The sequence below is a fragment of the Hylobates moloch genome, unplaced genomic scaffold (genome assembly GCF_009828535.3).
Source record: "Hylobates moloch isolate HMO894 unplaced genomic scaffold, HMol_V3 SCAFFOLD_5, whole genome shotgun sequence".
In the NCBI taxonomy this organism is placed as follows: Eukaryota; Metazoa; Chordata; class Mammalia; order Primates; family Hylobatidae; genus Hylobates; species Hylobates moloch.
The window spans coordinates 44,150,889-44,222,977 of record NW_026652280.1 but is presented as its reverse complement, the minus strand read 5'-3'; the positions used below and the strand labels follow the sequence as shown (position 1 = coordinate 44,222,977).

Sequence of the window (72,089 nt, the reverse complement as noted above, 5' to 3'; positions counted from 1 at the left end):
AATAGATTGAATTTCATTTTTCCCACAACTTCTCACCCTCACAGAGGAAAGTATAACTCATGCTCACTGTGAAATCAGGGCTGTTGTTGGGCCCCTAGCAAAGTGCTATCCAGACCTGGCTCTGTGACTCTGTCTGAGGAAAATGGCAGGAGTGTGAGGCCAGTGCCCTGGATGCAAAGTGCTATCCTTGGGAGAGGCCAAGCAGGGATGGCTGACCGGTGATGATGGTGGCAAGTGACTCCGACTCTGGACCCTGTCTTGTTTCCTCCCCGCGCCATTCAGGGCTCTTGGACAGGCTGTTGCCTCTGCTGGGAACTCTCTAACCTGGCTCCTTCTCCTACTTTGTGCCTCGCCTAAGTGTCACCTTCTTCCTTAAGGGAGCGACCTTGTCTCCTCTCCCCATATGCGCCCTCCCCAGCCTGTTCTTTGCTTGTCTCATAACATTCATTATTATTCCTATTTTACTCCCTTGCCCACTTGTGGTGAAATGTCTAACAGTGATGCCAGCTTTATCCCCCATGGGCCCCTTCAGTCTAGTTACTCAGCAGCCAGAGGAATCTGTTGAAACCAAAGTCAGCCCACGTCACTCTGCTGTTCAGAATCCTCTGAGGCTCCCCAGACCACTAACAGTAAAAGCCCAGGACCTTACCATGCCTTCTGGGGCCCTTGGGTCCAGCCCCAGCTATGTCCCTGATGCATCACCTTGTTCATCACACCAATCCCTTAGTGCCACTGAGCAGGCCAGGTGCTCACCTGAAGTGGGGCCTCTGCCAGGGACACTGTCTCCCCAGATACCTGCATGGCCGTCTCTTTCACCTCTTCCAAGTATTAGCTGAAATGTCACCCTCTCAGTGAGCCCACCTTGGGCACCCTATTTTTTTTTAATTAAACTTTTCATTGTGAGATAACTGTAGATTCACATGCAGTTGTAAGAATGCAGAAAGATGCCTCATACCCTTTACCCAGTTTCCCCCAGTGGTAAATCTTGTAAACCTATGTACAATGGCACAACCCAGATATTGACATTGATACAGTTAAGACACCAGGTATTTCCACCACTGCAAGATTCCCACGTCTCCAGTTTGTAGCCAAACACTTTGCTCCTGCACAACTCCCTCTGTAAACCCTGGTAACCCATCACCTCTTCTCCATTTCTATGATTTTGTCATTTCAAAAATGTTACATAAATGGAATCATGTAGTATGCAAACTTTGGGGATTGATTTTTTTCACTCAGAATAAATCCTGGAGACTTATCAGTTGTTGTGTGTATCCATAGTCAGTTTCTTTTTATTGCTGAGTAGTATTTCGTGGTATGGATGTACCACAGTTTGTTTAACCATTCTCCAACTGGAAGACAGCTAGATTGTTTCTAGTTTGGGGCCACTATAGATAAAGCTGCTATGAAAATTCATGTGTATGCTTTAATCTGAATACAAGTTTCCATTTATCTGGGATAAATGCCTAAGACAACAATTGCTGGATCACCTATTAGTTGCATAGTTACTTAAAAAAAATTTTTTTTTTTTTTTTAGAGACAGGGTCTCACTGTCACCCAGGCTGGAGTGCAGTGGTGCCATCATAGCTCACTGGAGACCCAAACTCCTAGCTCAAGTGATCCTTCCAACTGAGCCTCCTAAGTAGCTGGGACTACAGCCACATACCACTGTACCTGGCTAATTTAAAAATTTTTTATAGAGACTGAGTCTTGCTTTATTGCCCAGGTTGTTCAAACTCTTGGCTTCAAACAATCCTCCTGCCTCAGACTCCCAAAGCACTGGGATTACAGGTGTGAGCCACTGTACCCAGCCCTACGTATTTACTTTTTAAGGAAGCTGTGGCTCTGTACCCAGCCCTACGTATTTACTTTTTAAGGAAGCTGTGGCTATTTTATTTTGAACTGTACTCTCCTTGGCCCCTAGCCCCTTCCCCAAACATCTGATACCTTTCACCTGCTTGCTTTTTAGAAGCACTGATGCAGACACCAGATATGAAGTCAGACGTCTGACCAGTGTTCATATATTAGGGGAAAGCTTGCTGGAATCACCAGCGCACACAAAAGCCAACATGCCCACAAACTGCGTAATGCGGTGATGATGACAAGACAGAACCTGTGCAAGAATTCCCCAGATGAAGCACTTTGCTAGATTTACAAGAAAATCACATTGAGTTCAAAAGTCAAGTTAGTGCTATCTTTCGTGAAAACTTAACACCTCAGGAAAGTTCTAACTCCAGAAACACTCCTGAGTTGTGAGATGACCAAGCAGGGCTGTAGTCCAAGAAGACCCTCACCTCACCAGCAGTTCCAGGCACCCACCAGTCCCAGGGGAGCAAGACTTTTTGCAAATGAGCAGAAACATTCTAGTTAGAAACATTCAGAGACCCCTAGAGGTGGGAGAATCAAAACAGAACTGTATTTCATGCCGAAAAGTGAAAACCAAATAAACAAAGCTCCCTGTCACAGCAACTGGTCAGCTCAGCTGTATAAGTGAATGGCAAAAACATTCCTGGGCTCTGTGGAAGCCCCTGGAAGAAATCCAGAACCTTATGTACTTAGCCTGACGGGGGGTGGTTGCTATTACCATAAATTTATTTATTTCTTAACATATCAGTTCCTTTCATTTCAAACATTTGTTTGACATTTGTAGTGATTAGGTGAATGCTGGAAGAAATGATTAAATGATATTGTAAAATAATGTTTTGGCCTTACTCAAAATAGAAATATTTATAGTGTTCCCACTAATGCCAGATGATGTCAGCCCGATTATTGTGCTGCTTTTTAAAAAACACGCTAGGCTGAAAAAAACGTTCACAAACAATCTAAAGTGAGCCAAGGCTCTAAGAGGCTTTGTCTCTATAAGCCCTCTTCCTGTCTGCTATTTGGCCCCAGCAGTAAAGCCCATGTGCTTCGATCAGTGTGGTGGATGTCTGGAGCACGGTGGCTCTGGGCGTTGGGAACTCACATGTCTCATTATCTGAAGAGGAAACCAAAGACTGGAGAGACGGCTTGAGTATCACTGAGTGCAGAGGTCTGTGTCCCCTCCTAGCCTTGTGCTGTGGGATTTGAAGGCCACTGTGCTTTTACTCCTGCAACTCCTGTTCCCCACTTTTCTCCCCTGCCTTTTTCTCTCCCCCGTGTTATCCCTCCTTTTCTTTTCCCTTCTCCTCCCACGCTAAGCTGAATCCATTAAACTAACTGAACCAATGAGGTCTCGGCCCAGAAGCATCAGCCTCCTTTACAGTGGAGACAGAGGTACAGACTCAGTTCAATATACCGCCATGCTCTGCAAAGAGCCGCAACTCATTCCTGGGCAACTGGAGGAAGGAGAGGGTGTCTGGGCCCAGGGTGTGGCCTATACCAGGGTGCACACCTCAGTGTTACTCTCCAACCCGAGCCCAAGCCTGCCCCTGCCCCGACCCACACCATACCAAGTGCCACCCAGACCTGTCCTGGCAGCTCTGGGCTTCCTTCCAGAGCATCATGGGAACTACAGGGAGCAATCACTGTGGTCTCTTTACAGTGTCTTAGGGCAGAAGGTGAGGGTCTGAGGAAGTTTCATTGCAGGCTTCAGTACAATCTCTGGGGAAGATTATCAATTTGTGGAAGAAAAGCAGAAGTCATTTCCAGGAAGTCTTCAAAGACTAAACTATAAATGCTTAGTGAGCAGTGCAGGACATAGATGGGAGGAAACGCAGGCCTGCAGCCCTGGGTCAAGAACCACAGGGAAGACCATTGTCTCCAGAGTCCATCAGAGGCCCCAGAGCCTGGATTTATGGGCCAGGCCATACTGGGCCAGGCTCATGGTGGCGCCTATGTTAGTCTACTTGGGCTGCCTTACCAAAATACCATAGACTGTGTAGCTTAATCAACAGAAATTTATTTTTTCACATTTCTGAAGGCTGGAAAGTCCAAGATGAAGGTTCTGGCTGATTTGGTTTCTAGTGAAGGCTCTTTCTGGCTTACAGACAGCTGCCCTTCTCCCTGTGCCCTTGCATGGCCTTTCCTCGGTGCCTGCACACATAGCAAAGAGAGAGAGTGACAGAGAGAGGGAGAGAGAGGGGAGAGAGAGAGAGAGAGAACAAGCTCTTTTATAATGACGCATATCCTATCAGCACCTCGACTCCACTTAACCTTAATCACCTCCTTATAGGCCCTATCTCCAAATACAGTCACATTTGGGGTTAGGGCTTCAACATATGAATTTTGGGGTAACACAAGTCAGTCCACAGCAGCTCCCCAGGAAACGGTGTTTGACTTTCCTAAGTAAAGGCCAAGGATTCCTTGGGCATCAATTTGGTTAAGGTCTGCTCATGCCCCACGTCAGTCACTGCTCTGGGTGGGGACTGGGCCATAAAGAAGTCAGGGCACCTTGAGTACCCCTGCCCTGGCAAAGACTCAGCTAAGAATGTGGGATGTTATGCTATGCAGTTTCCTTCCAAATCAAGCTACAACTCCCACCAAGGTTGATGTGCAGACACAGGAGCTGTGTGCTGGCCCTTAGGTTTGAGACCTGGACAGAAGGAGAGGTGGGCCATCGGTGTATCATGGATGGCATATGAAAAGACTGGGCATCCTCTGTTTCCTTCCCTCCCTGGTGCAATGGGGATGAAACAGCAAATGCTATGCGGGGCTGCTGTGGCACTTGCGTGAGATGCCGTATGTGGAGTCTGAGAAGAAGTGGAGGGAGAAGGGAAGGGAGGCAGAGGCATAAGGAGATTTGTCTCCTCGCTTTTTCATGGCACCATGGGAAGCCCGCCCCTGGGTTGGCAATCCCAGCTGCCATCTCTGTCTCTGGCACTATGCCTCCCTGGTGTCTGTCTCTAAACCCAGACTCTGAAAGATCCACAACGTGTCTAGCAACCAAAATTAGAGGCCTGCTGCTCTTGCTGCTGCTGAATGGAGAGCAAGCCAGCATGTGGGTTGGAAGTGCAGGGCAGCTCGGCAAACTTAGAAGCTGTTGCAGACCAGAGGGAGAGCCACCTGCTTCAGGAAAGAGGCCATGGGGCGTGTGTGTGTGTGTGTGTGTGTGTGTGTGTGCGCGCGCGCGCGCGTGTGTGTGTGAGAGAGAGAGAGAGACAGAGTTGTAGCCATGAGTTCTTCCAGCAATTGGGCATGACCTTGGGAGGCTGCAAACAGATCCTAAATTGACAGCAAGATTCAGCATCTTGGGTCTCACTGTGTCCAGAGTCCTCTGGTCCTGGCCTAGGGCAATGCCCCTAAGTGTGGATGGGACAGGAGTTGCAGTGCCTGTCCTTTTACACTGGGGGAGCCCAGTGAGGGGGTGACACATATTGTGGCAGATGTCTGAGCAGTATGTCCCTGGAGGCTCTCTGTAGGGGTGTGTGTGTGGCGGGGATGGGAGGGAGGTGGGGGGCGGTTGGGGGAATGGATGCTGTAACACTGAGCTCCTTGCTCTCCTGTCTCTCTGGGAGGGATAACCCAAGAAGAAGCTTAAACAGAAATGTGTGACCCCTGCCCTGACTCCTGTGGGGTAGGGATGACAACCTAGATCCTCTGCAGCCCACTCTCCCAGCCATGGAGGGGATGTCTACTTCCACACCTAGCGGGAGGGAGCAAAGAAGACTCAAGCCTTTGGTCAAGTCACGATATTCTTAAAAAAATAAAAAATGATTTAGGCCAGGTGCGGTGGCTCACGCCTGTAATCCCAGCACTCTGGGAGGACGAGGCAGGTGGATCACTTGAGGTCGGGAGTTTGAAACCACCCTGGTCAACATGGCGAAATCCTGTTAGACACAAAAATTAGCTGGGTGTGGTGGTGCATGCCTGTAGTCAGTCCCAGCTTCTTGGGAGGCTGATGCATGAGAATTGCTTGAACCCGGGGGGCAGAGGTTGCAGTGAGCTGAGATCATGCCACTGTACTCCAGCCTGGGCAACAGAGCAAGACTGTCTCAAAGAAAAAAAAAAAAAAGGAAAAGAATGATTTAGTTGGAGGCCACAAATAGGTATCAGGATTCTCCCACATAGCATTGGCAGCCCTAATTTAAGTCACGATAGTATATGAAGTATACTAGCTCCTTAGTTACCTGAACTGGATATGGAATAAGCTGTTTTCAACAGGTTAATATTTGAAAATGTCCCTTTTGTCCATTCAGCAGGTTCCTAGGGAGCCCCAGGCTGTGCCAGGCAGGTACAGCACTAGAGACCATCAGTGAGCAAACCAGAGGGTCCCCACCCTGTAAGCTCGCACTTTACCGGGAAGAAATAGACAATGAGCCACCAGCAGAGTAAAGAAGAAAATTGCACTGCATGCTGGAAGAAGGAAGAGATGACCTGGAAAAAGAAAAGGCAGAAAAGGAAAAAGAAGAGGAGAATGGGCAGTGGTGCCAGGCGCAGTGGCTCATGCCTATAATCCCAGCACTTTAGGAGACTGAGGTGGGGGGATCACTTGAGGTCAGGAGTTTGAGACCAGCCTGGCCAACATGGTGAAATCCTGTCTCTACTAATAACACAAAAATTAGCCGGGTGTGGTGGTGCTTGCCTGTAATTCCAGCTACTGGGTCGGCTGAGGCAAGAGAATCACTTGAACCTGGGAGGCAGAGGTTTCAGTGAGCCGAGATTGCACCACTGCACTCCAGCATGGATGAAAGAGTGAAACTGTGTCCCCCAGTCCCCTCCTCAAAAAAAAAGAATGGGCAGTGGCAAGATAGATGGGTCACGTACAGCTGTGGTCAGGGAATCCTCGTGTGGGAGGTGACAGTCGAGAAAAGAAGGAGGAGCTATTGTGAGCCAAGGGCGTGTGGGGTAAGAGGTTTACAACCAGAAAGAAGAGCTAGTGCAAAGGCCCCCAAGGCTCGTAAATGGGGGCCCATGGGTAGTCTTCACTGGGCCAAGAAGGAAGAGGATGGATGCCCACCTGGGCCTGGATCAGACTCCTCCTCCACGTGATCTTCAAGCAGTCAGTCCCCTCACCTCCTGGTTCTCCAAGTCCAGGCACCTGGAGACAGAACAGGCTTTGTGACAATGGACCCAACCCACAGTCATGCTAAGGACCCCTCTTCTTCTCCCTAGGGCATTCCTCCCTTGTCTCTGCTTAATCTATCTCTTCCTGGTTCACACTCTTTCTCACTCGGCTGGCCGTCTTCATCCCCAACCCAGTGCCATGCAGCCCCTGGAATTATTCATCTCAGAACCTAGAAGACAACTCCCACCCCCGGGGTTTTTCTGGACCCTCTGGTCCTCATAGGGCATTAGATTCGATGATTCATTAGACCTTTTTTGAGGATTTGTATCCTATGATTATGAGAGAAAGCTCTAAAAAATGTAATGCATTCCTTGCTGCCTTAGGATCCAGTGCAATGAATGTTTTATCCTTCTGCAAACTGCCAAGTCCTTATTACAATACTTTAGAATCATAAGGTGGTCTTTGAGAACATTTACCGCTCTGTTCTACAGATAAGCAAAGGAAATACAGGGTTATATGTACACTGGCCCCAGGACAAACCCTGAAGCATACCTGCTTGTAGAAGCCTATGATTTCAGCCTGGTGTTTTGTTTTTGTCATTTGACTTGTTCTGAAATAAAGTAAAATGAAGACTGTAGCTCTCTGACCCATTGAACAGCAACATTTGATAAAACTTATTACTGATTAAGAGAGGCTATCTTCTCTCAACAAGTTCTTTTTTTCCCATAGTAACTCTTCTTCACTGTTATCAGGGCCCTCGGAAGTGACTTCAATCCATACCACCTATTGCTCCCTGGGCTTCATGCATCCATAGATTCTCCCTCCAGTTAAACTGCCCACTCCCTGAGATAAGAAGCAGAACATCATAAATCTCTGTATTTATCCCCTATGGAACTGAGGAGCCACAACACACAAAGTCCCCAACCAACTTGCTGAGTTAATTTATGAAAAGAAAATAAACTTCAGGATCCCAAACTCACTAGGCCAAAGGGAAAAGTCAAGCTGGAAACTGTGTCATGCAAACCTATCTCCCTCATAATTTGCCCACTAGGAAATTTCTCGTGGGCCCCGAGATCTTTACCCTAGAACAGTTCTGTTGAATTTCACCCTGACAATGTGAATTGATAGCTTATCTTCATGGGTATGGGATGAAGGACAGAACTCAAAGTCATCTCTCTGCTCACCTGAGACAAATGCCTACCTGATTGCTTCCTCTGCCCTATGCTTATTTCATCTTATGTAAAAATGCAGATTCACTGAGCTAGATGAATGCATAAGTGACTATTTCTCTACCCTTCTCACATGTGAACAGCTGATCAAAGACTCAAAAGAACAGTCGTTTGACTCTTATCTACCTACAGCTTTTTAAAATTTCTTCCTCTTTCCTCAATATCTGCCCTTTCTCCTTTAAATATTGAAACTCTCAAAATCATCTTTGAAGAAAGGCACAGACCTGTCTCCCGGGCGTGCATCCTTAATCTTGCAAAATAAACTTCTAAACTGATTGAGACTTGTCTCGAGTACTTTTTGGTTTATAAATTCTCAACCATTTGTAAGATTCCTGCCAGAATAATCCAATACTTCATCACTTCTAGGGCCTGAAAAAGGGTTCACAGCCCATTGAAAATAAATTTTCAAGTCCCACAGCAAAGTTAGATAGATTTAAATCCTTTACATGGCATTTGATGGTGTTTGTATTGACATGTAGCTATGCTATAAAAGCAAATATCTGCAAAATCTCGGTTGCTTAAAAAAAACAAAGCCTTATTTCCTTTTTTCTTTTCTTTCTTTCTTTTTTTTTTTTTTTTTTGAGATAGAGTCTCACACTGTTGCCTAGGCTGGCGTGCGGTGGTGCGATCTCGGCTCATTGCAGCCTCCCCCTCCCAGGTTCAAGAGATTCTCCTGCTTCAGCCTCTTGAGTAGCTGGGATCACAAGCAAGCACAACCTCGCCCAGCTAATTTTTGTATTTTTAGTAGAGACGGTGTTTCACTATGTTGGCCAGGCTAGTCTTGAACTTCTGGCCTCAAGTGATCTGCCCTCCTTAGCCTTCCAAAGTGCTGGGATTACAGGCTTGAGTCACTGCGCCCAGACCTCCAAAGCCTCATTTTTTGCTCATACTCCATCCACCATGGTCAGGTGGGGGCTCTGCTTTGCTGAGTGTCACCTGCCTTCAGGAGTGCAGGTGACAGAGCCTTTCCCACCAGGAGCATTGCTGTTCTCATGACATCATGTATTTGTTTCCTATTGCTGCTATAACAAATTTATATCAAATTTAAGTGGCTTAAAACAACACAAATGTATTATATATAGTTGTAGAGGTCAAAGTCTGAATTGGGCCTCACTGAGCTAAAATCGAGATGGTGGGGCTGTGCATGGTGGCTCATGTGTGTAATACCAGCACTCTGGGAAGCGGAGGCAGGTGGATCACTTGAGGTCAGGAGTTTGAGACCAGCCTAGCCAACATGGCAAAACCCCATCTCTACAAAAAATACCAAAATTAGCCAGGCATGGTGGCACATGCCTGTAATCCAGCTACTAGGGAGGCTGAGGCAGGAGAATTGCTTAAACCTGGGAGGCAGAGGTTGCAGTGAACAGAGATCACGCCACTGCACTCCAGCCTGGGAGACAGAGCAAGACTCCGTCTAAAAAAAAATAATAATAATGATAAAATAAAATAAAGAGATGTTGGCAGGGCTGTCTTCCTTCTGGAGGCCCTAGGAGAGAATCCTTTTTATTGTCTTTTCTATCTTCTAGAGACCACCTGCATTCCTTGTTTCAGTACTCCTCCCTCCATATTCAGAACTAGCAATGTAGCATCTTCCCTTTCTCCAACTTCTCCTTCTCCAACTTCTGCTTCCAAGGTCATATCTTCTCTTATTCTGTTACTCTTATTCTCTTACTCTTCTACTTTCTCTTATAAGGACTCTTGTAATGATGTTGAACCCACTTGGATAATCAAGGATAATCTGCCTATCTCAAGATTCTTAATCACATCTGCAGCATACTTATTACCATGTGAAGTAACATATTCACAGGTTCTAGGGACTAACATGTGGATTTCTCTGGGGGGCTGTTATCAGCTGATCACACAGAGAGAAATGATGGTGCCCAATAACACACAAGGTTTAAATATTCTGCCCAGAAGGAGGATATTTCATGCCCTTCACATTTCATTGGTTAATCAAGTCACATGGCCACACCTCACTTTTATAAGGTAGAAAGTACAATCCCTCCATGTATGCAGAATGAGGAGGATAAGAAAATGCCAGGAATTCTGCTTCAGAGTTAGGAGGAAGAATGCAAAAGGTTTTCGCCATCATGGTCACAAGATGAAACTAGAGGAAAGAAAAATCCTACTTTTCCATTTGGTGATAAGTGGCAGATACAAAGAAGCCCTGATTAACTGAATTTCAGGTGGTGATGAGCCCGTCATGGTTGAGTCAAAAGGCCCAGTGGAGGCCAGCACCTAGTCTGCTGAAGAGCAGACTGGCCACAGAGGAAGACTATGTGAATGAGAGGCAGCCAAGCTTTTCATCATAGTTCACAAAGACTAACATAAACCCACAGACCCAAGAAGCTGAGCAAGTCACGGCAGAATAAATACAAGGAAAATCACATCCAGGCACTTCATAATCAAAATGCTGAAAAGCATAAGTTAAATACAAAAATCTTTCAAGTAGCCAAAGAAAAAAAAGACACTTTATATACATAAAAAAAATTAGGGCTGACATCTCATCAGAAACAACAAATGCCAGAGGACAATGGAACAAAATATTTAAAGTGCTGAAAGAAAAACACTTGCAACCCAGAATCTATAAACTACCAAAATATCTTTTAAAGATCAAGGCAAAAGTAAAAGCATTTTGGTCAAACAAAAGGAGTCATCCGCAGCAGATTTGCACTCCAAGAAATGGTAAAGAAAATCCTTAATTAAGGCTGATAGAAAATGACATCAGACTGAGCAAGTTAACAAGATAGAAAATAAATTCCAAACATCAGGAACAAAAGGAGGTTATTACTGGCAATGCTGCAGACATGGAAACATTAAATAAAGGATTTTGAACAACTTTATCCTCAAGAATACTGACGACTTAGACAAGATAGGCAAATTCCTTGTGCTGTATTTTTTTTTCTTTTTTTTTTTTGGTAGAGACAGGGTCTTGCTCTGTTGCCCAGAATGGTCTTGAACTTCTGACCACAAATGGTCTGCCTGCCTTGGCCTCTCAAAGTGCTGGGATTACAGGTGTAAGCCACTACACCTGATCTAATTTGGTTTTGAGGGCTCGCTCTGGAAAGTTGGCTGTAAGCCAAGATATCCACTCTCTAGGAGAGCCTTGACTAGGGTAAAGTTAGGTTCAAGTGTGTGGGTCAGGTGAGGCACGACGAAGAAGTGTAACCAAAAATGCATGGGATAGAAGGAATTTATTACTTACAGTTCCCAGGGAGGTTAGGGGTGCTGATGGGAGGCTGATGGGAAGTGTAGAGGTAGTAGGGAGCTCAACCAGCAAGTGATGGGGAAGAGGGAGAGGGAAATGGGGAAGGAGAAGGAGAGGGAAAAGGGTAGGAGGGAGGACCTATGAGGCTATGCCTATATTAATGTCCATAGGTGTTACCCTTTAGGCTTTCTCACAGGGATTGTGGATTACCTAATTTAAAGAAAATATGTGCAAAGAGGGGAACTTATTTTCATGACTCTGGTGTTGATCATTAGGTTTTATCATGGTTAGCAGCTATGAGGTGTGTTGGATTTGGGGTCAGTGGAATGAAGAACAAGTGGGCTATATCAGAAATAACCATCACAGGAAGGGGAAGTTTTAACTAGGCTAAAGGAGGTGGGGTATGGCTGGGTTTCAAACAACTTATGTAAGGTCTAAAGATGGATGCCAAGCAAGTATATTAAATATATTTATAATACCTTAAAAAAACGACATACCAAAACTGACACAGGAAGAAATAGAAAATCTGAAAATCTCCAAGTTGATTTTAAAAATTGAATGTGCAATTACTTGCAAGGAAACTTCAGTCACAGATGGCTCCACTAAATTCTATCAAACTTGCAATGCAGAAATTATACCAATTGCACATAAACTGTTTCAGAAAATAGGGGAGGAGGAAATCATTTCCCAATTTTTAAATGTTTTGGCCAGCACAATCCTAATACCATAACCAGACAAAAAAACATTACAAGAAAAGAAAACCACAGACCAATATTCCTCATGAATATAGACACAAAAATCCTTTAACAAAATATTAGCAAATTGAACCCAGCATTTTTTAAAAAGAATAATACAACATGACCAAGCGAAGTTTTTCCAAAGAATGCAGTGTCATTTTATTATTTCAATATTAATAAATCCATATAATTCATCACATTATCAGAAAAAAGAGAAAACCCATACAGCCATCTCAATAGATACAGGAACAGCATTTGACAAAATTCAATACCTCTTCATGATACAAACTCTCAGTACACTAGGAATAGAAGGGACCTTCCTCAACCTGATAAAAGACATTTCAAAAAAAAGCCTACAGTTAGGCCAGGTGCAGTGGCTCATGCCTGTAATCGCAGCACTTTGGGAGGCTGAGGCAGGAGGATGACTTGAGCCCAGGAGTTTGAGACCAGCCTGGTCAAGATAGTAAGACCCCATGTCTACAAAAAATAAAAAATTAGCAGTGTATAGTGGCATGTGCCTGTGGTCTCAGCTATTTGGGAGGCTGAGGTGGGAGGACTTCTTGAGACTGGGAGAGGTCAGGCTACAGTGGATCATGCCGCTGTACTCCAGCCTGGGTGACAGAGCAAGACCCTGTCTCTAAATAAAAAATAAAAACCTACAGCTTACATCATACGTAATAATGAAATCTTCAAAATTTCACCTTAACGTGGAGAACAAGGCAAGGATGTACAATTTTACCACTTTGATTCAACGCTGTACTGGACATCACTATCCACTGGGACAAAAGGGCAAAAAAAGGAATAATAGGCCGGGCACAGTGGCTCACGCCTGTAATCCCAGCACGTTGGGAGGCTGAGGCAGGTGGATCATGAGGTGGAGAGATCAAGACCATCCTGGCCAACATGGTGAAACCCCGTCTCTACTAAAAATATAAAAATTAGCTTGGCGTGGTGGCATGCATCTGTAGTCCCAGCTACTTGGGAGGCTGAGGCAGGAGAATCGCTTGAACCCATGTGGCGGAGGTTGCAGTGAGCCGAGATCATGCCACTGCACTCCAGCCTGCCAACAGAGCAAGACTGTCTCAAAAAAAAGAAGTAATAGTCAGGCATGGTGACTCATGCCTGTAATCCTAGCACTTTGGGAGGCCAAGGTGTATGAAGTACTTGAGCTCAGGCGTTTGAGACCAGCCTGGGCAACAGAGCAAGACTGTGCTCCCTGCACCCTCCAAAAAGAAAAGAAAAGAAAAGAAAATTAGCGGGGTGTGGTGGCTCATGCCTGTAGTCCCAGCTACTTGGGAGGCTGAGGTGGGAGGATGACTTGAGCCCAGGAGGTGGAGGGTGCAGTGAGTTGGGATCAAGACACTGTACTCCAGCTTGGGTGACAGAGCCAAACCCTGTTTAAAAAACAAAACAAAACAGAAATAATAGGCATGAAGATTGGAAAGAAAGAATTAAAACTGTCTAGAACTAATAAGTGAATTTACAGGGTCTCAGGATACAAGGCCAATATAAAAGTATCAGTTGTATTTCTATACACTAGCAACAAGCAATTGGAAAATTAAATTTTAAAAAACACCGCTTTACAAAAGGTCAGATTGAGGGAATACTCTGGGGTGTTGGAATCATGTTTATGGTGGTGGTTATGCATGATCTGAAAATGAAATTAGGAAAACAATTCTATTATACTAGCATCAGAAAGAATAGCATCCTTAGGAATAAATTTAACCAAGGAGGCAAAAGACTTGTACACTGAATACTGCAAAACATTGCTGAAAGAAATTAAAGAAAATCTAAATAAATGGAAAGACAGTCCATGTTTATGGATTGGAAGACTTAATATTGTTAATATGATAGTACTACCCAAAGCGATCTACATATTCAATGCAATTCCTATCAAAATCCCAAAGATATTTTTTACAAAAATAGAAAAACCCATCCGAAAATTCAAATGGAATCTTAAGGTAACCCATATAACCAAAATGATCTTGAAAAGAACACAGTTGGAGGAGTCACACTTCCTGATTTCAAAACTTACTAAAAATCGACGTTAATCAAACAGTGTGGTACTGGCATGGGAACAGACGTATAGACCAATGGAATAGAATTGGGAGCCCAGAAATAAACCCTCACATATATGGACAATTGATTTCTGACAAGGATGCCAAATCATTTAATGGGGAAATGACAGTTCTTACAACAAATGGTGCCAGAAAAATGGAATATTTACATGCAAAGGAATGAAGTTAGACCCTTATCTTACACTATATACAAAAATTAACTCAAAATGGATCAAAGACCTAAACATATGAGCTAAAACTGTATAACTCTTACAAGAAAGCAGCAAAAATATATTTGTGACATTGGATTTGGCAATGACTTATTGGATATGACACCAAAAGCACAGGCAACAAAATAAAAAATTGATAAACTGGACTTCAAAAAAATTTTTGAAGTTTGGTACACCAAAAGATACTATCCAAAAAATGAAAAGACAACATTCAAAATGGGAAAAATATTTTCAAATCATATATTTAATAAGGATCTAGTATTCAGAATATCTAAAGAACTTTACATTTCAACAACAAAAAGACAACCCAATTTTAAAATGGCCAAAGAACTTGAACAGATATTTCTCCAACAAAGATATACAAATAGCCAATAAGCACATGAAAAATGCTCAACATCATTACTCATTAGAGAAATGCAGTCAAGCCACATTGAGATGCTACTTCACACCCACTAGGATGGCTATAACGAAAACAAAACCAAAATAAACAAGTGTTGGTGAGCGTCTGGAAAAATTGGAACTCTCATCCATTGCTAGTGGGAATGTCAACTGATGCAGCCTCTGTGGAAAACAGTTTGGTGGTTCCCGTAAAAGTTAAACACAGAATTATAATATGACTCAGCAATTTCACTCCTAGATATATACTCAAAAGAACTGAAAACAAATATTCAAACAAAAACTTGTACGTGAGTGTTTATAGCAGCACTATTTATAATAGCCAAAAGGAGGGAGAAACTCAAGTGTCATTGATGGACAATGGATGAACAAAATATGGTTTACCCACACAATGGAATATTATTCAACCATAAAAAGGAATGAAATTCTGATATATGCCATAATGAAGATAAACTTTGAAAACATTATCCCTTCTAAGTGAAAGAAGCTAGACACAAAAGGTGACATATTATATCATTCTATTTATATGATTCTCCTTATATAAAATAAACAGAATAGTTAAGTCCATAGAGACAGAAAACAGATTAGTGGTTGGCAGGGGCTAGAGGGAGGGGGAAATGACTACTAATGGATTGGGGGCTGCTTTGAGGGGATTATAGAAATGTTCTAAAAATCAGATAGTCATGACAGTTGCACAACCTTGTGAATATATTAAAAACCACTGGGTTGGACACTTTAAAAGGCTTTTTTTTTTTTTTTTTTTTTTTTTTTGAGACGGAGTCTCGCTCTGTCGCCCAGGCTGGAGTGCAGTGGCGCAATCTCGGCTCACTGCAAGCTCCGCCTCCCGGGTTCACGCCATTCTCCTGCCTCAGCCTCCAAGTAGCTGGGACTACAGGCGCCCGTAAAAGGCTTTTTAATATATGTAATTTATACCCCAATTTTTCAAAAAAAAAAAGAATCTAACATAGAAATACATATCACAAAAGTGAATACTACTGCTTGTAAATAAATCTTTTAAAGACCATTTATAATAGCAACCAAAACCCACAAAATATTTAGAAATAAATTTAATAAAATATGCACAAGCCCTCTATACTGGAAACTATAAAACGTTACTGAGAGAAATTAAAGAAGATCTAAATAAATGGAAGGATGAGTCAAGTTTATGTTTCAGAAAACTCAATATTAAGATATTCATTCTTTTCCAATTGATCTATAGACTCAATGCAATTCCAATCAAAATTCTAGTAAGTCTTTTTAATATATATATATAAACTTTTTTTGTAGAAACTAATAGTCTGATTTTACCATATGTTGTGCTGTTTAAGTAGCCAACAGGAAGCCACTGTAGGCTCTGGGAAATCTTTGTTTTATGGAAATGAGCAGCATTAGAACCTTCAACTAGGAGTAGATGAGTTGGATTTTGCTTAACTTGGGGATCCTTTGATTCACTAGTTACTACTCAAGGGAAAATGAGGAAACAGCCCAGAGAGATGAATCCTATCAGATCATTCTCTAAGTGTGGGCCATACTCAGAAATGAGTTTGGAGATGTTGAAGTCACTCAGTAGCTCTATGGCTTCTTTGATTGGCTGATTGTTCTGTGAGCCTTCTAATCCTTGTTTCCTGTTGAAATGCCAAATCCATTGCTAACTAAATGAGACAACCCGTAAGGAGGACTTGACAAAGTACTGGGCATACAGGACACTCAGTAAAAGCTGAGCTGCACCCTTCCTGGACCTGGCCTTTTTGGGTCAGGTTTTCTGTGTTGACTCATACACAGATGAAGGTCGTGCTCTGGACAAGGAAGAACATAAAACCAGACAAAAAGCTGGCAAAGAGTAGAACACAGGTGATGGGGACCAGGACCGAGATAGGAAGAAGCCCAAGAGACAGATGAGCTGCAGACATGACAGGGAAAACAAAACGATGAGATGCTAAGATTGCAGAGTTGGGCAGGTCTGCATGGCAGGGTTCATGGAGTATATTTCAGTTTTTCAAAGACCGTTGCCAGGACTTTTTTTCCATTTATTTCTTTATGGCTGGGTGCAGCGGTGGCTCATGCCTGTAGTCGCAGCACTTTGGGAGGCTGAGGCAGGCCGATCACTTGAGCCCAGGAGTTCGAGGCATGCCTGGGCAACATGGCGAAACCCTGTCTCTACGAAAAAATACAAACATTATCCAGGTGTGGTGGTGCGTGCCTGTAGTCCAGCTACAGGGAGGCTGAGGTGAGAGGATACTTGAGCCTGGAAGAGGGAGGTTGCAGTGAGCCAAGATGGCACCACTGCACTCCAGCCTGGGTGATGGAGTGAGACCCTGTCTCAAAAAAAAAAAAAAAAAAAAAAAGAAAGTATTTTATAACTTGAATGGTATTATAATGTGTTATGTACCACAAATATGCAAATCAAGACACTAATATTATATTTTGAGATATTTGTACTGAGAACAAGAGAAGCTTCTTCCCAAATTCCCCTTTGAGAGCATCTCTCCCCTTCTCAAATCGTCCCTCTCCCCATAGAACAATGGCAGCCCAAGAAACATTTGATGGATGAAAATCAGACACATATTGATAACCTCACCAACTACTGCAGGAAAGAATGGGCTAGACTTTGCATATGCACGATGAGGTATGGAATCTACTTGTTTGGGTTTATTGCACCTGGCTATCACTGCTTCTTTATCACAATTCCTACAGGGTAGAATGTGGTGGAGTAAGTGGGCATTCTGAGTCATTTCCAAAAACTCTTTTAAGGAGTGTTCTGCAAATAATACTATTTCTTAAGGTAGGAGCAACTTTCACAATCTGTTCAAGTCCTAACAAGTAATACATTACATTTTGAATCAGAATAAGTCAAACCAGAATTTTTAAAGTACATATTAATAATAGTTCTTGTGGACTGTGTAATAGTTAAAATAGCAGTTAAAAAAAAAAGAAAGAAAGAAAGTGGATTTCTCACTTAGTAACTAGTTGATACTTTATCGTAACTAAAGTTTGAAAGGCAGCATTTGGGATTCATGAATAAGATTTTCTTCCATGACATCTGACCAAGCAATTGCTGCTCCATTCTTTCCTGCAGTAACCTTTATTATTATTTTAAAATAAACTTTCAAATTTAAAACAGTTTCAGATTTATAGAAAAGTTACAAAGATACTACACAGAGTTCTACAGCCCCAACACCAAGTTTCCCCTATTATTCACATCATAACACTAGTGTGACACATTTGTTAGAGTTAACGAACCAATAGTGATATGTTGTTATTAACTGAAGTCTGTAGTTTATTCAGATTTCCTTATGTTTTGCTTCGTGACCTTTTTCGGTTCCGTGGTCCCTTCTAGGATACCAGGTTTCACTTAGTTGTCATGTCTGCTTAAGCTTCTCTTGGTCGTGATGGCTTTTCAGACTTCTTTATTTTTGATGACCTTGTCAGTTTCGAAGACTACTGGTCAGGTATTTTTTAGAATGTCCTTCAGTTGGGATTTGTCTGATGTTTTTCTCATAATTAGGCTATTGGGTGTTGGGAAGAAGATCACAGAGGTGAAATACCATTCTCATCACATCCTATCAAGGGTACACGGTGTCAACATGACATCACTGTGGGCATTAATAGGATGGTTTTTTTTTTACCTTACCAGGGAAGCATGGAGCTCCCTGAAGGATGAGCCAGACCTCAGTTTCCAGGCATATGTGGGAGAGGCTGTGGGGAAAGGGGCTTGAGCTTCAGATTCAGTCATGGAAAAGGGAGAGAAACCCGACCAGGCAGAGATCATATGCCTGCTGGGAAGCCACAGTGATTTACACTGCTGAGTGAAGGATTGCTGAGTAAATATTGCTTCCAAGGAGGGAGGATGTGCCCTGCTGCCTGTTCCCACCCAATGCCTGGTAAGTGGATGCCCAAAAAGGCTTTCATCTGTGCTGCAAGGAAGCCCAGGAATCCTGTGGGTGGTGGCAGTGGTGGTGGTTCAGGTGGGAGTGATTTATGAATATAAGTATTTGCTTAGGAGGCAGAGGTTATGTTTAAAATGTGAGCATGTTTAAGGGAGCAACCTAAGTAAATGAAGGCAAAAGCATTACACAGATATGGCCCAAACCAGGCTGGTAGGAGAAATGTGCCTGAGGCTTGACTCTATGGGTTAGGAGCCAAAGGGGATGGATGTATCCCAGGCTAGCCTGGAAAGGGATTAATTCATGGGCTGCAGGGCCCCAGAAGGCAGGAGCCAGGTAGGGTGGTAATAAAACTGTCTGTGCAGCCCAGTGGATGTTGGCCATGCCTCCTCCCCAAACGCACTGTGGATTGGTGACAGAGGGATGGCATTTCCAGTCTTCTTCTTGCTCACCCTCAAGGACTCTGTGCAGTATGCAGGCCAGGATTCTCTCAGGCTGTGGTTTTCCACATGTGCTCCTGCATGGAAAGTCCCCTGGCTGCTGCAGGATGTCCTCTGCAGAGCCCCATCCTGTCCTCCTTATCGCAGCTGCAGGCAGCTTGAGCCACATTCCTCCTGCCTGAGTCACTGTTCCAGGCCACAGGCTGCCTTGCCTCCAGTTTGGCCTATGGACCAGGCCACTGTCCATTCCATCATTTGCCAGACACTGTGGAGTGTCTCTGCCCTTGAGGTCTTACCCTGGTGACCATGCAAAGCAACAACTGTGGAGCTGGGGGACTGCCAGGGTTCCATGGAGGAAGGCAGAGGGCAGAGGAGGGGATGGGGGAGCCTCCTGGAGGAAGCGACTGCTGAGCTAAGTGCTGGGGAAGAGGGAGTGTTCCAGGTAAAAGGGGATAGGGGATGAGATTGCCACATTGTGGGAAATGAAATGTGTTGAATGAAACTCATTTAAGGAGACACTAAGCCAGAAATATTAATGGGAATTAAAAAGGACTCTTCTATACCTAGGATGGAGTTCTGAGGATGGTGAAGCTAGGATGCAAAGTCTTGATCCCTTCATTAGGCTCTTCTCTTCAAAAAGTGGTGGGGGACCGGATGTAGTGGCTCACACCTGTAATCCCAACACTTTAGGAGGCCAAGGCGGGAGGATCACCTGAGGTCCGGAGTTTGAGACTAGCCTGGCCAACATGGCGAAAACTTGTCTCTAATAAAAAATACAAAAATTAGCCAGACATGGTGGCACACACCTGTAATCTCAGCTACTTGGGAGGCTGAAACAAGAGAATCACTTGAACCAAGGAGGCGGAGAATGTAGTGAGCTGAGGTCGCACCACTGTACTCCAGCCTAGGCAACAGAATGAGACTTGATCTCAAAAAAAGAAAAAGAAAAAAGAAAAAAAGAAAAGGCAGTGGGGTTAGGTGGATGGGGATCCCAGGGAAGGAAATCCAGGGCACATCCTCCTAGACACCTCTCCTCTTCCCAGCAGCTTCAAGACAAACTTAGACTATGATCCTGTGCTGCTTGGGCTGATGGCCCAAAATTGCTGAGCCTCAGTTTCCCCCAGGGTTAAATTGGAAGCAATAGTGCCTGCCACAGAGGATGCTGAGGAAGTCCTGAGGGAACAGTGCAGGGCCCAGCTTATGCAAATGGCCAGTAAGTGGTGTTTGTGACTAACGACAAAATGGGATCAGGCCTCTCCCTAAGGAGGGACCTGCACAGCAAGAGGCTCAGGGCAGCTAGGGTGGGGGAAGAGGCCAACATTGCTTGTCCTAGAGCTCTCCCTCTGGTCTTCCCTGTCCCTGCTTACTCTGAGTAAAAAGACAGTCCAGGCATGGTGGCTCATGCCTGTAAGCCCAGCATTTTGAGAGGTCAAGGCAGGAAGATTGCTTGAGGCCAGGGTTCCAGGTTGCAGTGAGCTATGTTTGTGTCACTGCATTCCAGCCTGGACAACAAAGCAAGACCCTGTCCCTACCAAACAATGATAATAACTTTAAAATTAGCCAAGTGTGTCTATAGTCCCAGCTACTCGGGAGGCTGAGGCAGGAGGATCCCTTGAGTCTAGGAGTTCTAGGTTGCAGTGAGTTATGATCGCACCACTGCACTCCAGCCTGGGTGAGAAAGGAAGACCCTGTCTACAAAAAGAAAAAAGAAAGAAAGAAAACAAAGAAAAAGACAAAACACAAACTAGAATTTCTGGAATAATGTGGGTCACAGAATCTTTAGAAATGGGGGACTCCTCACCACCCATTGCTCCCAGCCCTCTCTACCCCCTCACAATTTCATCAAGATAATTTCAGTTCCTTCCCATTCAATGAGAGAACAAAACAATAGTTTAAATAAATACTACATCTGGCAAAGCCATTCAGCATTTTAGTCTTATTGTTGGTTTCCACTCAAATATTTATGAAGCATATAAGATGTGCAATGCTCACTGCTAGGTGTGGTAATGCCAGTGAAAGGTAGTTTAAATTAAATGTGTCCGCCCACCCTTCTGCTTTAAACAAAGTGTCTTGGCCAGGCTTCTTCAGGAAAACAGAGCCAATAGGCTGTGTGTGTATATATAGAGAGAGAGGTTTACTTTAAAGAATTGGCTCATAAGATTGTCGGGGCTGGCAAGTCTCAAAACTGCAGGGCAGATGGGCAGGCTGGAGATCCAGGGAAGATGTGAATCTGAAGAGGGCCTAGAGGCTTCTTTCCTCTCTTTGGGGACCTCAGTTTTTTTTTCCTGGAAGGCCTTCAGGTAGCTGGATAAAGCTCATGCATATTATGAAGGGTAATCTGCTTTACTCCAAGTCTATTGGTTTAAATGTTAATCTTATCTAAAAAATACCCTCACGGAAAAATCCAGACAACACATGACCAAGTATCTGAGTACTGTGGCCTAGCCTAGTTCACACATGAAATTAACCGTCATAGAACGTGACACGGGGTGATGCGCTTCTCATGCGTGTCCAGGCAGTGTTTCTCTGCTTCTCCTTGCCCTCGGCAGGCAGCTCCAAGCCAATCTTCTGTTGCCAGAGGACACAGGGGCTGAGAAGGAGTCCTGGGTGTGGATGCAGGGGCCTGGCTCACAGCCTTCCCTGCTTCTAGCTTCTCTCTTGAACCTCAGGTTCCTTAGGTGTCGAGCAAGGTCGCCGCTACACTTGCCTCAATATTGTTGTGGGCATTAGATGGAAACAACATGCGTGGGGTGCATGGTGTGCCATCAGGTGCAGTGGCTGTGCTATCAGGAGGGCTAGAGGCTCTGACACAGAGCAGGGCAGAGCGACCCTGGATCCTGATGGGTGGCGATGGGCTTGCCTTATGGACAGAGGCAGCAGAGGACGGATGGTCCAACCTCAAGGAGTTTTCCCGAGTTCACAGGAAAGTGTTAGCAATCCTCCCAGCCCAGAACTCCTAAATTGAGTCTCTCTCACTCTTTGTGAATTAGATTGTACTCTTTCCAAAAATTCTAAGACATTCAAGTTCTCCTTCATCCTCCCACCCCAAATCCACTCCTTTTTCCAAAGGAGACAATCATTAACTCCTTAGCATAAATCATTTCACATCCTCTCTTACTGATTTTTTTAAACTACAAAAAGGTGGTTGTCTATATTTGTGATTTTATTGTTGTTCACTTACCAACGTATTGTGTGTATTTTTCAATGTCTAAATCTGACTTCTTATATAGTAGTAGGCTTTTTTAACTTTCTACTCACTTAAAATAGAGAAGAAAGATAAAGAAGAAAAATAAACAAAAGACTTCTACAAATAAAATATAAACCTCACTGTAGGCCAATGAAATCAGTTTTCTGGGAAAGCATCCACATGGCTCAGTCCCCTTTTCTTTGAGAAGGGCTCTGGCCCAGGTGATGCTACCGGGAGGCCTTGCCTGTGCTCTCCAAGACCTCATGTGCACCCAGAAGTCCCCACTTATAGGTTCCATTCCTAGAGTGTCCTCCTTTGTGTTTCTCTTTGGCTCCTGTAGCCATGTTTGCCTCTGAGGCAGAGCCAAATGCTGTGGGCTCTGTGCCACTCCATAAGCAAACAAATGGCAGCATTGAATTTCAAAGAAAATTCCTTAGCTTCCTTCCTTCCTTCCTTTCCTTCCTTTCCTTCCTTCCTTCCTTCCTTCCTTCCTTCCTTCTTTCCTTCCTCCTTTCCCTCTTTCCTTTCTTTTTTTTTCTTTTTCTTTCTTTTTCTTTCTTTCCTTTCTTTCTCTTTCTCTCTCTCTCTCTCACTCTTTCTCTCTCCTCTTTCTTTCTTTTGCTCTTGTTGCCCAGGCCGTAGTGCAATGGTGCAGTCTCAGCTCACTGCAACCTCCACCTCCCAGGTTCAAGTGATTCTTCTGCCTCAGCCTCCCGAGTAGCTGGGATTACAGGCATGCACCACCATGCCCAGCTGATTTTTTGTATTTTTAGCAGAGATGGGGTTTCTCCATATTGGCCAGGCTGGTCTTGAGCTCCTGACCTCAGGTGATCCATCCGCGTCGGCTTCCCAAAGTGCTGGGATTACAGGCATGAGCCACTGCACCTGGCCAGGTTACTGTTTTTCTATAAAACCTTCCAAACAGCCAAGCAAGGAGTTCGGGGGGAATTGTACAGATGTGTACTTTGAGGAAGCTCATTTTTGAGGTCTGATGTTGTCTGTAATAATTTTCCATTGCAAAGAGCGGAAATTCTCTTCTTTATCTCTAGTGAGCAATTTCCTTTCCAGATGTTATTAGGGGAGATATCAGTCACCAAGGCGTTGGCTGGCTCCCTGATAAAAGCCCTTGCAGTATTCCACACTGCAGAACCCCAGGCTATGCCCTCCTAGATTCATACTGGAAAGATCCAAGGCTCCAAGCCACCAGGGCTGGTGGATGTGACTCATCTTCCTGACCCCAGGGGAGGTGAGTGGTATGTTTGGTGCACACTGTGCACCTGTCAGTAGTCAGCATCCTGTAGGCCAGGAAAACACTGACTCTTCTCAGGAAACGCTTTGACGGCAGTTGGAACAGAAGTACGAGTAGACAGAGGCCACTGAGTTATGGAAGAAAACCAGGCTGGATCCAGTTCTGTGTTTACAACAGGAAGAAGGATCCCTCATTTTCCTGCTCAAGCTGGTCATCAAAACAAGTAAACAACTAGCCCCCCTTTTTTGTTTTTAGGGTTTTAAGGTTTGCTATTACATAGGAAACATGATAGTATACATGGTGAATACCAAAGAAGGCGTAAAACATTAGTGATTTTTAAGAGGTCCAGTGGGTGGTTTCCATTGGCTCTTTCTCTCCCTCATTATTCTAGAGGAGTTCCTCCATTAAAGTCCCCTGCTATTCACCCCACAAATCCCTCAACCCCTCTCTCTCCCCTGGCCTCAATCACAGATCGTTGCTTCTTTAGCTAGTTATTTACTCCTTCCCTTGTCTCATAAAAAAGTTGAGCAAGCTTATTAGAGTAACAGCATAAAGGACAAAAAGAAATGGTCAAAATAAGCAATGAAGAAGGCAAGGAAAATAGTTGATAGAGCCAGCAATAAGATGAGCACATGGAAACATCTATCATATGATGTTATTCAGTTACTACAAGCGGGCATGAGCCAAGAGTCCTAGGAGCCAAAGAAATGAGAAATATAACCAAGCAGAACGTACAAGTCAGGAAAACTCTGCCTTTCTAATGCACACCAGAGGGGAGGTGGGTGATCCCAGTCCTGAGTTAAGTGCTTCTGTGACATTTTCTTATTTGATCCTGACAATCTCGTGGGGTGGACATTATTATAACACTCATTTTACAGATAAGGAAACTAAGAATTCAAGAGTAAGTTAGTAATGTGCCCAAGACTACAGTTAGTGAGATGTAGAAATGAGATTCAAACCCAGGCTATCAGGCTCCATGTCTGGGTCCTGAACGAAAAAGCTCACCCTGCAGGACCAGGGTGGGGGAGTGGGGTTCTGTGGGACATTTCTGAGACAAATGTAATAGGCATTTTTGTAGGACCATATTTCCTGACCTCTTTCAATGCAATTCCTTAATATGGGCACAACAGCATAAACCCTGTTGAAATTCAGCAAAAGCAATTCCTTGAAGCCAAACAATTTGTGCAGGTGCATAGTTCTTTGATAACCTAATTTCCTTCTCTACGTACATAAATGAATACTGCATATTCTATCAGGAATTAGAACAGGTATTTATTCAAGCCATAGTCAGTCATTCTATGCATCCGCAGCCTTCTCTATTAAGATTTATACCCCACTAGAACCTTGAAACTGAAGTCTTTGGTCTCCTCACTCTCAGGCTTCCTAACCTCTACAGAGAAGATACTCTTAAATACACAGCCCTCTGGGACAACCAAACACACAATGAAGTGAATGCTCTATTAAGAACATTTACAGGACAACTTTACCTGTCCATGGTTCTTCTCTTCTTTATTCTTTGTTAGATGTTTTAGGAATTGGGTACTTCCTCTATTCAAGACCTCATACCATTTAGGCAGCATTTCTCAAACTTTCAGCATCTGTAAGCCAGTGCAAGCTAATGCAAAGCACTAACTTTGGATAAGATTTCATCGCAATTTTTAGTAATAAAAATATCACATTCTTTTTGAAAGCTTTTTTATTATGAAGAAATGCAAACATATACCAAAGGCAGAATAGTATAAAGAACCCCCATGGACTTATCACTCAGCTTCAACTATAATTCACTCATGGCCAATCTTATTTCAACATGATTCTCATCCACTTCCTCTCTCTCATATCATCCTGAAGCAAATCCCAGATATCATATGATTCCATCCATAAATATTTCAGTAGGTGTCTCTAAAAATATGAATTAACATTACAGTAGCATAATCACAACTATTTGTGAGAATTCCAAAATATTATCAAATATTAAAATATATCAGATTCCCAATTGTCTCAAAATTTTAAAGTTTTTTTTTTTTGTTGTTTGAATGAGGATCCAAATAAGGCCCACACATTCCATCAGATAGAACATTATTTTAAATGACACTATTGTTTCATGCATTTGTAAGAGGGCATAATTTGTAATCTCTCCCCAGGATATCTGTCCTATTTGATAATGGGGTCACATTCCATAGTCCATTGATTTCTTTTGTTACCCTTTATTTTTACTAAGTTAAACACTCCCAATTTACAGTCACTGGAAAGGGTGACAAATGTCTGATACCTTTTTCCAATGACTATGGATTCAGAAATTAGAGATTTCTTACTGCAAACATGTTTAGCCCTCTACCAGGTGCCAAATCAATTATGAAGCACATTTAAAATCTGGATAGATCCATGCTTCAACTTGGGAGATGGGGGAAAACGGGTCCCACTCACTTACAGGGACTTCCTTCTGGCTCTGAAGAGCATACCTGCAACATTACAGGTCATTTTAAACCATGCCCAATACCAGATTAAGAGTCAAACTCCAGTCAGAGCAGACGGGACCTGAGTTTGGTCTTAAGAGGATTTCTCAAGTCCAGCTAATTGTTTTTCTCTTAAAGGGTCCGAGCTTTTCTTTTGGATCCTGCAGACCAATACCAGAATTGACCCTTATTAGAGGCAAATGATCAGTAGATATGCCATGATGGGCAAAGTCATTTAAAGTTGTTAGGAGGACACTGAAAGTGTCAGGCAGGGTATGAGGTGATACTGAAGCAGGATTGGAGCCAAGTAGAAGAGGAAGAGGGTGATGTAGGAATGAAGAGGGAGGAATCTGCAATGGCAGTCGTATTTCTGACTCCAGTGTGGGATGCCACGTAAAAAGGAACCCTAAATTCACACATACATGCACACCCCCCCCCAAAGAAACCCCTTGCAAGTTGCTCATGGCCCTAGGATGGAAAGAGCCAGCTGATCTGAGAATAAGAAAATGTACCTTGCGTGAAATATTCTCTTCATAGTTACAGCAAATGTTCTCAACACTGGCTGCACATGAGAAGCATCTTGGGAGTTCAAAATACTATGTCCGGGCCCCTGCACAGGCCAGTGGAATCAGAATCTCTGGGTATTTTTAAACCTCCCTCGCCATCCCTCCTGGACACCCCCCACCCACATAGGTGATTCTACTGTGCAGCCCGGCCTGAGAACCACCAGGCTACAGCATGGACAGCAAGGGCTATTTCAGTACAGGATCGATTAATGAGCAAGGGCTCATTATTCAAAATACTCACAACTTGAAGCATGGTTTGGCTCAGCCTGGACTTTTGGAGCTTGGGGTGAGAAGCAACCTAATCTTCAGAATTCACAGCTCTCCCATGAAACAATGTCAGCAGGGAGAGCCTGGCAGGGGAATGGGAAAGGAGGCGTGAGGTGTCCTGCACATGAGCTTCCCTTCTGCCCGAGGAGAACACTGGTTCTCTCACTCCTGTGTGCATGATGATCACACTGGGTTATCTGTCAAATGCAGCTTCCTGGGCCCCACTCCCTGGGTTGGTCAGAAGGTCTAGGATGTGGCCCAAGAACCTGCATTTTAGCAGGTCTCCAGGTGACTCTCTTGAGGGTTTATGGAACAAACACACATCCAGAAACCCTGAGAGGCCTCCAGGAGCAGCAGTCTGTGGGTCCTTTCTGGTGAACACGTGCGGGGCAGGGCTTCCCTCTTCAATCCTGGGCCCTGCCCCTGGAGGGTCTGAGCAGTAGGTCTGAGGTAGTGCCTAGCATCAGCGTTAGAAGTGATTTCAGGGCACTGCCCAACTGGGGACCTTCATGGAAAAGAAGTGGACCTGCCCCAAGTTTTCTCTGTACAATAGAAGGTGGAAGCGAAGCAGGAAGGACCCTTGGCTCATTCACTCCTTGCTTCTACCAAAACGGAAGCTGGCGTTTTCCTAGGCTGACAGCTGGCAGGAAGTGCAGGCGGAAACCAAGCAGCAGCCTCTGGTCTTTCAGAGACCATTGATTTCATCAGAAAAGTGGGCCTCAAAGCATCATCAAAGCAAACATGCAAATTCTTGGGCCCCACCCCAGACCACCTACTGATCAGGTACTTGAGGGAGACAGGCTCCCTAATCTGTGTCACAGGAGGCTCCCCGGTGATTCTGATAGTTGCTCGGTGATTATGTGCTTAGGAAAGGCCCCCCCACTTCTTCTGGCCATCCTCTCAGGTCCCTTGTCATAGAGACGGGGCAGGCCCCACAGCACCTCTCCCGCTCTCGGTTTGTTATTGGGAAGGTGCTGAAGGATGCTGGGGCTGCCAACCTGGAGGAAAAGGAGCCTGGTTCCAGGCAGCTGCCACCTGCACAGGCTGCTCTCCCAGCTGACTTGCTTTGTTTTATTTTCTCTAAGCCTGAAGAAGGGCTTTCCCCAGAGAGAAAGGACACCTGGCGCCTAATTCCCCAGAGGCAGCTGTGGTCCAGAAGCCCCAGGGCCTGTTTCCACTGTCTGCCCTGGGGAAATGCGGGCATAGGGCCCAGAGAGGCCCAGGACTTTTCTCGACACTCTCCTTTCCCTGGCCAAGAAAATGCTTCCTCTTCTTGGAAATGGAGATGCAAACACTCCTTTTCTGGAGCAGGCTGCAGCCAGAGGGGTAGCATCCTGTACCAAGACAAAAGCCCTTTTGGGACAGTGTCAATGCTGGTACCCCACACCCCCAAAGATGAGGGGAGGCTGATCTGAGGCAGAGGCACAGGTGAGAACCAGCCCAGTGGGACAGAACAAGTTACTTGCCTCTTTCTTCTCTGGACCCAATTTTGGAATTCTTCTAAGCATTCTGATCAGAGACAAAGACTAACATGCTCTCAAACAGGGGGTCACCAGGATTAGAAGTAATCCAGATCTGTCGTGGATTCACTGCAGAGTCTTTAAATGTGTTATATGGGGTTCACCACTTTAAAACAAAAATTCAGGGACTTGGGATAAATGAAAAGTATGGTTTTACTGTATTTTCTTGTCAAACACCTTTACTTGAGGCAACAACTGAAGTATAATTTAATTCAGCAGGAAATATCACACTTGGAGGGAAAACATACACTCAAAAAAACCCTTAAATTAAAGCCAAACATTTTTTCCAAGGCACAGCACTGGCATTTTCAGATTGACAGCAGAACGAGTTTGTTTCCGTGAAACAAAATCACGAGTCCAGAGTCTGTTTTTGAAACAGCTTTCCACTTCATCTCCCTTTCTGGGGCTCAGGGAACGATGCTCGTGGCCTTCCTCAGGGCCAGGTAGCCGGTGACAACGTCAGAGGGCAGCCTCCGAATGTAGGAAAACTCTTCAATGGTGCTGAACCGCAGTTTGCTCTGGGGGTCTGTGTAGTTGGCCTGGGTGGAAAGAGGCACAGGGAAGGGCAGAAAGTTTTTGCTGGTAGGGATATTTTAAGTTCAAGTATGAGTTTAAAAATTTTTCTATTTCACTGGAAATGATATATATTTTCATTATGTCTTACTCCGCCACCAAGAACACTAAATCACTCACTGTGGCACAGGCTCATTGACCTTCCCAGACTCCAGAAACACTTCAGGGTATGAACGAGAGGAAGGGGAATAACCACATCAGACTCTGGGACCCTTCTTGTTGGTGCCTCAAGGGCTGCAACAGGTCCAAGATTGAATTCATGATGGTCATCCCTCCCTGCCTTCAGACTCCTGCCTCTTTCCAACAAATGCCCCAGGTCTGTGCTCCTCAAGGCAGGAGCCGACGCCCTGCATGCTGGGCATGTGCCCCTCCCTGCTGCGCTCCACTTACCTCCAGCATGCTCCTTTCCAGCTCCTCCAACACCCCCCGCGCCACTTCCATGCCTCCCTGAGCAACTCTGTAGTGCATCACTGGCCATTCACACCCACCCTTCCCCTAGAACTGCAGCCAGGATCTTCTTTGCAACGTGCAATTCTGATCATGTCATTCCTCGGCATAAAATCTCTCAAAATGGCTCCTCTGCTCTTGGGACAAAGGCCCAAGTCCTCAGTGCAGCTCCTCGGCTCTGGGCCTTCCTTTGTCCTCAGCCTCCTCCTCAGCCACACATCCCCACTCTCTGATTCCAACTGTCCCCGGCCTCTAAGTTCCTCCCTCTTACCATGCCCCATCTGTCCTTTCCTTGGCAGGGGACCCCAACTGCGGCCCACTTTGCTTAGTAATCACCAGTTCATTCTTCAGGACTCGGCCCCAAAACTACACCTCTGGGGAAGCCTATTTGTACCCCCACAGGAGGTCAGAACCTCACCCTCCACTTTCACAGCAGCAAAAATATTCCAGTAGAATGCATATCTCTGTTGCTTTAAAGTTTATTATCTACATGACTCTTTGATGATGGTCTAGGCTATGAGGGTCCATGAGACAGGAACCCTGTGGTTTGCTTATCATTGTAGACTGGCTCCTAGTGCAACGCAGAGTACACAGAGGGCCTCCAGTCAGGGTTTGTAATAACAAAATGAATGATTAATGAATGAATAAACAAACAGACAACTGGGACCATCACAGAAAAGAGAACTTGTTTCCCAGACATATCAAAATTCTCTCTTGGTCTCTGTTCCCCATGTGCCAAGTGGAGAAAATAATTCACTAACTATATACCTCCAAGCACATGGGCTTCTACGGATTTTGAAACAAAAGACATGAGGGTGAGTCATTTTGAGCTCCTTTAAAAAAATTATAAAAGATGCTATTAAAGTCTAGACAGATAACATCCAATTATTCAAGTGTAGATGTCTACTTTAATGTGGATCACCTTTGTGTGGACCTAGACTCACAGTAATCCTGTGATTTAGGAAGGGAGGGAACACTCAAAAAAAAAGCAACAAGCTGTCGGGAACTTATTTATAGGCTTCTCATGCCCTAAAAAGTCTTCCATTTTGCCACTGCGGACCCCTCTAAGTATTTAACTGCTGCGTGTTAGGAAATGGGATTTATTCCTAAAAGGCTAAGATTAACTAATAGCTCTATATAAAATAAAACTTTGATCCCTTGGCTTGATCTAGATGTTACCTTTCTGTACCACATTTCCTTTAATGACAGTAATATAAGGAAAGGCTTCATTAGAAAAACAGTGACAAGTCTCTTCTGAGGGATCCTGGCTGTGAGGGAAGTTAGGTTAACCGGCAGGAGAGGCTGCCCTGCAGTTCCGAGCAGAGTGCAGGCATGTGTGTCTGGCATGGACCATCTGGCCTCCATAGACGAACCAGCCTCGGCCGAGCTCCATGTCTGTGGCTGCCTCACTCCTACCAGCAAACTGTGCTGAGCCGGCCCGCCCAAGTTCAGACCTCACTGCCAAGAGCGCTGCTGAATAAACAGTGCAGAACACAGAGATCCTGTGGCACCAACAAAAACCTGAACAGACTGGACTGGACCCAGGGGCCAGCATCTAGGATTCTGAATAGAAGGAAGGATGCCAAGTGACACCCCGGAGTTGAACAAGTAAAGAGCTTCACACCTACAGTCCACCCTCCTCTGGATGCCATCCTTTGAGCCCGAGTGAAACAAGCAAAGGCCAACTTCCCACAGGGAAGCCAGCAAACAGCTTCAGGCCCCCCTTGCTGCAGGGTGACAGGCAGTATTCACGGCTTGCCCGTCTCACCCAGAATACACTTTTCATAGCTCTGTAACGAGTGCTGAACACAGGTGTGACCCTGCATGTCTTGCTGCCATGCCTAGGCACAGGGGAGATAGTCACATGGCTGGCTAGGAACAGGTGTGTGTCAATGTAAATGTGAACTAGGCTTTACTTTTTAATTATGTAACTTGAAATTATATAAGCAACAGATGAACATGTTCTCCTCTAAAAAAATTAAAAGAAAACATTACAGATAAGACTAACGTCCTCATTTATTACCATCTACCATCCAAAAGTCCTCTGTCTTCCCCAGGAGAAACCACTGCTAAGTGGGCACCTTTCCAGACTTTTTACGTCTACCCCTATACACATATGTAAACATACAAGAGAAATAACCCAATTTGTGTGTGTGTGTGTTGATTTTTATATATGTGGCACCATGCTGTCTATATTGCTTTGCATCTGTCAATCAACATTACATCCTGGAAATTTAGCCATGTTGTTACTGTGCATTGAGCTCAAGAACAGTATGAAAATATCCGCTGTGATAGACCTTGATGTTGCTTCCAGCATTTTGCAAATGCGGTCTCTCATAAGCATTTCTGCATGAAGTTCTTTGTGCACACTATTTCTCTAGGGAGCTGCCTATAAGGCATATTGCAAGGTCAGAGGCTTTTTCTTTTTTTTTTTTTTATTCTCAACAGACTGCTCCAATTGTCCTCCAAAGAAGCAGTACCAGTGTATGTTCCCACCTCAAAACAGCAATGCATGAAGATACCCATTTCTGTTTCTTGGTGCCAAAATGTATAATCAAATGTCTTAATTTCTTCCCTGTTTGATGAGTCTTTCTCCTAATTACCAGTGAAGCTGAATATCTACTTATTGGTTATCTATATTTCTTCTCTGGCAATTGCCTATTTATATCCTTTTTGCTGATTCTTCTGTGGGATTGTCCTTTAATGAACTGGAAGAGTTATTTGTCTATTCAGAATTTCTTATTTCCTACATACAGTGGGGCAAGAGGTTTTAGGTAATGTGTAATGTGACAAGTCCATTGCCAATGTCATAAAGGGGCCTGGAATAATGATTCTCCTTACTCCTAATGTGTGAAAACCATTGTACTAGCAGATGAGCTGCCTGAAACAATAAGGATAAAGCCGACATTCTGAGGAACCACCCTCCAAGTCTGGCCATAAACTGTGGCCTCCAGAAACTCAAAATGACACAGGGAGAGATTTCCACTTTGGGTCATAACAGAACAACTGGTGCCAGATGAGCTCTCTTGCCATAAACGACTATTACAACAGGCCAAATACATGAAGTAGCCATTTTCAGGCAACAGACAAGAGGTAGCACAAGAGTGCAATGCCTGAGAAAAGAGAAGCTCACAAGGTAAGTTCCAGGATCATCCAAACTCTCTCTGCCTGTGACAATTTCCTGACCGTAGGGCAGAGGTGGAGCTCACGCAAGGCTCAGATTCAGGGGCTACTGAAACACCTGTTTTTGGCAAAGCTGAGTAACAGAAGAGGCAGCTGCCCTGGAAGGGAGGCAAAAGTCAGTTTGGGATTCCACATGAGTCCATAACCATGGGCTGGGCTATGCATGTTCAAGGCAAGACTATATACGTCTTACTGGAGAGCAGTTAAGAGGCAAACAGAAAATCCAGAGGTTGAGCAGTGCTAGGAGTTGCTGAAGTGCCAGCCCAGCCAGAATAGAGAGATCTCTATAACACTCCTGGCACCTAGCTAAGGCAACAGAAAGGCCACAGCTTAGGGAAAAAAAATCATACCCTTGAGTACCGTCTATTCTAGTCTCACCACAACAAAGCCTAACACCAAACTTCAATAAGACTGGCAGAGGATAAAAAACTTAGAAGTTAAGTGCAACTAAGTTAAAGGAGCTTGGGAAACATCACGGGCTTTCTGGAGACCTGTCCTAACAAAGGTGATCAGTCAGTAACTGAGCTACCACAGGAAAAAAATACTCTTCAGGGAAAGATAACAGAATCTAGAGTTTTACGATATATCATCCACAATGTCCAGTACACAATCAAAAACTTGCAGATGCAAAGAAACAGGAAAATGTGACGCACAGTTAAGAAAAAAAGCAGTCAATAGAAACTGGCCAAGATGAACCAAATGTTGGAAATAGCAGATAAATACTTCTTTAAAGCAGCTATTATGTGTTCAAGGACTTAAAATATTATATATATATATATATATACTTAATGACTAAGTAGTCTTAAAAGACAAGGAAATCACCAGAACCAGACCCGAATATGATGTAGGTTTTGAAACTATCAGACAGGAAATTCAAAATAACTATAATTAATATGTTGATGGAGTTAATGGAGAGACAACATGCAAGATAGAAAGTTATTTCAGGTCAGGCATGGTGGCTCACATTGGTAATCCCAACACTTTGGGAGGCCAAGGCAGGAGGATGGCTTGAGGCCGGGAGTTCAGGACCAGCCTAGGCAACACAGTAAGACCCCTTCTCTATAAAAAAAAAATTTAAAAGTTAGCCAGGTGTGGTGGCGCACACCTGTAGTCCTAGCTTCCGGGGAGGCTGAAGCAGGTGGATCGCTTGAGCCCAGGAGTTTGAGGCTGTAGTGAGCTGTGATCACATCACCGCACTCTAGTGTGGATTAGAGAGCAAGACTCTATCTCTAAATAAATAAATAATTTAAAAGAAAGTTATTTCATCAGAGACATGAAAATTATAATAATCAAATAGAAAAGCCAGAAGTTAAAAACACAATTAGAGAGATAAACAATGCTTCCAATAGACTCATTGGTATACTCTATACAGTGAGTAAAGAACTTGAAGACACATCAGTAGATACCATCCAAACTGAACCGCAATGAAAGAAGAGTTTTAAAAAGCAAACAAACCAGAACAGAGCATCCAAGAGTTTTGGGACACTATCAAATAGTTTAACATGTGTGTAACTGGAATCCTAGAAGAAGGGAAAAAGACAAGGCAAAAGAAATATTTGAAGAAATAATGGCCAAGAATTTTCCAAAATTCTCGACAGATACCAAACCACAAATCCAAAACCTCAGAGCACATCAAGAATACATACCAGAAAAATAATACCCTGAGTCATACTCGATAATAACCAGTCATATTCAAACTGCTGAAAACAAAAGACGAAGAGAAGATCTTGAAGGCAGTCAAACAAGAAACATTACATAGAGATGAACAAAGGTAAGAATTACATCAAACTTCTCATCAGAAACCATGGAAGCAAAAAGACAACATTTAACCACTGACATCCTAAAAGTGATGAAAGAAAAAACTGTCAGCCCAGACTTGAAAATGTCATTCAAAAATACTCTTTGAAAATATCATTCAAAAAGGAAGAACAAGGCTGGGTGCAGTGGCTCACAACTGTAATCCCAGCACTTTGGCAGACCAAGACAGGAGGATCACTTGAGCCCAGGAATTTGAGACCAGGCCCGGGCAACAGGGTGAAATCCTATCTCTACAAAAAATACAAAAAATTAGCCAGGCATGGTGGCACACACCTGTAGCCCCGGTTACTTGGGAGGCTGAGGTAGATGCATCACCTGAGCCTGGGAGGTTGAGGCAGGATAATCGCTTGAACCCAGGAGGTAGAGGCTGGAGTGAGCAAAGAGCATACCACTGCACTCTAGCCTGGGCAACACAGAGAGACTCTGTCTCAAAAAAACAGTGAAAAGATCAAGAAAGATATACCATCCACACATGAACGAAAGAAAGCTGGGGTAACGATATTAATTTCAGACAAAGTAGACTTCAGAACAACGAATATTATCAGGGACAAACAGGGATATTACATAATAATAACAAAGAAGGCAATTCTCCTCTGTACGTAATTAATTTGGTCAATTTGTTAGATAAGTTGGAGTCATATTTTCATTAAAATGTAAAGTATTTAAATTATTTTTCCAAATTTATGAGATGAAAAAGGATTAAGACCCCGACATGCAAGAGCTAATTAAAAGAATCTCTAAGTTCATCCATTTGTTTAATAAAACAAAACAAAACAAAAAAAGATGAATCTTAGGTTCTACCTTCTGCAAATAAGGAAATGGGGGTGTTCTGAGGTTCCTGAGCTTTAGCAACTTGCCCACTTCCCACTATTTCAGCTCTGCTGGCAGTTTCTGAATTGTGTTCCCCAGAAGCACTTGAGCAGTCACTGTGGTGGGGAGTGGGGAGGAAGACAGGCGGCCAGATCCACACGAGACCACAGCAGAAAGGTGGGCTCCAGGCTGTTATATATTGTTATATATTGGATTCTGTAAAAGATTTCATTTTGAAAAGGGGTTCTGATGCTTAAAAATAAGTTTGAATGTCACAACCTTTGCCAAAGCACCTGTTTAGGGAAGTTTAAACATGGTTTTGTAAACACAATCATCATCTAAAATGCAGGTTTTTAAAACTTCAGCAGTAAAAAAAGAAATACATAGTAGTTTCTTTCATGTTATCTCATATAGTTAACTAGCAGAGGTAAAGAAGAGAAGCTGGAGTCTCCTGCTTTCTGGTTCAATCCTCCCCGCAGGCTGCCCCCACAGATGCCTGTTTGCAGCAATGAATACACTGCACGAACCTATCACCTATCACTGTAGACAGGCTCCAGGCAGGACCAGCTGTGGTCAATATTCAACACTTGTCTAATTAGACATTACTGTGAAATCTTTTCCATTTAATGTTATAAGAGATATAATCATACTCACAAGCAGACCTGAAACATCAGAATACTTCTTAGCTGGCTTAAAGGATGGAGGAGCATCAATACTGAAGTCTGGGGAAAAAAAAAAAAAAGATAACTAAACTGAACTGAAAACATTCAAATCCCTTCTCTTTTTTTTTCTAAAATAGTATTTGATAATATTCCTGAAAATTTCCTTTGTGATTAAGTAGTCACAGAAGTCTCTGGAGATTAACTAGAGAAGTAGGGGAGGATTCTCAGAAACAATACAGTATGTCACAGGCCAAGTGCAGGCTCCAGATCTAGCCCCACCCTGTCACCAGGGACCCTCTATTCCAGCAGAACCACCGGAAAGCTCATCTGCCCACCAGGTATTTTCATGATCTCACACTACATGGGCTGATGGTGATGAAATGCCAAACAAGCCAATAACTGGATCTGAGCATCCTGACACCCTCATGTCCACACCCAGACAAATGAATGACTAGTTCACTTGTCACCCATGTGAGTCACCCCCATGAAAGAAGTACAGTGGAGTAGGAGATGGTGAGAACTTTGAACTTGTACTTTCCAGTGAAGCTGAACAGAACATATAACAGTGTTTTACATAAATCTGGACACACTGCAGCATGAAGTATTTACTAAACACTGGCTCACAAAGTAAAAGAGCTGGTCTTTAAGCTGGTTGTCAGGAACCCTCCTAAATCTGTTATTATACTTGGGCTACCTTGTTTTTGGAAACACATTTTAAGAGTAGACTTTTGAAAAAGAAGTTTGTCTAGTAGAAACACCAATATTATCATATCGGGACCTATGACCCTAAAAACCACACATCCATGACAACGCAAACAAATAGGCTCAACACAGATACAGTTATGAGAAAATACACACATAATCTGCCCAGACTGATGGCACTATAAAATTCTCAAGCTAAAAATTATTTCCTACAATGATGCAAACACAATAAAATAATGTAGGTTGTTATAAGACAGTTCCTACTCTGAACATTACAAACACATGGAAGGCTCTAGACAGCTCACAGTTAGGATCGTTCAGTTGCCACGGCAATGCCCTTTCAGAAGCGAGGATTTGTTTCAGGTTCTTCCAGGTTCTGTTCTTCTTGCCAGCTACTGCGCCACCGTGGCCAGAGTGCTTGAATTGAAGGCATGGATTAGAAGAAACAAAAACCAATGGAGACTACCATTTCGACGTCTGACATTTATGCTTAATCATAACTGTAATATACCTCTCAACTGTCAACAATCATTTAGACCCGAGACTTTTTTTAAAAGGTATTTCACTGTATACATTAACATGTTAATCTTAGTTTTAAAAAGAAGTTTTCAGATTGTCAAAACACTTGAGTTAGTTTGTGTTGGAGTAGAAATAAAAGGCTACTTCTTTATATGCACGTAAAAAAAAAAAAAAAAGCCTTTATTGGGTCTAACTTTGTAGAATTCATTCATGAATTTCTTCATACTTTAAGATAAATTTACTACGAAGTCAGATTTAAATCCATGACTGCATCTCTAAACTCCCTTCTTGGGGCAAGTCTCTGCCATGCAAACTGGGGATCCTGGAAAAGTTGAGAAAGCCCCAGTTGCAGTATGGCAAGCCTTCTGGGTACCTCTTTTTTTTTTTTTTATCCTATAAAGATGACAAAATAAAATGGAAAAGAATACCAAAATCTGTTGCAAACACTGGTAATATTGTATTTCCAAAACTAATCCATTAAAAAAAAAATTTAACAGTATAATCTGAACTGCTGCAGTTTATTACCAGTCTCAAGAATGAAAGGAAGAGTACCCTGTGTTCTACTCAACAGCACAACAGCTTGGATTTACCTTACGAAACTAATGAGGAAGTACTTCTCATTTAGCTAAATATTTCAAGCTTTGTCTAAGATTGTAAGACCAATGAAAGGGTTAGGGGAACAATCATCATGGAAATGTCCCACCCTCCAAACAGTATCCTTTAATGAATCCACAAAGGACACCCAAATCCTTGGGATATGGCACACTGAGAGATCAACAGAAAGAACCCTTCTCTTGTCCCCATCTTGCCCATGGGGGAGAAGGAGGTGACTGAGACAGAGGGAGGAGAGAATGCCAGTGCCACCTTGGCTGCAGGCCCAGCAAGATCAGAGGCTGAGGTGTGGCATTTGGCTGTTTATTCAGCTAATACCTTCGATGCTTACCACAAAGTTGGGATCCTTAAATGGCAAAGGTTTGGCAGCTTTTTCCACAGGTCCTGTGCTAAACTCAGAGGGCACCATTTTATTCTCACTCATGGCTTCCATGCTGATACCCTTAAAACATAATAAAAATAGTTTGAAGAAGTCAGTTTCTTTCAGCTGAGTTCCCCACCTCTGCACTCAACAGGGCATATGATGATGCCACAGGGCATGCAAGGGAAGACAGTGTGCCCAGAGCTCTAGCAGGTAGCCTGCCCCAGGGGAGGGCACACCACATGGGGAGTAGCACCTGCTGTGCAGAAGCCACAGGAGAAACAGGCCAGGACCCCCAGCTGCTATGTTTCCCGGGTACCCTAAGTGCCAAGCACAGGGAGGGCTGTCCTACCCAAGTTAGCTCATTTAATTCTGACAACCACTCCACAGTAGGTGCTATTATCCCCAGCATACAGAAAAGAAAACTGAGGCCCAGGGGAACAGGTTCAAGGTCACATAGTGATTGCCTTTTGGACTCAAACCTAGGTTGGGCCAGTTCTAAAGCCCTCGTAATCTCCAGGACACCACACAGTTCTGACTTCCACTGATCTTATGAATTCTGTCTTAATATTTTAAGACAACAAAGGTCCAGCCCCTTTAAGGGTCTAGTTGGGCAGAGAACCCAGACTGGAGCTGGTGTGCTTAAGGGGCACAACAGGACATGGGCATTCCAAGGGAGGAAAACGGAAAAAAAGCTGGAGGGCCACAGGTCAGCTGGCAGCAGCCAGAGAGTGCCCTGATAAGGAGGCTAATATGGTTTAAAGCAAAAAACCTTTAAGCTAACAATCACAAAGAAAAAACAAGCCAAAGTAAGAAACCACTTCTGATCTGTAACACAACTTCCCATCTTGCCAGACTTCAATTAACTTTTAAAAAATTGAGATGTGATTTACATATAGTAAAATACACAGATCTTAAATGTAGTTGTCATGAGTTTTGCCAAAAGTTTACACTAGTACAATTCCTGTCCTCGTGAATACCTTCCAGTCCCAACGGCAACCGCTGTTCTAATTTCTACCACATTACTTTTGCCTGTTTGAGAACTTCATATAAACAGCATTTAACAGCATGTACTCTAGTGTCTGGATTCTTTTGCTCAGCATAAAGTTTCTGAGATGTGGCCGGGCATGGTGGCTCACACCTATAATCCTAGCACTTTGGGAGGCCGAGGTGTTTGGATCACTTGAGGTCAGGAGTTCGAGACCAGCTTAGCCAACACGGTGAAACTCCACCTCTACTAAAAATACAAAAATTAGCCAAGCATGGTGGCATGTGCCTGTAGACCCAGCTACTCGGGAGGCTGAGGCAGGAGAATCACTTGAACCTGGGAGGCGGCGGTTGCAGTGAGCCGAGATCATGCCACTGCACTCCAGCCTGGGCAACAGCGAGACTCCACTCCGTCTCAAAAACAAAGAAAAGTTTCTGAGATGTATCCATGTTGTTGCGTGGATCAGTTTGTTTCATTGTATTTGCACACTATTCAACACAATAGTATTCCATTGTAAGGATGCACCCCAATTTGTTTATTCATTTTCCTCTTGGTGGACATTTGGTTCATTATCAGTCTTCAGCTATTACAAATAAAGCCTCTGTGATGTTTTCATTTCTCTTAGGCAAATACCTAGGAGTGGAATGGTTGGGTTATAGGGTAAGTGTATGTTTAACTTTACAAGTCACTGCCAAATCACGTTCCAAAGTGGTTGCATGCACCCTTCAAAAAAAGAGTTAAGGCTAAAAGTCATCATGTTGTCATGTGGAACGTGGAAGACACTACATGATTAACTAAAACACAGCTTATCTACTCTCAGCTGGAATTTTAGCAACTTTTTCTGGTTCCCTCATGCTGATAAGGAGCTCAACTTACTTAGTAAGTGAAAATCTTACTTATCTTAGTAAGAGAGTATGGTGGTGGTGGAATATGAATATATACATTCATTCATGTTGGGGGAAGAGGAGTGGAGAAGACCAGAACCACTCATATTGCTGCAATAGTTCTTTGGGTGCTCTCTCCTCAAACACCTTCCCTGACCCCTCTCCAGGTCTCTCCACCTGAGCCGGGGCTCCAGCCAAGGCCCTGTGCTCCCTCTCTTCTGTGGCCGCCACCTTCTGTCTGGATTCCCCTTCACCTCATCCTCTCCACTTCCAAGGTCTTTCTTAGCTTTTCTTCCCTCCAAGCTCAGTGCAAATGTCAACTGTAAGAACTGAGAGGCTGCCCATTCCTCATCCTTTTACTACCATCTGTACCCACAGTGATCTATCTCTTCCTTCCTCCCACCCTCCCTCCGCACCCCCCTCTCCCTTCCTCCCACAGTCCTTTGCGTTTATCTGGTAACTTCCTGAGCGATACAATTCAGAGGTGGGACTGTGCAGTACACATCTTGCCTACTCCAGCCGATTCTCTACAGCTCAGCCGGTGACACACTTTTCAATGCAAGCATGATGATGCTCCGCTACTTAAAACTGGCCAGTGGTTTCTACTTCCCTTGGGATTAGGAACAAATTCAGGCCTCCTCTCCAGCCTCGCCTCTTGCTCCCTGTCCTTCCTACATTTTGTCTTTTCTGGTGCGATATCCATTTAGCCATTTTCTATATAGCAAAAATAGTCTCCAATTTTTCCATTTTCATTTATGCTGTACTAAGATTATTTTCACTGGGATTCGTCCATGTCAGCTTTAATTTTACAACAAAGGTTAGATTTAGTATTTTTTTACATAACTAACTTCTATTGCTTGTATGATTTTTTTTTCCTTTATGGTAATCATATTTCTACCAGGTACCTGTACTCTGGGAGACCCAGTCTGATAAGGAAGATTTGATTCTCCCATCACATTTAATCGGTAACAAACATTACCTTGTGCAGTTTTAGCCAGCTGTCAATGTTATTTTGCATTGACTATTTGTAAGAGTAACATCTAGTATATATTATATATATGATTGATAGTTTAGACAAAACAACAGCCGCTTTATGATACAGGCAGGGAACAACAGATCAGAAGAAAGGGGGACAAGGAGAGAGGGGTAGATTCAGAGCGTGAGGATACACAGAGGGCTCAAAACATGCTGCTTTACTTCATAGTTCAGCCTCTGTCCCTGCTTCTAACCCAGTGCCTAGCACAGAGTAGGTACCAAATAATGAGTGATTCATTGATTAACTGGTCAATGTTAAGGAACAAGACAGGGTGGCATGACTGAATGCCAGCATCAGCACTGGAGATGTATATGCTCAGAAGCTCCTTACAAGAAAGCATCTCTGGCTGGGATGCAGTGGCCAAACACACAGGAAGGATAACTTGGAAAGAAACAACTGAGTGTGGTTACCTGCAGGGGCAGAGGGGAACACAGTGGAATGGAGAGGGAGATGGGAAGGAAATAGAAGAGAGCAAATCTTCTCTGAGTATAGCTTTTTGTAGAGTTTTGACTTTTTGAACCATGTTAAGGTTTCATATACTTGAAAAAATAAATAATAAAATCAACAAGGATGGGGCAGGGGATAAAAAATAGAATTTTAAAAACCCTATAAACACAAATTCACTTGTGTTTCAAATAACATAACCACACTGAAGGGGAGGCAAGGGAGAAATAACCTGAGTAACTATGAATATGGTATTTTCACTATGTAATCCAAGGTTAAAGGCCAAAAAGAACCATACATAGTTGGTAAGTTTGTTTCTCACAGCGGCACATGTTAATAATTCTGAAACTACTTTATATGTATTCTAAGATACATAGCAAATGTAGAAAAGCAAATAAGAAAAGGGGGAAGGCCAGGATGAGCGCTGTGGAATTGGATTGAAACTAGAGGTTATCAATATGAGCTCACAGTTTTCAATATACAGGCAGATGGTTACAGAAATACATATAGAGGTGTGGGTAGTGCAGGTATACACACACACATATATTTCCTAGCTCTGTCCACTGAGAAGACTGGAAACAACGAACAATAGGCAAAGCAACATTCAGATCGTCCTTTCTAAATACAATCAGCCTCCGTATAGAGGGGTTCTGCATCCATGGATTCAACCAACCACAGACAGAAGACATTTGGTGGGGGAAAAATGCATCTTGACTAAACACGTACAAACTTTTTTCCTTGTCATTATTCCCTAAACTGTACAATATAACAACTATTTACATGGCATTTACGTTGCATTAGCTATTATAAGTAATCTAGACATGGTTGAAGTATACAGGAGGATATGTACAAATTATATGCAAACACTATGCTACTTTATATCAGGAACATGAGGTTCCATGGATTTTGGTATCCATAGGAGGTCCTGGAACCAATTCACCACATATACTGAGAGACAAGTGTATTATTCTCTAAGAACCAGTGATCCATGAAGAGATGGCTGACTCTAGGGCTGGAGCAGGAAAGTATAAGACTAGAACATCTTGTGGTGTCAGAAAGAAAGCACTTGTGTCAGTTTATTCAGGGTGCCATAACAGAGTACCATAGATGGGGTGGCTTATACGATAGAAATTTATTTTCTCCAGTTCTGGAGGCTAGAAGTCCAAGAACAAGGTGTTTACAAGTTTTGTTTCTCCTGAGGCTGTGTGCACCCCTGGAGTCCCTCCCTCTTCTTATAAGGGCACCAGTCATCCGGGATTAGGGCCCACCCAGACGACCTCATTTAATCTTAATTACCTCCCTGAAGTCCCTATCTCCAGAATGTAACTGAGGTATACTAGGGGTCAGGACAAAATATATGGGGATACCAAAACTCAGTCCATAACAGCACCCAAAAAATGATAGGGGCATACTAAAGGACATGGGAGCCAGTTTGAAGAGGCTCCTACTGGACCAATCTCAAAAACTTAAGCAATAAACCAGTATATATATAAATCCAGAATATATGAAGAACTCTACAACTCAAAAACAAAAAGACAATTCAATTTTTAAAAGGGCAAAGAATTTCTTCAAAGTAGATATACAAACAGCCAGTAAGCACGTGAAAAGATGCTCAACATCACTAGTCATTAGGGAAATGCAAATCAAAATCACAATGAAATTCCAATGCACACTCACTAGGATGGTTACAATAGAAGACAATAACACATATTGGCAAAGATGTGAAGAAACTGGAACCCTCATACATTGCTGGTAAGAACGTAAAATGGTGCAAAAACACCATTTAAAAAAAAACAATTGGGTAGTTCCTCAAAATGTTAACCACAGAATTATCATATGACCCAATAATTTAACTTCTAGGTATACACTCAAAGAGAATGAAAAACATATGTCCATGCAAAAACTTGTACACAAATATTCATAGCAGCATTATTCATAATTGCCAAAAGGCATAAACAACCTAAATGTCCATCAGCTGATGAAGAGATAAAATATGGCAGGGCCAAGCACAGGAACTCATGCCTGTAATCCCAACACTTTGGGAGGCTGAGGCAGGAGACTGCTTGAGGCCAAGAGTTCAAAAGTGGCCTAGGCAACATGGCAAGACCCTGTCTCTACAAAAAATAAAATAAAAAATTAACCAGTTGTGGTGGCACGTGCCTGTAGTCCTAGCTACTCCAGAGGCTGAGGCAAGTTCAGGAGTTCAAGGTTACAGTATGCTATGATTGTGCCACTGCCTTCTAGCATGGGCAGCAGAGTGAGCCCCTGTCTCTAAAAGAAATAAAAAATAAAACACAAAATGTAGTATGTCCATAAAATGTAATATTATTCAATCACAAAAAGAAATGGCATTCTGATTCATGCTCTGTCATGGATAAATCTTGAAAAAAATTACACTAACAAAAAGAAGCCAGACACAAAAGGCCACATATTATATAATTCCATTTATATGAGATACGCAGTCACATTCAGAGACAGAAAGTAGATCAGTGGTTGCCAGGGGCTGGCAGAACGGGGGAATGGGAAGTGACTGTTTATGGGTAATGAATTTCTCTTTGAGGTAATAGGAATATCCTAAAATTAGATAGGATATTGTGAGGGTTGCACAACTCAGTGAATATACTATAAACCACTAAATTATACACTTTAAAAGGGTGAATTTTATAGTATGTGAATCATATCTCAGTAAAGCTACTACAGATAAACTTATAAAAGAAGGAATGAATAAAGCTAGTAGTGGATTATAACCCATATAATAAAATAAAAATCCATGACATAAATACTGATTTTAAAAAACGAAAAAATGGCCTGTTGTAGTTCTGGTTACTTGGGAGGCTGAGAACGGAGGATCACTTGAACCCAGGAGGCTGTACTGTGCTATGATTGCGTCTGGCAATAGCCACTGCACTCCAGCCCAGGCAACATAGCAATACCCCATTTCTTAAAAAAAAAAATTTAAATAGAAAAAAAGAAATGAATGGAAGAGAAGAGAAAGCTGTTGCTCACAATAGGATTCTAATTAATAAATCTAAAAGTAATGAAGATTCAAATTAGGAAATCACTACTTGTCAACCACCACAATAGTAACTATTTCGAGCAAAAGCTATCAATGGATATTAAAAGTCACTGGCAAAGTATGAAATAAAATAGGCTATTTATAGTCTCAAAGTATCTTCCCACAAGATACTTCAATACAACATGAAAAGAATAACTTTACATTGGAGAAACCTGGCAGATACCACCTTACTAAGTGCTCTAATCTAACATCATTAGTAATTTGACATCAAGTGCCACAACAGGATGCACTGAGAAGATAGCATTACTTCTCTATTTTTGCCAAAAATATATAACTCAAATCTAACCATGAAGAAATATCAGACACGCCCAAATTGAGGAATATTCTAGAAAATAAGTGGCCAGTACTCTCCAAGTGTCAAGGTCATTGTGTTAGTCCATTTTCATGCTGCTGATACAGACATACCTAAGACTGGGTAAATTATAAAGAAAAAGAGGTTTAATGGACTCACATTTCCACGCGGCTGGGGAGGCCTCACAATCATGGCGGAAGGCAAAAGGCACGTCTTACGTGGCAGCAGGCAAGAGAGAGAATGAAAGCCAAGTGAAAGGGGTTTCCCCTTATAAAACCATCAGATTTCCTGAGAGTTATTCACTACCATGAGAACAGCATGGGGAAAATGCCCCCATGATTCAATTGTATCCCACCAGGTTCCTCCCACAACATGTGGGAATTTGGGGAGCTACAATTCAAGATGAGATTTAGATGGGGGCACAGCCAAACCGTATCATTCCGCCCCCGGCCCCTCCCAAATCTCATGTCCTCACATGTCAAAACCAATCATGCCTTCCCAGCAGTCCCTCAAAATCTTAACTCATTTCAGCATTAACCCAAAAGTCCACAGTCCAAAGTCTCATCCGAGACAAGGCAAGTCCCTTCCACCAATGAGCCTGTAAAATCAAAAGCAAGTTAGTTACTTCCTAGATACAATGAGGGTACAGGCATTGGATAAATACACCCATTCCAAATAGGAGAAATAGGCCAAAACAAAGGGGCTACAGGACCCATGCAAGTCTGAAATCCAGCAGGGCAGTCAAATCTTAAAGCTCCAAAATGATCTCCTTTGACTCCATGTCTCACATCCAAGTCACATTGATGCAAGACATGGGTTCCCATGGTCTTGGGCAGCTCTGCCCCTGTGGCTTTGCAGCGTATAGCTTCCCTCCTGGCTACTTTCACAGGCTGGCATTGAGTGTCTGTGTCTTTTCCAGGCACATAGTGCAAGCTGTTGGTGGATCTACCATTCTGGGCTCTGAAGGATGGTGGCTCTCTTCTCACAGCTCCACTAGGCAGTGCCCCAGTGGGGACTCTGTTTGGGGGATTCAACTCCACATTTCCCTTCCTCAATGTCCTAGCAGAGGTTCTCTGTAAGGGCCCTGCCCCTGCAGCAAACTTTGGCCTGGACATCCAGGCATTTCCATACATCCTCTGAAATGTAGGTGGAGGTTCCCAAACCTCAATTCTTGACTTCTGTACACCCAAAGGCTCAACACTATGTGGAAACTGGCCAGGCTTGGAGCTTGCACTCTCTGCAGCCGCGGCCCAAGCTCTACCTTGGCCCCTTTTAGCCATGGCTGGAGTGGCTGGAACACAGGGCACCAAGTCCGTAGGCTGCACACAGCAGAGGGGTCCCTGGGTCAGGCACCTGAAACCATTTTTTCCTACTAGGCGCCGGGCCTGTGATGGGAGGGGCTGCCACAAAGGTCTCTGACATGCCCTAGAGACCTTTTCCCCATTGTCTTGGTGATTAACATTTGGGTCCTCATTGCTTATGCAAATTTCTGCAGCCAGCTTGAATTTCTCCTCAGAAAATGGATTTTTATTCTCTATCACGTTGTCAGGCTGCAAATTTTCTGAACTTTTATGCTCTGTTTCCCTTTTAAAACGGAATGCTTTTAACAGTACCCAAGTCACCTTTTGAATGCTTTGCTGCTTAGAAATTTCTTCCACCAGATACCCTAAATCATCTCCCTCAAGTTCAAGGTTCCACAAACCTGTAGGGCAGGGGCAAAATGCTGTCAGTCTCTTTGCTAAAACATAGCAACAGCCACCTTTACTCTAGTTCCCAACAAATTCCTCATTTCTATCTGAGACCACCCCAACCTGGATTTCATTGTCCATATCATTATCAGCATTTTGGTCAAAGCCATTCAACAAGTCTCTAGGAGGTTCCAAACTTTCTCACGTTTTCCTGTCTTCTTCTGAGCCCTCCAAACTGTTCCAACCTCTGCCTGTTACCCAGTTCCAAAGTGGCTTCCACATTTTCAGGTATCTTTACATACAGCAGCAACCCACTCTACCGGTAACAATTTATTGTATTAGTCCATTTTCATGCTGCTGATAAAGACATACCCAAGACTGGGTAAATTATAAAGAAAAAGAGATTTAATGGACTCACAGTTCCACGTGGCTGGGGAGGCCTCACAATCATGGTGGAAGGCGAAAGGCAGGTCTTACATGGCAGCAGGCAAGAGAGAGAATGAGAATCAAGTGAAAGGGGTTTCCCATTACAAAACCATCAGATGTTTTGAGGATTATTCACTACCATGAGAACAGAATGGGAGAAACTGCCCCCATGATTCAGTTATATCACACTGAGTTCCTCCCACAACACATGGGAATTAAGGGAGCTACAATTCAAGATGAGATTTGGGCAGGGGCACAGCCAAACCATATCAGTCATAAAAGATAAAAAGGCTAAGGATGTGTTCCAATTAAAGGAGACTAAAAAGATATGACAGCTAAATACAACATGTGATCCTGGATTGGATTCTGAACCAGAAAAGGGACAAGAATAAAGTCTGTGTATTAAATATCAGTGTTGCATCAGAGTTAACTCCCTGAATTTGATAAAATTCGGAATGATCTCTCCTCACTACCTTCCCACACTCCTCTCCAGGGCCTCTGTATGTGGGCATCTGGGCCCTCCTCTGTTAACACCCCTCTTCTCTCTGGACTGCCCCTCAATTCATCTTTCCCCCATGCACGGTCTTTCCTAACTGTCCTTATGTAAGAGAATGACTTTGGTTTTAAGAAATTCACACTGAAATATTTAGATGATTAAAAAAACAAAAATACAGTGACCAAGTGAAGCCTCCCCAAGAGGCACACCCAGCTGCGAATGAGCCAGAGGTCATGACTCCTGGTTCCTGAGAAGGAAGGTGGAGCTGGCATGCAGGGCAGGAAGGGTGACAAGTGATCTGCTCTTTCAGGAGGTGGTGGTACAAAGGCAAAGGAGAAAGCCCAGGCCCACTGGAAGGAACATGGGGTGAGCCGGTCCAAGGAGACCCGCCAGCATTAGCAGAAGGAAAGCAACCATTCTCCCAATCATCTAACCATTCATAGAGTGTGCCACAGGACTGCTCAATGCCCTGGACTGTCAGGAGACTGGGCCTACGAGTGGCCTAAATTAAATGAGCAAGAGAGATAACCCTGAGAGCTACCCAGTAAACACCACGTCAAAAGAAAAAAAAAACAGCCCCACTAGGGACAACTTCAGGTCTAGTTCAGGGTAAAAAGGCTATGAAAGAGATTTCCTGGGGTCAGATATGCTTTAAGTTTCAACTTTATTGTTTGAGTTTCTCATAAAGAATATAACTACTGATATAATACTGTTGCCATCCGGGAGGAAAAAACCAATCTGAACTGTTAAAGAGCAAAAAGGACACGCTAAAGGGAAGGGGAAAATGCAGTCCCCAAAGCTTCCAACAGCGATTACAGAACCATCCACATACCTGCCAGCTCCTAGGGTCCTGTCCTCAGGCAGTGGAGTTAGCTTTTTCTTCCACTCCAGAGATGTTCAAAAACTGCATTTCTTTTTTTATTATTTTGTTGTTGTTTTTGAGATAGGGTCTCACTCTGTCACCCAGGCTGCAGTGCAGTGGCACAATCACAGATCACTGCAGCCTCAACCTCCTGGGCTCAAGCCATCTTCTCATCTCAGCCCCCACTCATGAGTAGCTAGGACTACAGGTGCACACTACTATGCCCGGCTAACTTTTGTATTTTTGTAGAGACAGGGTTTCATCATGTTGCCCACACTGGTCTCGAACTCCTGGACTCAAGTGGTCTGCCCACCCGGGCCTCCCAAGGTGCTGGGATTCCAGGTGTGAGCCACTGCGCGTGGCCAAATACTGCATTTCTCCTTTTCAGTTTATTTCACTTCCCCAATCCCAGTGAGGAAGCTCAAAGTTGCTGTGTGCCCAATGAAAGGAAAGCAATACAGGGGATTCTTCTGACATAGGTGTTTGGTTCCAAGGCCCCAGGGAGACAGGGGAGAAAAATGCCAGACAGGGGCCCTCGTTAGATCCAGGCAGACAAGCACATCTGCTGAGAGTAAGGAGAGGGTGGTATGAAGAGAGGACCAGAGGTTTAAGTCAGCCATTCCAGGCAGCAAGCTAGAGAATAGTCAAGAAGAGGATGAAAATGACACACGGAAGCACTGGTTTTTGAAAGGGACCCCTCCTGCCGGCTTGCTCACTCCATCCTCTGCCAGACCCCCACTGGGAAGTCAGGCTGAAGAGAGGGCAGAGAAAGGAAGCCACCCTGGAGTGAACTGAGCCACATCATACCAGTGCTGCCTCCTGCTTCTGAGATTGTGGCAGGCTCTCTTCCTTCTCTAACCAGAGACACCCTGGCCCAGGCCAGAGCTGGTTTTATGCTTCACTTTCCTCTCCCCCGATCCCCACATTACTACACGCTTACCCTTCACTTCTGCTCAGCTTAGCCAAGCTGAGACTCCTGTGTCTACTAACAACAGGATGAGAGGGAGACAGACCTTTAGTCAAAGGGAAGATCAAGTGTGTGAGGCTTGGATGCAATAAGATAAAATTAAAATGATGCATCATTTCCATATTACTAAAGCACTATTATCACTAAGGACTTTACAAGATGAACTGTCCCACCCCAAGATATGAACACCCTAAGAGGAGAGGAAGGAATGCCTAGCACTAAGGGGCGCCCCCTCTTTGCAGCACTAACAGAGCTGATGTAAGTCTCAGGGAAGAGAAACCCAGCCTGCTACTCAGGAAACACACGCCTATGGCTAACAGACTGGAGTTCACAAAGCCTGGGTCTCGCCCTGCTCTGTTCTGCCCAATTGAAGAACCCAAATCAATGGCTTCATCTCTCCAGACAGTAGTGTGCTTGACTCTGAATCAGACTAAAGGATAATTTGGACATTCCGTCTGTGGTTATAAAGAAAGGAGAAAAATATCCTGTCTTATTACTGAAAAGTCAAATGTCAAGTTATATCTATGTCACAGAATTATAGATGCAAATAGCTGACCCTGGTCTAAAACTGCAAGGTTACTATAGGGTTACTTAAAACAGCAAAAATTCAAAATGCAACCTAAATATCCAATAATAAAGTCAATTAAATATGAGTAGTTAATTCCTTGGAATATAATGCAGTCAATAGTCATAAAAGACTATTTGACTTTTAAAAGTCTAATTGAGAAGACTATCAACATACAGAAATGTTCACAAAATAATGCTAAGTGAAAAATGGGGCATGTAATGCTACATAACAAATATAATGATGAAAAACTATATCTACATGTAGAAAACACAAATTATAATAGTTGTTGGGGAAGGAGATTGGGTGACTTTTTATGTCAATTTTAAAAATGAAAAAAAGGTAATTTTAAAAATAGAAAAGAATAACTTTTAAGACTTAAAATTATCAGGATTTGTTGATTTTTTGCTTTTGTGTTTTACAAAAGTTGAATAGTAGGATGATTATTTTTTCAATGAATAAACCAAATCAGTCCAGCATTCTCTGGCTGTCCCTCCAATTACAGAAGATTCTCTCATCATCTGCGCTATCCTTCTAAAGATGCAACTACTGCCTCTCCACTTTAGATGTTTTAGTAGCTGCTTCACAAATGAAAAGCCTATTAAGTAACTCTCAGTCTATAGGTTAATTAGATTTCTCAGTACATTTTATCAACTTTAATACACATTTGAAAAGCCTAAATTGCCCTATATTGATCCAGTAAAACTGTTCCCAAAAGCATTTCTCTGCACCATGAATTTGGTTATACCAGAGATCTAATTAATAATCTTCTAATATACAAAGTAACAGAGTGTTATCAAGAGAGGCAGTTAAGAAAAAAGAATGTAGACTCTGGATGGCATGCCTGGGTTCAAATCCCGACACTAACACTGTGTGACCTTGGGCAAGTTACACAGCCTCTCTATGCCCTTGGCGTTTTTATCTGTAAAATGAAGTGATCAATTCACAGAGGGTCGTTTGGAGGATTAAATGACATAGTACTTAGAAAGTACTTAGAACAGTGCCTGGCACATAGTAAATGCTTGATAAATATTAATTACTATTATTTATCCTTATTCCTTTCACTTTAACAGTTATCTGTTCCCAAACCCACCAAAATTAATCCCTTCAAAGTAACAACCAGAGTGAATGGAAGACTGCACTTTCATAACATTATCAATCAACAACTGTTATACTGAAAATATAAATCCACAGAATTGTGATTCTAAGATGATTTGTACCACCCCTTAGCAAGCATGAACATTAGTAGTAATTTCTGCTGAACTAGAGAGAGCCATCTTAATGAAATGATAAAACAAAGTTGTTTTTGTACCACTAAATTATTTAATAGTATTTCCTAACACTGATGGAAAGAAGGCTTCTATAAATGCTTTCCTCAGAATACTTTTAGATGAAAAATATTCTCTTCAACTCCTCAGGACTTCTAAGCATCTGAATTTCTAAACTTCTTTAAATTTCAACTAAGCACTCAATTTTACTTTAGAAACAGCAAGCATATTTCAGGAAAGTTAAACCCACCTTAAGAATCCATGATAATTCAAGTTATCTTTAACAATCTCAAAAAGCACTCTAATGTCCTACATGTAAATGTGCTTTGTAAATTTTAAAATTCCATCAAAGTTTTACATACTTTGCCTTTATTTAAGAATCAAAATAGCTAAAATTACTGATGTAGGGAAATTTAGGTGATGAAAGACCTATAAAGTCTCTTCTAACTCAAGACATACAATCATTTATAGAAAAACACTCACTTCCCCACTAAGGAAACCTTGGGCAACCTGGGTTAACCTCACAATAAGCACAGCTCTGAGCCTGGAATGCCTTCTCCAGCAAACCTCACCAAGCCAACTTCAAGTCCCTCTGCTTCCCTACCTCTCCTTTGAGTACCATCACCAGCACTGAGGAATCATCCTCCTGTGTCTCACCACAATAGGGCACCAACACTTATAATTACATACAAGTAGCTTTGGCTCAAGGTTAGACATTACTGTATCTTCCTAATGGTTTCATTTGTGTGATAGGTAGAATTCCAGTACACCCCTGCCACCTTGCAAGTACTCTGCCCCTGGTGTGCACACAACTTCTCCGAGTTATTCAAGCAAACACTAATCTAGGTGCAGCTACAAAGGGGTTTTGCAGATGCAATTAAGGTCTCAAATCAGCTGACTTTTAAAAAGGCGATTATCCAAGTAGGCCTGCCTAATCACATAAATCTTTTAAATCTGAGTCCAGGGGTCAACAATAAAAGAAGTCTGAAATATCTGAAGCATGAGAAGAACTGGACACAAGGGAGATTCTCCATAGCTGGCTCTGAAAATGGAAAAGGCCGTGTGGCAAGGAACACAGGCAGCAGCTGACAGCCGCAAGAAGACAGGGGCCCCGCAGTCCTGCCGCCCCAAAAGAACAGAATTCTGCCAACAACCTGAATTCACCTGCATGCAAATTTCTCCCCAGAGCCTTCAGACAAGAACTCGGCCAACACTTTGATTTCAGCTTTGCGATACCCGGAGCAAAGAGTCAACCCAGTCGCATTGTGTCAGCACTTCTGATCTACGGAACCATGAGCTACTAAATGAGTGTTATTTAAGCCACTAAATTTGTGATAATTTGTAATGGCAGCAGTAGAAAACTAAATACAATGTATGTACGTCATTCTCTCCTGGGATGTTTTTGGTAGTGTGGGGACAAGCTATAATCCTTTGAAATGTCTTAAGCATACTGCTGGGGATGGAACAGAAACAGTACAATAAATTACTGCTACTTGAACTGAACTGAAACAGAACAGAAAGGTTGAGCAAGTGACACAGATGAGGGTGACCTCAAGAAGATTCCCGGCAGCCCTCAGGGGTACTGTGCTTATGCCTGCTTATTTCCTATACGCTGTGAAAAGGGAACTAGAATGAAAGGATGACAGCAAGGCAAAAATCTAAGACAACTGGGCATGGTGGCTCACGCCTGTAATCCCTAAACTTTGGGAGGCCAATGTGGGCAGATTGCTTGACCCCAGCAGTTTGAGACCAGCTTGGGTTATGTGGTGAAATTCCACCTCTACCAAAAATACAATGTCCCAGCTACTTGGGAGGCTGAGGTGGGAGGATCCACTGAGCCAGGAGGTCGAGGCTGCAGTGAGCCATGATTGTGCCACTGTCCTCCAGCCTGGGTGACAGAAGAAGACCCTGTCTTCTTTAGTTAAATATCAGTTGGGAAAAGGAGAGTCAGGACAAAAGAAGGAACTATTTCAGGAAATGCTCTGCCCTTTCCAGCTTCTCCTGAGGCTGCTGCTTGGATACAAAAAAGGGCCACAGGGAATACAGAGTTAAGATTTCCACCATATTGGATTACTGGGAATTTCCAGTCTCCTGAAGGCATTTGACCACTTTCAGAAGCTTGTGGTAGTGGAAGTTGATCAATACTCCCTTTGGGGTCAAAACAATTATTCCTCTCCATATGTCCTAGTGACACTCCTTGGTCCTGGCACAACTGGTTATCAAAATGCACCAGTCGCAGACTGGGAGCAATTACTCACAATGCATACATCTGGCAAAGGAGTCTAGTCAAGAAAGATAATGTAATGAACTTCTACACATCAATATAATTTTTTTTTAAAAAAGCCAATTAGAAAAAATAATTAGGCACTCCACAAAAGATCTGGAATGTCCAAAAAGCTCATGAAAAGTGATTGATATCATTAGTCATCAGAGAAACAAATTAAAACAAGGAGATACTACTACACAACAAAACGGCTAAAGGTTAAAGACTGACAATGAAAGACTGACAATACTCTGTATTGTTGAGGATTTCGAGCAACTGGCACTCTCATACTTTGCTGGTAAGAATGCAAAAACAGTCCAACTACTTTGAGAAATACTGTTTAACAGTTTCTGAGTTAAATGTATGCCTACCTTCTGACTCAGCAATTCCACTACTTCTCAGGAGAAATGAAAGCATCTACACAAAGACTTGTACAAGAATGTTCAGAGCAGCTTCTGCACAAAGCCAAAAACTGTAAACGTTCAAATATTCATCAGATGTATGTTTATACAATGCAACAGATGTACTAAATGACTCTCAAAAACATTGTCTCAAAAAGGAACCTAGACAGATGCAAAAGAATATGTTCCCTATTGTCCTGTATTATTCCATTTATACTATGCTCCAACCCAAAGTGAGTCTATTGTGAAGGGTGGCCGAATAGTGGGTAACTGTTAGGAAGGAAAGACAGTACTGACAGGAAAAGGTCACCTGCTCTTAGAAATGCCATCTTGATCCAGGCAGTGGCCATAGGTGTATACAAATATAAAAGGGCACTGGATCTGTAGTTTTGTTTTGTTTTGTTTTTTTTGCGATAGGGTCTCACTCTGTTGCCCAGGCTGGACTGCAATGGCACGATCATAGCTCGTTGTAACCTTGAAATCTTGGGCTTAAGTGATGCTCTTGTAGTTGGGACTAAAGGCGTGCACCATCACGCCCAGCTATTTGTAAATTTGGATGGGGGTTGGGGAGCAGGTCTCGAACTCCTGTCTCAAGCAATCCTCTCACCTTGGCCTCTCAAAGTGCTGGGATACAGGCGTGAGCCAGGATTCTTGAAGATCTGTGGTTGAGCCAGTATTCTTGAAAATTTGTGCATTGTACCGTGTGTAAATCTTGCTATAGCAAAGTATTTAATATTAAAAGGTTAAAAAAAAAGCACTACCAATCACCTACAGAAGAAGGAACAAGAAGATTTCTAGAACAGCCACTGACTGGCTGGGTGAACGGTGTCACACCATATGCTGAGGAGCACAAAGTAACACACTCTATCTCTGCTTTTTTGCTTTGAATAAAATGCAGGAGCCAGAGGAAACACTAATCAAGCCACTCCCTGCTGAAAATTCATTGCTGGAATTACGGAGCCTAGACTGTTCAGAGGCCCTGACGTCTGAGCCAGGCGCTGAGCTCAGTGCTTTACACTCATTACTTCATAACCTTAACAAGCCCATGAGTTAAGACCAAACCCGCCTTAGGATTGGGAAACCCAGGGTCAAAAAAGCACTTTTCTCAGGATGAGAGAAAGCATACTTATCAATACATCTTGTATTCATCCATGCAGGACATTAGAGAGCTATGCGCCTCAAAGACACTGGGTAGATGTCTGCAAAATGGACGAGGGGAAGACATGCAAATTTCTGAACGACTGACACTCATTAGTCCTGAACCTCATGCTAAAGGCGACCTCGAGGGGAAGAGGCAGTCCTTCTATTAATACTAAGTCAGTAATAACCTCCCTACTTCTTCTTCTCTCCTTACAACACAAGGCGTTGTAAGCCCGTGTGTCCAAACGAAGGGAAAGAGTAGTCATTCACTCCTTGGGACAGCGTCTTTCAACCCCACCGGAGACCGCACGCGCAGCGCCCCACATTGCGCACGCGCCCCGGCTCGGCTCCGCCCCACCAAGTCCCGTTCCGCGACGCGCACGCGCAGGCTGGGAGCACGACTGCGTACCTGCGCAAAGCTGGAAGCGGACGCTTTTTTCTTCTTACTGGCGCCATAGCCCCCGCCGCTGCTGCCATTGTGGGAAGGGCTGGCCGGCCTCTTCTTGCTGTTCCGGACTATTCCGGGAGTGGAAGTGGTGGCCACAATTGGAATTTGCGCCGCCATCGCACTGAGTCTTCCCCTGGTCCCCCCACCTCTTTCCCAGCGCGGGCCCTGGAACTTCCTTTCCGCTGTTACTTCCGTCTTGATGCTTGAAAACCCGGCCTGGACTCCAAGCTGTAGCTGGCTTCTCTCGGTGCAATCTAAAAGGCGGAGCTCGGAGCAGCCTGTGCCGTCGGGACGGGAAGATGTCAGCGGGCGTTGTCCTGCCACTGGGGCGCTCTGGGCGTGGGCCTTGGGTGGGGCACGTGCCTGGAAATCCCCATTGATAGAGGAATAGAAAATCTCCCAATTTTTTTTAAGTAACTACGTTTTAAAAAATTAATGAGCGTGTTGTCTTTTCTCACATAGAAGAGTGATTACTTTTGATGTTTGTAAGCGTAAAGCTGGGGTCGTTCTCAGTAGACCGCCAAGCTACTGGCTTCCTCCTCTGTCCCTCCCTGCCTTCCCCCGCGGAAAAGGTTTGTATATAAATAGTGCCCAAATGGACATGAAGGGTAGAGTGGTTCTTAATCTCTCTCTCTTTTTTTTTTTCTTTTGTTTGAGACGGAATTTCGCTCTTGTTGCCCAGGCTGGAGTGCAATGGCGCGACCTTGGCTCACTGCAACCTCCGCCTCCCGGGTTCAAGCGATTCTCCTGCCTCAGCCTCCCGAGTAGCTGGGATCACAGGCATGTGCCACCATGTCCGGCTAATTTTGTATTTTTAGTAGAGACGGGGTTTCTCCATGTTGGTCAGGCTGATCTCGAGCTCCCGACCTCAGGTGATCTGCCCGCCTCGACCTCCCTAAGTGCTGGGATTACAGGCGTAAGCCACCACGCCCGGCCGGTTCTTAATCTCTTAGGATTCACAGACTCTTGAGCATGGAATCTGTGCTTCCTCCCCCCGCCCCACACCCCCACCTCCCCACCACCCCACACCCCCACCTCCCCACCACCCCATTAAATGTATACAGACACAGACAAAATTTTACAGATTTCAGGGAGGTCACAGATCTACTAAAACCTATTTAGGAACCTCAGTCCCCCTACCCGCCTTGTTCTTTGCCTCATTCTACCCTATATTTTTACAGAACCTTTGCAACATCATATAACTAAATGATTTATAATCGGATGGTTAATGTCTTTTTTGGCTCCTGCTAGAATGTAATCTCTATGAGGGAAGGGTCAGTTATGTCTTGTTCACTTATCAGTCCCCCCAATCACAGTACCTTGCAAGTCATTGGTGCATTGTAAGTATTTTTAATGATGTAATTAACGAATGAACTACCTGCAGTGATTGGTGGAAGCTACTATGTTTGAATATAGGAAGCTGATGTATATTAGTCTTGATATTTGAAATAAACAGGCTGCACAGTGACTTAGAGGTGAGAGAGAAGGAGCAGTTAGGGAAACTAGCACTGACATATTTTCTCCTTTGGAGAAAGGAATAAGCCTACCAGTGTTGAAATGTTCTTTCCCACACCCCATCTCCATCCCTATCCTCATTTAAAGCTAGTCTTTTCCTCATTCCTTAACTCAAGGACTCACCTCCAACAAGCCAGTCACCTAAGCAAACTCTGCTGTCCCCACCTCCTCCCATTCCTCACCTCCTCAGCTCGCTTCTCTCCTTCACGGCTCCTGCCCTGGTGAATCTGTATCCCATGTCTACATCTCAGCAACAGCCTCCAGATGGAAGTTTCGGCCGCCATCTTTCCCTAATCCTTTCCTGACCACAGACCATCCTTCACACTGGCTGCCAGAATGGGCTTTGTAAATTACAAATATAATCATACCACTTACTTTCTTACATTCTTCAGGGCCCTTTTACCTTCAGGGTAAAATTTTTTTTTTACCTTTAGGGTAAGAACGTTTTAGCTTGTCATACAAGGTCCTTAATAACTGGGCTCTGGCTCGGGCACGGTGGCTCACGCCTGTAATCCCAACACTTTGAGAGGCGCCGAGGCGGGCAGATCACAAGGTCAGGAGATCAAGGCTATCCTGTCCAACATGGTGAAACCTCGTCTCTACTACAAATACAAAAATTAGCTGGGTATGGTGGCACGCGCCTGTAATCCCAGCTACTCAGGAGGCTGAGGCAGGAGAATCGCTTGAACCCGGGAGATTGCAGTGAGCAGAGATCGTGCCACTGCACTCCAGCCTGGCGACAGAGCAAGACTCCGCCTCAAAACGACAACGACAACAACAACAAAAACTGGGCTGTGCCCCATTCTGTTGCTTGGTTCCCAACACTTAATTCCTTGTCTTCCAGCCAAGGACTAACTCTATTTCCTAGAGTGTACATGTTTTCTTAGCTTGTCATATTTTTGTTTCTATTATTTCCTCTCCTAGGAATGCTTAGCTCCTTGCTTGATTACCATCCATTTTGCCTCAGTTCGGATGCTACTTCCAATGAAAATCTTTCTGCCATCTGACACACCTTCCTTCCCCTTCCCTTTCCCTGTCCTCACGCTGTGCACGTGAGCACAGGGGGACCTGCTGGGCTGCTTCCTGTCATCCCTTATTGAGTTCAAACACCAACTCGCTACTTTTAAGAAGTCAGACAAGTGGATGCACCGCCATCTGGTTTCCTGTTACTAAATTCAGGCCTGATCTTGTCTGATTCCTTTCTTTCTGAAATTCTTCCCTTGGTATCTGAAACATCACCATCTTTTTGTTTTCCTCTTTCCTGGCCAGTCTTCTGTTACCAAATGGTCTCTAATGCTACTACAGGTTTTTCAAAATATATAGTCACAGGCTCCTGTAGATTCACATTTTAAAAGTTTCCCAAGTGATTCTAATGATCAGCCAGGTTTGAAACCAGGCTCTTGCACAGAATCCTTACATACTGAGAGTTCCTTGGTGCTTGGTCCAAGGCCCTCTGTCCTTCTCAGTCGATACTCTCCCCAGCCATTGCACCAATTCTTGGGGATTCAGTTACCACCTAAATGCAGACCACTTTCAGATTTGCATCCCTTATCTGGCTCTTTCTCCAAAGATACATACCCAAGGCTAGGTACGGTGGCTCATGTCTGTAATCCCAACACTTTGGGAAGCCGAGGTGAGTGGATCACGTGAGGTCAGGAGTTCTAGACCAGCCTGGCCAACATGGGTGAAACCTTGTCTCTACTAAAAAAAATACAAAAATTAGCCAAGCATGGTGGTGCCTGCCTGTAGCCCCAGCTACTTGGAAGACTAAGGCACAAGACTCGCTTGAACTCGGGAGGTGAAGGTTGCAGTGAGCCTGGGCAACAGAGGAAGACTCCGTCTCAAAAAAAAAAAAAAAAAAAAAAAGCATACCCGGACGTAAAATTCCTTTCCCTAGTATAAACTCAGATGCTTACACGCATCTTTCACTCCGCATGGCAAACACAGAATTCATCATCCTCTCTGCTCCTCTAAAACAGATTCCTCCTTCAGTGCTTCCTGTCTCAGCAAAGGCCACGATTAGCCACCAGTTCTTCAGACCAAAACTTGGGAGTCATCCTTGACTCCTCCCCTTCCTCTGCTCCACACCATAACCGTATTCCAGCCACCATCTCTCTCTGGACTTGCAAAGTGGCCTTATGCGTTCTCTTTCTGCCTCCACCTTTGGTCCCTGCAACTCAGTTCCAACATGCGATTCCAGATGATTTCTTTAAAAATACATATGTGCATTTTTCAGATCACACCCCCTGCTTGAAACCATTCAGTGGCTTCCCGTGGTCCCTAGAATGAAGCCCATTGTCCACGAGGTGGTTCCAAAGGTCCTTAGAGACCTGCCATCTCTCCAGCTTGCCTCTGTCCCAGGTCCCTGCACTCCTGCTCAGTTTTCACTTTTGTTAGTTCCAACAACCAGCTGTGCCCCTCCTCCCTCAGGCCTTGACACACTGTTCCTCCTGCCTGGAAGCTTTCTCCCGACCCCACACTCCTCTGGTCTCACTAAATCCCACGCACCCTTCCTATCTTGGCTGACATGCTGTATTTTCGGTGTTCCCTCTCTTCTGGTCTGGTTCCACATTCCCATCAGTCTCTCTCAGTTATTTAATCCCTATTGATTACCGTTTTTTTTTTTTTTTTTTTTTGGAGGATCTTTTTATGTAGCCCAGTACCTACATTTCTAGTAGGGAAGGAAAGATATTATAGTTGTCTTCTCAGCTGGACTTAAGCTTCCTATAGGCAGTTGCCAGAGTCATCAGGGATTGAGTGGCAGAGCATCAACAGATGACAGCAACAAGGAGAGTGGGAGAAATGCCGGAGGACATCGGCTTGAGAAACCTGCCCCACGACCACCATGGTAGTGCCAGTTACTGCCCAGTGTTGGCACATACCAGGTTCCCTTATACTTGCTGCATATGTAACTCATGGGTTTCCTTGTCCATTGGTAAAGATAAATTAATACTGATGACCCAACATTCTGCTAGCTTATGTGTTGAGACAGGGCCTAAGGCTCCCCTAAGTTCCCTCCTCAGTTGTTCCTGAAAACTTGCAGGCTGTGTCTCACCCCTGCCGTAGTGTGAGCCCTCTCTTGCACTTCCTCTTCAGCTTCCTTCCTGGTACTTGCAGCTCCTGCGTCCCTCACCAATGCCACACTTCCTTTGGCAAAGGCTGCCGGGGCTTTCTCTGGGATATTGATGCCCTGACTGCGGTGTACCAGTTAAGCAGCCTCAGCAGAGTCTTGATCCCAGTCAAGACAATGATTAAGAATGAATAATGTGCCTGCTAAGCTACTATGTATGACTTGAGACACAGAGTGCCTAATTTACTGTCTCTCAAAGATCTCAGCAAACACAGTAGATATTTGGGATCATGCTGCTACTGCATGGAAGACACACTGCTCATCTCTTCACACCTTGTGTGAAGTGTGCTAGTCATGCTCACTGTATGAAAAATGGCTGTTCCAGTTGATATGGGACTCCTTGATGAAGGGAAGAAACCTTGAAGCTGTTGCAGTCAAGATCCTCAAAATCCCCCAACTCCCAGATACTGAAAGAGGCAGCTCAGTGTGCACTGCCTACTCTGAGCTCTGGGGACGTGCAGTTGAAAATAAATCCATGGCAGTGAGAAGCTGATGGAATCCTCAGAGACCAGTGGCAGTCCTCTAGGGAGTGTGAGAGCAGCACTCATTCCTGGAACACCATCTCTGAGGAACCTTCCTAAAGTGGCCTGTGTTTTCTCCATCACAGACCAAAGTATATCGTTTGGTAAGTGCTTGTGGGTCATAGGCTCACTTGAGCAGACACAGTTTCTTCTTTGTCGCTGTTTTCAGAGTATTGTAGTCCCTCGGTGGCAATCCGCTAAGTGCCTCATTGTAAACAATCAGTATTAATAGAGAAAGCAGAAGAGAGCTCTGGCCCAGTGGCTTCTGGGGACAGGCCTTTGCTCACTTCATTGCCTGCTATTTCTTGCTTGACAGCCGCATGGAAATATTTAAAAGCTGGAAAGAGTAATTGAAAATAGGCCTGACTGTGACATTTCCAGGGTTCAGGGCAAGAGTACGAATGGAGATCTACCTACCATATGCCTTGATATTTAAGTGTACAAAGCAAGCTAATAACATGTAAAATAAAATATGTTCTACCCTTCTATCTTGGCAAATGTATCTTTATAACTCAGAAGGCCAGAGTTGAATTTAGAATGCTCAGATTTCTTGGAGTTCTGCTCAGAATATGGTGGGGTGGAAGAGATTTTCCAGCCCTGAGCCCCCCTTTTCCCCCCCTACTCCTCAGGGCATCTGGAGGAAACATATGTATACACCTGTGGAAACCTCTTGACCACCCCTCAAGCCTTTGGGGATATACATCAAGCCCAAGGACAAGGTCCACAGGGGCCCTCCCAGGGGGCACAGGGCCATTTGAGCATGAGGTTCTGGGGTCCTAAGCACCAGAGCATGTTCTAAAAGGAGGGAGCCATGGACTTGGGTCGACACATTTCCCTGTGTCCCTATTCACTCTGCTCGGTGTGGAAAGGCAGAGCCAGAAAGAAGGGCTTCTTGCCCAGGCTGTGCGTCACCTGCAGCATGTGCTCAGAGTGTTAAGTAGGAAGACACCAGATGAGGAGCAGAAGCCAGCTGCATGGAGCTCCAGCCTCCTTTACAACTGGAGTGGGAGAGGGGAAGCAGGTCCAGGAGGAGATCCAGTTGAGACGGCAGAAAGTTGATGTGATTTCCATCTCTAAGCCTGGGTTTTCTCAGTAACAGGAGAAGTAACAGGTAGCAACCTCTGCAAGGTGGAGGGAGAGTGGTAGAGGCTTAGGAAGGGTCGTAGGAAGATTTGGAAAAGCCACACTTTAAAGGTACCATTAGAGAGAGCGCTGAGAAGGGACCTGTGAGAAACCTCCTGGCAGTGCCAAGTGGCACATCTGCTTGGGCAGGTTGGGCACAGCTGAAGTCCAGAAGCACCCTTTATTGTGGTTACTGTGTGTATGTATGGCAACCCTCAAGTTGGGCACTGCACGTCTTACACAGTAGGAAGACATACTTGGTGCATCCAAACTCATGCAATCTACTCTCTGAATTTTGACCTCAACAGATAATACTGCTTTCCAAAGTCTGAAGGAGAGAAAATAGTTTTAAGGGCCATTTTGCTTACTGGAATTACCTCTTAAATCCATGCCTGTTAAGTAAACACCAATTTAACATTACAAATATGGCCCAGAAAGGCTGACACAGGACTTTCCAAATAGTGGGGTGCTTGCCTTCCATTGTGAAAGGCAGGATTCTGCTCCCAGAATGGTATTTTTCTCTTTTTGTTGCCCACCTCTGTGAATCCCCTTCTGGGCACTGGTCATCCCCTCTTCTCTTACCAGAGGTCCCACCCATTATTTAAAATGAATTATTGTTTTAACACTTACTGTTTGTGCATACCATAGAGAAAGAAAACAATTATAATTACTATAATTCTCTCATCTCTGATATTTTTTTTCCTGTTTTCTCTCTCAAAACCTCAAATTTGCTAATCCCCAGGCTGTGACAACACCTGCCTTCTTAAATTGTCAGCCTGCTTTGATTCTTTTCCCCAGCATCATGGTTCCTAACCCCGCTGCCGTGTTGCTTGTTTTGGTTGTTTTTATTCACATGTGACAGCTTGTTTCTGTCAGCTGTACATTAAGATAGTATCAGAGAAGATCAAGCCACAGGCTTTGGGCACATTCACTAATGGAATAAAACAGAGACAATATGGAAGCTTAGAGATGTTCATTGTCTAAGTTCACCAAGAAATCCCCAAAGACTGAGAAATTGAGGCTGCCTCCAGGTATCCCATATGCACCACTCTCTAGACATTGCTGCTGCTGCTGCCCCAAAGTAGGTGAGCTAACCAGTCCAGCTCCCAGGTGTGACCCAGCCCTGGGAACAGGGGCAGGGCGAGAAGAGGGTGTGGCCATGGGAGGGAGACCCATTCTGGGCAAAGGACCCGTGACAGGCAGGGCTGTCAGTGGTCTTCTTCCTTGGCATGGCACTGGACAGAACCCAAAGGATAGTGGGACAGTCCCCATCCCTCACTTTGTCGAAAGATGATGGCCATTGTTTGGAAGAACAAGAGATGAAATGTGTTCACAGTTTTTTAGAAAATCTTCCGTTCTATAGAGAAAGACTCAAACTACTTAGGATGCCCTATGACCTATCTGTTTATCTCTCCTTTCATCTCTCACATTTGGGCTCCCGAATGTTGACTGGGTTCTGACCCAGTCCAGCCACCCTGCCCTCCATCCCAGTTCTCTCAGGGATCTTGGGGTCCCAGCCTGGCTCAGCACCTGCCCTGGCTCTTTTGATCTCAATTCCTGGACTTGTGTGTAAAATGGCTTCTGGCCCCTTGCCTTATCCCATCTTCACTTTTGCAATTCCCTGACGCTGTTGCGAAGCACTTTCTGAAAAGTTCTAGTTCATCCTCCATCTGCTTGCACTGAGGATCTGAACTTTTTGTAAGGATTGGGGATCGTCAGTGTGAACTGAACATCAGTTTTTGTGCTCTGCTATAATGCAAGGAACCTCTCATGAGCAGGTCGATAAGGCATTTCTCTCTATGCTAAATGGCCCTGCACTAGTATGCAGTTTGAGTTTTTGCCTTCTGGTTTCATTTCTGCCATTAAAGGGCTGGCTTCAGACATCTCCCATAGCACACCCATACACATAACAGATTTTCTGTTTTTAATATGTTGTGGACTGAAGTGATCAACCACCACAGGTGTTAGAAATATGTCAATATGTCTAAACTAATTACAGAAACCCACGAGTGAGGCCTTGTTGGGGACAGGTTGGGTGTCCCAAGACCAGAGGCATGTGCTTCAGTGTGTGGACTTTTGAGAATTTAGTTTAGCTGATCTGATTAATGGCCTTTTTGGGTAATTTTTTAAACCTCTTTTTGGCTTCAGTTTCCTTATCTCTAAAATGAGCTAAACAATTTTATGTGAGTTGTCAGACATTTTTAAGTAAACTTTTTTTTAAGGCATAACACATAAAAAATGTGCACAAATCATATGTGGAGAGCCATGTGAATTTTTACAAAGTAAACACACTTGGTAATCCAGCTTACGAAACAGAACATTATCAGCACCTAAAAGCCCCTGCTTCATGCCCATTGCCAATCCCAAAAGACTACCATTCCCCGAAGTTACCACTTTCCTGGCTTCTACCACCAGAGATTAGTTCTGAGATTTACAGAAATGTAATCAGTCATGTACTGTATGTATTCTTGTGTGTCTGTCTTGGATGAGATTCCTTTTGCAGCATGTAGCAGTACTTCATTGTCATGGCTGTATGGTTTTCCATTGTGAGAACAAGCCACAGTGTAACCATTCATCTGCTGGACATTTAGGTTGTTTCCAGGGTCTTCTGGCTCTTTTGAATGAAGCTGCTTTGAACATTGTGCATACATATCTTTTAGCGTACATAGGTAAACTTCTGTTGGGTTATATCAAGAATGAAATTGTTGGGTCACAGAGTATACTTTAATAGATACTTCCATTTCACAAGTGGTTGTACCAATTTACCTTCCCACCAGCAGCAAACGAGAGTTCCACTCATCTGCATCAAGGATTTTTTCATTGCACTTGATACTACATAACTATATTTGCCAAACAAATGCCCCGAGCAAGCGGACAGGCAGTGGGATATAGCAGAAATCACACTCAAGTGAAGGATTCAATTGTTCTGGACCAGGAAGTTATTACTTGTAAAGCAGTGATGATCTATAAGACCACTTTCATCTATGAAAGTCTTGGCTTTTTTTGTGATTTTCAAGAGAAGTGCTTCCTTTGTCACATACTTTCTGGTGTCTGCCTGTGACAGGCCCAGGACAGCTCTGGGTGGACACTAAACAACAGACATATACACATTTGCCAAGATGTACTGCTTCAACTGCAGAGATTTAATTAGTGCAGGGACATTGATGACCTGAAGGGCTTTGGAAACAAGGGTGGGAAAGAACAAGAGAAATTTGCAAGAAGAGTTCTTGGTCCCAGAGTGGAGTCATTTTGTTCTGGAGAGTAAGGCTGAGCTGGCAGGATGGTCAGAGTGTGAAAGAGCTAGTGGCAGAGGCAGTGCTGCAACCACCATGGATGACACGCACCTACTCCATGCCTGGGCAAGGCAGGTGGGATGCTGCTGCCTGTGCCTGCCTCCTCTCACAAAACTCTCCTGCATGAAATTTGAGGTGGGCCACTGGGTGGGTGGGTGGAGCCTGTACCCTGTGCTCAGGCCCTCACAGCAAGAGAGACTTGGAAAATTTCTATCTTACATTTTTGGCTTTTTAGAATGATGAAGTCTCCAAACCTAAAAATGGGTTCAGATATTGGACCGCTAGGGCTATGGCTACTGATGATACCAAGAGCTAAAGTGATTGCCAGTTGTTTACCCTTCCTGGAGTTTTTAAAAAATCACAACTAAAGAGCATCAGAACACTATTTTGTTCCTTATTGTTTTCTATAGTTAAAGCTCCCAGGATCCACACCTTCAACCCACCCCACCCCCAAAGTACACAATTGTCACATGTCCAGAAGTGGCACAACTTCTCAAAACCATGCAAGATATGCGGGAGGACTTGTCAAACCAAGAGGAGGCCAGAGCAAGCCACTATAGTTTCCCATTATCTGAAGTAGCCATCTGCAAGGCAAGGGCTTATTCCTAGTCCCAGAATGTAATGGTTCATGATTCCTCAATTAAAGATTTGAATGCTTTCACTCCATCCTTCAAGCAAAGATCTCACCAGGTACTTATTCTGAGAGCAAAGGAAATCTGCTTCCTCCCACCTGTCCAGATGCCCAGCCACACACTAACAAATGCACACACATCACAAACACCAGTGTTGTCCTTAGCCCTTGGCCCTCCTGGCCATTCCCTGTGGGGCTGGTCCGATGAGCTGGCTTTTGTATCACTGGGTGCTCTTCCTGAGGCCAGCTATGGGCGGATTATGAAACTGTCGCATCTGCCCTTTCTCTCCCCAGCCTCACCTCATGCCTATATGGTCCTTCCTCCCGTACCTCCTTCTGTCATGAGGGCTTTTCTTCCACTTCCCCTACCCCCTGCTATAGGGCAAGCAATGAATTAACTCAGTATGGGAGGAGGGACTTCTTACCTTGGTCTTCAAATCCCAAATCCTCAAACTTCCCTGTTACATTCCTAATGGATCCCATTGCTCTCCTGGTTACTCAATATGAATGTAGCAAATCCAAATGCTGGAATAGCTCTTTCCAGTTTGAAAGCACTTTGACACAATCTTACTCCATTGTCACAACAAATCTGCCAGTGGGCTACTATTATGCTCACTCCATCACTTAGGAAACAGATTCCAAGAGATTAAAGGATGTTTTAAGGTCACACAGCTACACAGTGGCCCCGCTGGTTTGCATCAGCAATGTATCTGATGTCCTGTTGTGTGCTGGAGAACATCAGAGGCATTCCTAGTGGACCTCTCCCCTCTTCTCAGTGCCAGGTCTGAGCCAATCAAAGCCCTGCTCCTTCTTTCTTGCTCACTGCACTGGCCAGACTGTTCAGTACAATGCTGAATAGAAGCCATGAGCACAGACATCCCTATCTCCCTCCCAGCCTTAGAGGGAAAGCATTCATCTTTGACCCTTAAGTATGATGTTAGCTGCAGGTGTTCTGTAGATGTTCTTTATCAAGTGAGGAAGTTCCCTTCTATTTCTGAAAGTCTTAAATATGGAATGGAGGTTGTATTTCTTCAAATGCTTATTCTGCATCTAGTAAGGATATCATATACTTTTTCCTTTCATTCTGTTAATATGGCAAATTAGATTGGTTTTTGAATGTTAAACCAACCCTGAATTCCTGGGTCAAATCTCACTTTATTATAATGTATTACCCTTGTAGTAACGTTGGATTTAATTTGCTACAATTTTGTCATGAGTTTTTGCTTTTGGTATTAGGGTAATGCTGTCCTCATAGACTGAGTTGAAAAGTATTCCCTCCTCTTTGATTTTCTGGAAGGCTTATAATATTATGTATTATTTCTTCCATAAGTGTTTGGTTGAATTTTCCAGTGCAGATATCTATGGCTGTTTTGAGGCTCTCTGGTTGTTATTTAAAAATAGCCATAATAATCCAGGAAATGTCAACAACTGACAATTCCAATTGCTGTTGTCAGCATCAACATCCTTACCAACAGTATTTAGTGTCATTATTTTTAATCATCCCTGCTAGCTCACAAGAAGAATGAAGCTGGCATCTGAATAATGTTCTAGTGGTGGGCTGAGTTCATAAAGAGCCTCTGTCACATTTAACCTGAATCTTTCAGAAACCAGCAGATTCTGAGAATGAGTACTACTCCAGATGCCTTAGTGATGTTTTCAGCTCCCTCACTCAGGATGCTTGGCCAGGCAGGAGCCCTCAGCACAGCTGGTTCTCACCCCTTCCTCTGCCACTCATGGTGTCCACCCCTCAAACAACATATTCTCTCTTTTGCACTCTTCAGTTTTGCTCCATCCTTCCAGGCCCAGCTGGCATCCATCTAACTTCCCTGAGACTCTGTCAACACCTCACAGACCTTTCTCCAAATTCGTGTCACCCTGATAGCCAGAACTACGCCACTGAGCCTCTTGTTAAGCACTACCTTATGCTATTTTCTCATTGGTTCTTGAATGTTTTTCTAATTAGATTATAAACTGCTTTCCTCATATTGCCTCAGAGCACCTGATACGTGGTTGACTGCTTTAAGAGCAGCCTTGTAGCACATTGCATAGGAATTCCCAATGCAATTTCCTGATGCCTGCTTATTCTGCAGCAGCTCCACTGGAAAGCAAATACCAGGGAAAATGTCTTTTCATATACGACTTTCTCTCCTAAGTGATTGCCCATGTTATATGTCAGGTCTGCGTATCTCTTAAACATTACTTGGCTTTCTTAATGGCAAAATGACTGACCTGATTTTTCAATGAAAAATCTAAAAGCATATATGACAAAAGTCAGTGTCTCCTAATATCCAAAGCATTTTTACTTACATTTCATTATACTCTGCCATGAGGCAGAGAAAGCAAATATCATGTTCACATTTTATGAGGCTCATCTTTCCAGCCTTGGCACTGCCCATGCTTCCTCTGGGCCCAGGTTTGGACTCACTGCTGTCTTGACTGAGCCCTGACTACCTTCCATGCTCCAGGCCTCATGCTGTTCCCTTGGCCTGGAAATTCCCCAGGGTCCAATTCAGATATATCTCCAAGTGAATGTTATCTGCCCCCAGGAAGAATTACTCCTACTTGAATATAAATTTCAAAAAAAAAAAAACCAAAAAACACCCCACACTTTGATTTGCTTTATCACATACTATTAAAAACATCTTTAGGACTCATTAACAAAATATGCCTTGATTTCAAGAATAAATATAGAGGTCGAAAGTTTTTTGTTTTTTCTTTCTAAAATTTTACCGTAGACATGGGGTGTTGCTATGTTGCCCAGACTAGTCTCAAACTCCTGGCCTCAAGCAATCCTCCCACCTCAACCTCCTTAAGAAGAGTTATTTTTATTGTTGGTGAGTTGGTCAGTATTGCAAAAGGCAGTGAGCATTTATTCTGATGGCCTAAACCCAAGCTATCAGCAGTTATTAAAATATATGTTTATCATCAAAATCCATGAAATCTCTTCGTCTCATCTCTCTGTTTTCCTGTTCCTTATGTTTCTGTTTCTTGTTCAATGTACATATCCTTGAATGTCTATTTGTGTGTGCTTGTGGGCCTGCCTTGGCTGAGGTCTATGAGGTATTTAGTTTCTCTTCTCTTTCTCTCCTTTTCCTATTGCTTTCTTAATCTTTTTTTAGTGTTGTTGTGACCTGGGCTGGCTCAGCATTGGGTCACACCAGGTCTTGGCAATCAGGAGTCAAAAAGGACGGTGAGTATTTTGGGCACAGAGAATGGGCAAGATGGAAACTCTCTCAGCCAGAGCCCATCCCTAATGAGGGTGTTGGGGAAGACATCACAGTTTCACTTCTTGCCCCAGAGAAAGCCAGCTCAACCATGTGCCTACATGGTTATCCCCTTCTTACTGAGTCCCTGGAGGCCAACTGTTAGCCTAAGTCTGATTAGGCTAGGTGTGCATAGATCTGCCTAGCATGAAACACAGGTTATTTTTTTGGTTTTTCTTTAGGAGTTATCCCTTATATTTTTCATACTCCAGAGAGCTTATTCAATTCTCTATCCCAGATGTGCATATCTGAAATTGGTAAACACTCCTTCCCCTATCAAATGATGTTCTCCCCTGTTTTCTACCCAAGAACTGTCTAGATGAACAGACCAAGGGCTCTGTTGCCCTCTGGTGCCCAGGTGGGTTCAGCCAATGGGGAAACTCAGCAGGAAATAGGTGAGGGACAGTGGGTTTGAGATATTTAGTCCCGTAGCTCCCTTGTGATCTCCTGACACCCAGCCCAAACCTTGCTAAACTGTTACTTCATTGAACTCTCCACAGATTTTCATAATTTGAGTGTGCCATTGGTTTCCTGCTGATGGACTTTGAGGTGTTTAAATCATCCAGAAGCAATGCAGGTTGAAATTTTATACCACCTTAGGGTATAGACACTTGAAGTAATCTCACAACAAAGGAGAACAACCAACTCAAATGGGAGCCTTAGGGAGAAATCCTGTGATTTCACTCAAGGGAGCTGTATCTTATTAATAAATGTATCACTTATTTAATGTAAAACTCCCATAATGACCAAGCTCAAAGTCCTATAACTACAACTCCCATATTGGAATTGCTTAAAGTCTTAAGATTGTAAGATTATTAGGAAAGGAGTAAATAATGTCAAAATTATTCTAAAACACACTTGAAATTTAGGATCATTTCCTCCTCCTTCACAAAGGGTAGCGGGAAGTCATGTTTTTGTGCCACTGGTATAAGCAACTCTACTATTATGATGGCTCAGCAGGCTGATTAAGTTTAGGTGAGGCCCAGGTTCAGCTTGAGAAACAAGTCTGCAAAATTGCCAAGGCATTCTATGTCCTGAGCATGTCCTATATGCCAAGCCATTTGCCCAAGGTGTCACATGCACTGCCACATTCATCCTCAGGTCAGTTTTGTAGAGGGGGCCATAGTCCCCATGTTATGGAGGGGTCTTTTCCTTTCACTAGCTCCCACACCCCAGCTGTGCTATGGGCTCCCCAGTTCCATAACAGGCTACAAAGGCAAATAGGCCTTTACTTTGAAGAAGATGCACAGGGGACACCACAAATAACTCACATAGGCCTTCCCACTGTCACCTTGCCTGACTAGGGTCACCAAGTATGAACCCAGGACTGCTCCATGACACTGGGGTGCTCGTATCATGAGGTACCCCCAGAGACCAGAATGTCCCATCTGGACAGTCTCACAGAGGGAAACTTGTCTCTGTCAAAATATGTATTCATTTTTCTCACCTCTCACAGGGTGACATCTGAGCAAATAGGAAGTTGGATGTTAGTGTCTGTCATACGCAAAGGCTTTGGGGTGGCTCTGGGACTCCTATGTCATAGATAATCATGGTAGTCTCATGGCAGCCTCTTGAAAAGCCAAGCTTCCTGCCCCTCCCAGACCAGGCATCCCATGCACCTTCCAGGATGTGGAAATGTTAACCTCTCCCCACAGCAGGAATGCACCCTGAATAAACTTGAGCCAAGTTCAACCTGTCCGTTGGCTGCACAAGCCACCCCTGACTACTCAGTTATTTCCTCATAGTTTGACCGTATATTTTATAGCCCTGAATTTTAGGTGCTCCCCCTCACTCTACCCAGCGTTATGGCAGTTGTTCTTGTGTTCGCTTTATTGACTAGGAGCCAGGCAGTTTCAGACAGTATCCCAAGGAAGCAGGAGCTAAGTTTGAGGTCCCAGCAGCCCCAGGGTTCCTTTGCCCCACTGGGTGAAAGCCTTTTGAGGCCTGCGATGCTTTCGGAACCCTCCCTTCTTGCCCTAGGTTCATGGCCCCACGCATGGGAGTGACTTTGTCATGCTTCTGGAATGGACAGCCTGTCTCAGCCAGGGTTTCCAGCCCAGGTTCCCTGCTGTGCTCTAGAGAATGCAGACATCTCAGGCTCAGCCAGGCCCAGGCCCTCCAGGAGAGCCAGGAGCTGATCTCAGCTATCAGGGACACTTACTGCACAGTGAGAAGGAATCCCATTTTCACAGCCCCCCTGGGAAATGTTGCTCCTGTCAGTGTGGCTCCAGTCTTGACCACTGGCCACAACGCCCACAGCCCCACCTCTGCCTGCAATTTTGTGCTGTGGGACTAAGAAGCATTTAGCTCTCGGCTCCCCCTGCTTGTCCCAAGACTTGGCATCACATCTTACACAGGTGTACACACACACACAATACACATACACACATATACACACATGCACAAAATACATGCACACCTCTATATACATAGCACACATACATGTATACATATGTACACAGTCACACATAAAAAAATCACACTCGGGCCAGGCGTGGTGGCTCATGCTTGTAATCCCAGCACTTTGGGAGGCCGAGGCAGGCGGATCACGAGGTCAGGAGATCGAGACCACGGTGAAACCCCGTCTCTACTAAAAAATACAAAAAATTAGCCGGGCGTGGTGGGGGGCGCCTGTAGTCCCAGCTACTTGGGAGGCTGAGGCAGGAGAATGGCGTGAACCCGGGAGGCGGAGCTTGCAGTGAGCCGAGATTGCGCCACTGCACTCCAGCCTGGGCGACAGAACGAGATTCTGTCTCAAAAAAAAAAAAAAAATCACACGCAGTCTCCTACATCTACACGTACATAACACAAATGTATACATATATGTTTCCATACACATACATATTCATATACACGCACAGCCACCTTTTCAAGTGGCTCTCTCTGTTGCCCAGGCAGAGATGCATCAGTTCTGATTCAAACCTCCCCATCCTCCATCTCCCTTTGATGGGGAGTTGGGGGTGCAGAGGACAGTGGCCACTGGACCAGTGCATCCACACCACATTGAGATGCTATTAAATAAATAAGCTCCAGTTTAAGACGCAGAAGGCCATGATTTAGGGTGTGTCTGCTTGTGGTCGCAGCAAGTGTGTTTCTGAAGATCATACCTTCTCTTTCCTCCAGCTATAGACTTGTCCAGGGCAGAGACACTGTCTGACTTTTTATTTTTGTATTTTGTTGGTTTGTCTGTTTTTGTCCTAAGTTCCCATCACACACAGGCAGTGGCCACCTGGTTTTAGTGAATGGCTGAAAGAATGAATGGACAAACACATCCAGTTATTTAAAGGCAGTGACTGTGCATAATGATGAAGATGACAGCAAAAATAGATGTTTCAAAG

The 72,089-nt window shown here is 43.9% G+C and overlaps 1 protein-coding gene across 9 annotated transcripts; it reads right to left on the bottom strand.

Annotated features, from left to right (window-relative positions):
• Nucleotides 1–28,480: 28,480 nt before the first annotated feature.
• INO80C (INO80 complex subunit C) lies at nt 28,481–55,689 on the bottom strand. 9 transcript variants are annotated; one of them, XM_032152508.2, is made up of 7 exons: nt 55,238–55,689; nt 46,859–46,912; nt 44,912–44,965; nt 38,003–38,113; nt 36,846–36,957; nt 35,831–35,898; nt 28,481–28,884 (listed from the first exon to the last, which is right to left on the bottom strand). In XM_032152508.2, the coding sequence occupies exons 1-7, from the start codon at nt 55,391–55,393 to the stop codon at nt 28,753–28,755; spliced, it is 687 nt and encodes a 228-aa protein (XP_032008399.1). In that variant the 5' UTR covers nt 55,394–55,689; the 3' UTR covers nt 28,481–28,752. The 9 variants fall into 9 exon arrangements, with proteins under 9 accessions (XP_032008399.1, XP_058294419.1, XP_058294424.1 ...); XM_058438436.1 differs by lacking the exon at nt 55,238–55,689 and adding an exon at nt 48,195–53,805; XM_058438441.1 differs by lacking the exons at nt 44,912–44,965; nt 46,859–46,912; nt 55,238–55,689 and adding exons at nt 54,296–54,403; nt 54,815–54,983.
• Between the last annotated feature and the right edge of the window lie 16,400 nt (nt 55,690–72,089).

Coding starts and splice junctions, on each gene's coding strand:
- INO80C (XM_032152508.2), bottom strand. CDS start 55,393: ATGGCGGCGCAAATTCCAATTGTGGCCACCACTTCCACTCCCGGAATA. Junction 46,913..55,237: donor CCGCTTCCAGCTTTGCGCAG/GTACGCAGTCGT, acceptor CTGCCATGTAAG/ACCTGCCTTTCGCCTTCCAC. Junction 35,899..36,845: donor GCAACTGAACGATCCTAACT/GTGAGCTGTCTA, acceptor TTTTTTCCCCAG/ACTTCAGTATTGATGCTCCT.